Below are 72,089 nucleotides of genomic sequence, written 5' to 3'. Positions count from 1 at the left end.
AAAGTAATAAAAATACACATTCAGGGAGGGGTGAAAAATCCAGTTTTGTTGCATAAAGATGAAGATGAGACAGAAGGAAGGAGGGGTTGGAGAAGAAACATGGGGTGAAACAGAGAAAGGCCTCATAAGTCAAGTTTTTTAACATGTTTTAGAGAGCCTTCCTAAATCAAATAATACTTCCAAGTTAGGATTACATAGTAACTAATTTGTCTCTTTTCTATTTAAAGAAGAATATGTAATATTTAAATGATATCTTCTCTATCCTATATAATAAAAGGCTAATATACAAATTGACCAAACAATGGAAGGACCGGTCGCTATGATGCACACTGACTACCAGGGGGCAGATGCTCAATGCAGGAGCTGCCCCCTGGTGGTCAGTGTGCTCCCACCAAGAGAGCGCTGCTCAGCCAGAAGTCAGGCTCATGGCTGGTGAGTGCAGAGGCGGTGGCATGAGCCTCTGAGCCTCTCCCGCCTCCATGGCAGTGCTAAGGATATCCGACTGCTGGCTTAGCCCATGGTCAGCAAACCCGGCTCTTGAGCCACATGCGGCTCTTTGGCCCCTTGAGTGTGGCTCTTCCACAAAATACCACGTGCGGGTGCACACATACAGTGCGATTGAAACTTCGTGGCCCATGCGCAGAAGTCGGTATTTTGTGGAAGAGCCACACTCAAGGGGCCAAAGAGCTGCATGTGGCTCATGAGCTGTGGTTTGCAGAGCAGCAGTTTGCTGACCACTGGTTAGGCCCACTCCCTGGACTGCAAGAGGGCGCAGGCCAGGCTGAGGGACCCCCACCCCCCGAGAGCACAAATTTGGTGGATAAAAGAGTACTGGATCTTATAAAGACTAGTAAAATACTGATAGGTTTATCTTTAAAGTTCAAATTCACCACTGTATCTGACCAGGAATAAAGATTTTTGAAAGTCTACCCTCACCTTTATAGTTTTAAATTTTGATGAGTTTTCTTTTGCCAAACTCTGGCATGTTCAATCACTTCTCTATCCAGGGTAGGATCTTGATCATATACATTCAAAATGAAATACCAAGAGAAAGTAAGCAGGATATTTAAAAATCATGAGATCATAAGCAGATGTTCTGATTCTTTGATTGGCTTATCACATATACGGACTCCTTGTCAGAAAGTGGATATTACTATGCATTTTAGAATGTTTTATCCAAGAGTTTAGCTAAATTCTCTAGGTTAGGAAGTAATAGGCCATCAACTTAGGCATAGATTTTTTTGGGGGGGAAAATACTGCATGTATGTATAATGCAAACATATACATTTATTCACAGACATATGTAACAAATATATCATATTTTGTGGTTTATCTTTTCAGTTATTCGGAGGGTAAAAAATGATTCATAGATTTTTAAAATATATTTTATTGATTTTTTACAGAGAAGAAGGGAGAGAGATAGAGAGTTAGAAACATCGATCAGCTGCCTCCTGCACATCACCCACTAGGGATGTGCCCGCAACCAAGATACATGCCCTTGACTGGAATCGAGCCTGGGATCCTTCGGTCCGCAGGCTGACGCTCTATCCACTGAGCCAAACCGGTTTCGGCATAGATTTTTAAAGATGTAAAGAAATCAGGAATCTACAAGAGGTGTTTTTGTCTTTGGAAGGCTTGATAGATATTACCTATCAATAAGTAAAGATATAGACCTTGGTGCTAACAAATTGATTTAATTAGACTAAAATTAGAGACTCTTTCAAGATCATATAACATTCACATTAGGATCAAATTTTGGCATTTTCTTTTTCTAATCTCACAACCTGTGTAGTTAAATCAGTTTTAAAGAATGAAAATTTCATCTTTTCAAAGAAAGAATTATAAAACATGTTTGAAATCTTGAGTTTATTTTCTTTCCATAGGATCTACAAAGCTTCCAACTATACCAAGTTAATGCAGATGTCTTCCCATAACTTTAAGCAGTAGAAATCTCCCAAAATATTATAGGCCCTATTGTAAACAAGCTAGGGATAGAGCTTGTGAATTACATAAAGATAATATCCATGAACTAGTCTAAACAGAAAGAATATTATACCCATATAATTTTACCCATAACCTTATATCTGTGCAGATAATTAAAGTGAAGTGAGAGGGGGAAAGGTGATTTTAAATCAAGAATACCAATACTTATTGACTATTTAGAACCAACCTCATACAAATAAAATTTTTGATATGTAAAAATTAGAAAAATGATACTCAAATGGGCACTTCAAAAGACTCAGATATGTCAAGAAGAGTGACGTGATCTTATTTCCAGAGCTTTCATTCAGTCTTGAATTTACTTTGACATTTATGAGTTTCTACTGTGTACAAGTGACCAAGTTGCAAAAAGGATTAAAAAAATAAGAGAAACTTCCTCTTTCCTCAAACAGCTTAATATGCATAGAAGAGTCAGACATAAACAAAATTATAATACCTAAAAAATACAAAGCCACTGTTTAAAAAATTTTTTTTAATCCTCATCCAAGGAGTGAGGATATTTTTTCCATTGATTTTGAGAGAGAGTGGAAGGGAGAGGTCAAGGGGAGAGAGAAAGAGGAGAGAGAGAAACATCAATGTGAGAGAGACACATTGATTGGCTGCCTCTCACTCAGGGCCAGGGATTGAACCTGCAACTAAAGTTCATGCTCTTGACCATGACTCAAATCCGTAACCCTTGGGTATGAGGGCCAATGCTCTAACCACTGAGCAAAAGTGACCTGTAGGCCCGAAGCAAACTGTTAAATGCAAAGTGCTATGAAAATACAGGGTAGAGAGACAAGTATTAAATGCTATAGAGAAGGTTTATCGCAAGAAGCTCCATTTGAGTTGAGACTTCAAGGAACAGAAGGTTCCTTGATGAAGGAAAGGTAGAGAGAAAAAGCTCCTTAGAAGAAGCAAAGGTACAGAGAAAGAGACATCTAATTTGAGGGCAGAGAAAGAGGAAAGGCTCAAACTTTTGTACAATGTTTGGGAAATGACCAGGAGAGAGTGGTAGAATGCAGCTGGCTTATGTAACGACAGTTATTAGGCAAAATGACCAGGCAGTAGGATTGAAACACAGTTTTAGAGGGTCTTTAATGTTATACCTGGAATTATTTGGGCAAAAATAAATAACTAAAATCTTTTTGAGAAGGGTTTTTGATTAGTATAATGAGCAAACAACAATAAAACCATAATTACCATGTTCAACACCCAATCCCTTTCTAGTCCTGTGCTGGTATACTTCCTATCATTTTTTCATCACAATGACTCCACCAGGCTAAGTGTTTATCATTATTTGGCTTTTACTGACAGGGAATCTGAGCATTAAAGACAGTTCTGTACTGTACCCAAATGCCATAACAGTCAATAAGTGGCTAGAATTTGATTCTGACCTATCTGATTCCAAAATTATCTCTTAGCTGTTTTGTCAGACCACCTCCTAAAATTAAATTGGCCTCTCTGAGAGTACACTTTTGAATTTGCATCTCACTACCCAACCACATAGGCGGTCTACATCACTTCAGGAAGACCCAACAAAGAACTTCTGATAGGGCACAAAGATTCTTTCTAGGGATCCTTTAGAATTCTGAAGTGACAGAAGTCAAGAAACATAATCCAATCTGTCCAATCCCAAAGCTCATGTTCTTTCCTTCATCGCATGCAACAATTTGTCTAGTTAATAATTTAAGTACCAGGATAAAATTTCATCTTGAGAGTGTACCACAATTTGCTTAAATGTTTCCCAACTGCTGAGACTTTCTAGGGGTTCCAATTTGGGGATTTTATGAATGGTGTTGAAACCAATACTTTTCCCCATGTGTTTTGTTCCTATTTGAATTCCCTTTTGTATAACATTGCAGAAGTGGGAATATTATGATGATTTAAAACAACTGAGTAACTTCGGCATAATAATCACTGATGGCCTAGAGATGTCTTCCACTTTTATTTGAATTTTACAATACACCAACCTTAGGACTATAATTTATAATATGATTTATTTAAAGCCTTTGCTGGTAAGTTGCATTCACTCATTCATTTTTCCATTGGTTCATTACTCAAACATTTTGTTGCTCATCTATTTGTGATCTGACGACACATTATATAACTGAAAAATCAGCTAAAGATAAGGTTTTTCTTTATCTGGTAGATTTTGAGAGTAGTCACAGCATACTTTAATGTTCAAAGGAAATATCAACAAAATATTCTCTTCTCTCCCATGTGGTAGTCTCAAGTTACATGATAAAAGAACATCTGGGCGGAGCACCATTATGTCTATTCCAAGAAATAGGGTCAGTTAGTGGAACATCAAAGTTTGTACCAAATCTCCCATGAGGAGTTTACCAAAACAAGAAATTCACCAGTTTGAAGGCTCTTATTTGCATTTCTATTTCATTCACATTTCTAACATTTTTGACCTTTGAAAAATAAGCCCTTAAATCACAAAGAAGTAAGCACAAATACATCACAGAATGAGAGTTTTTGAGAGGTCTAAATTAATGCTAACAGCAAACAGTGCTTCTAATTGGGGAACTTAATGTATACGAGAAAAGCAAATGAAAAAATACACTGAAACTTAGAAGCTCTGAGTGCTAATATTGCCCAAGCCATGTTCACTGTGCAACTACAGACAGGCTACTTAACACTTCAAGGAAACTACCGCATTGGACTGGAATGTCAAGTTTGCAGCTTTAAGAGCAATGGAAACAAAAACTGTTATATAAATGTCAAATAACATTTCCATGTAACAGATTCATTTGTGGTTATTTTACCTGCTATTTTTAAAGCAAATTTTGTTAAATGGAAACAAAATCCAATTGATTTCCATTTTTAAAACTTGGCTTTGTGCATCTGGAATGAAGTGACAGAGTTGTTGGGTTTTGAGGACATGAAGCAGAGCAGAAAGTAAAGGGAAAAGCCAAACTTCTTCCTTTGATTGCTGTCCAGAAGATTTTAGCAGGATAAAAGGAAATAAAGACAGTGAGTAGAATTTTCAGGATCTGGGGCCACTATTATTGACTTGAAGAATCAGATAAATAAAATCTCCAAAATGGAATAATGCCATCTCAATGCACACGTCTCTTCCAAAAATTTTTAGATTTACAAACCAATGAAGAATATGAAAGACATTTTAGGCCCTTTCAAAGAGATGGCCTTCTATTAATTTTTAAAGTAACTACTTATACCCAGATGCTAAAAAACACATCTACTACTACTTATGGGAAAGAGGAGGAGGTGAGAGACCAAGTCAGGGAGATGAAGTATTTACTGTTTTCCTTCATGCAACCTGGTCTTTCTGTCCTAAAAGCAGTAGCATTGGGGGACTTTCTCACGAGGCTGGGAGGGCATCCATCAGATTCATGAATGAGCCTAACCAAATTCAAAGGAAGCTGACTGGTGATTGCAAACATCAGATACCCAATTTTTATCCCTGTAAAGTAGTACGACATGCCCATATATCTTAGGTGATTGTATAGCTACTTTTCTTTTTTATTAATTTTTTAAATCAGTAAATAGTATGGGGATATAGAAGGCATATTTCTCTGCTGACTACTCTTCATCCCCTGCTCAGGTGGTCATCAGAGTATGTGGAAAGATAGATCTCTGATAATTAAATAAAATGTTGTTGTTTAGAAGTGAAAGTATTTAACTAAGGGTTATTTCTTAAAGAGAAGGAAAACATGTTGTGCACTGCATGAGTTAGAAGCATACATTATAACAACAAAGGAACAGTAGCAACAGAACAAAGTCGAGCTTGTTTAATGAAAAATGCTTATTCATTCATTCACTTCTTACAGTCAAAATGCTTCATGAAAATGCTGCCCTGAACAAATCATAGAGATAGAACTTCTAAATAAAGACTATTTGATTTGCCCAATTTTCAGGACAGCTAAGTAGGCTGTACCTACAATTTTTGTTGTTGTTGTTAATCCTCACCTGAGGATATTTTTCCATTGATTTTTAGAGAGAGTGGAAGGGAGAGGGAGAGGTAGAGAGAAACATCGATGTGAGAGAGACACATCGATTGGTTGCCTCATGAATGCACCCCAACCAGGTCTGGGGAACCTGCAACCAAGGTACATGTCCTTGACCAGAATTGAACCTGGGACCCTTCAGTCCATGGGCCAACACTCTATTCATTGAGCCAAACCAGCTAGGGCTGTACCTACAATTCTTTAGGATAGAGGTACTTTAGAGTTTCTGCATATCTTAAACATGTCTGGAATGTTGTGTTCCTTTCTTCAGAATGGTTTGCCTTATCCTGAAAAGCACCGAGTTAGAATTTAAAGAAATCCTTGTAAATTTTCCTTGAGATCAAGTACAAAATGTGTTAGATAGTATTTTTAAAAATATGAAGACAGGAAAGAAAATCACGGAACAGTCTGTTCTTGAGAAATAACAATGGTACATAATAAAAAAGATGAAATTACTGAGGACTGCAGAATTTAAGAACATAGGAGGTTCAAACGTGTTACTCTGATATTCCTTGCTTTCCTGTTACATTGGCGTGCATCCTCTTCCACTTGGTATTTTATTAGACAACCCCGATAGCCCAAGCTACTCATCCACTGAGCAGATGAATTTCGATAATTTGAAAAGCATGCCTTCTAGTCTGCCTCACAACCACTAACGGAGCTGTGGGATAACAGAAATCCTACTACCCTTGCCCAGTTGAGTATACCTCTATTTTTACCTACATTCAGGATGTTTTTGCTACCATTCCTATAATTTCCATTGGCTTTTAAATTAACATTTAAATGCTAATTTTGTGACTGCCTCTATTTCCTTTGAGACTTTAGGAATGACTTCATAAAATATTTGATTAATTTTACCCAGTTGTCTTCTTTTGAATTTTAGATGGTCATAGTTTAGCGTGAGTGTTGTTAATAACTGTTGATTTTATTTTTTATAGCAATTTTTAAAAATATGTTTGACTTTGTTTTCAAATAATAATATAACCCAAATTCTTTCTACTCATACATGCAAATTCATTATATGAATTTTTATTATATTTTCTCTATTTTACTGGAGCAAAGGAAACCTTTTAAGTTCCCCAAAGTGCAGCAATAACACAGCTCTCAGGAAGAAAGAAATGGCCAGAGAATTGAAGTTCATGAATGTAATAACAACTTAGAGGTTTAGGTCATGCTATGTTTCTGATATTAAAAAAAAAAAAACCTTATACCTTGAGGCTTGGCTATCAGAGAGCAGCACTTAGTTCTTGGTTAAGAGTCTACACCAAGGAGACCATTACCTATTCGCCTTACCCAGTATAAAAAATAGTTTACTTCTAGAAAAATTATTAGGAAAGAATATACCAGTTTTAAATGTTGTATTGAAAAATGTATCTAATTCACATATGATTTAAGTAATGTGTACATACATATTACATAGAAGAGAATTTAACAAGGCTAATATTACAAGGCCTCTCCCCTCCAGTGAAAACAATGTATGAAAAAGTGCAATAATGAAAGAGGTAACACAGGCTTCCACAGGAAATCCAGATGCCCACATTTCAAAAAGCATCACACTAGCTATGTTGGAACAACCTGTGGATTCAACAAGTATCTAAAAGCCATCACTTGCTGTAGACTCACAGGCCAGATTATCTGCCAAATCCATCCTTTTTTTTCCTGCAACAGAATGGACCTACCTCTACTTTGGCTATTACCACCTAATAGTCAGCTCAGAGGGAATGGGATAATGTTTAACTGGCATAAATCATGTAGAGAGGACCAAACTAGGCCTAAAATCTGAGCATCAGAGAACTATTCAACTGTTTGAACATTGGCAATCTAAATAGGCCCATAAAACTAAATTTAACATAAGCAAAAAAAAATCAAAAAAAAAATCAAGAGATAAACAACAGAAAAGAAAGAGTCCTGAAAAAGATTAATCAAACAGCAAACAGGAAGGAAATATGTGCTTCTACTACAACATAATCACCTAATGAGTCTGTACACTGATGATATGACATAAATATTATTTTTGATCAGCAGCTGGTTGAATCTGCAGATGGAAAAACAATAACAACGACTATGGAGGGCTGACTATATTTATTGGAAAAAGTCCACATATAAGTGGCCCCCTTGCAATCCCATGTTGTTGTTCCAGGGCTAAGTGTAGTTATTTGAACATTAACCTTTTTGAAGAATTACACATAAAGCTCTTCATAGTTATTATGAATTAAGGTATTCAACATTAAGGTGTTTTATTTTATTTAAATGAATGGGAATAAATAAAAAAGAACATGTGGTTTTTTTTTAAAGGTAAGCATAGCTCAGACAAAACACTGTGAGTAAATCTTTCAGTAGCAAAAGGGACAGAGCAGGTAGAACAGTCTATTTCATTTTGAAAACCCATCATTTCCCTACAAATAGATAATGGATGTCAACATGCCTATTCAGAACCTCACAATAAAATGAAATAACTTTTTCCCCATCAACATCCTTGAGTAGGAAATGTTTCATATATGAGTATCCTAATTTTGGAATTCAAAACAAGCCTTATATGTTCAAATACAAAGAGTTTATTCTGTCACTAGTTTCCCTGTAGGCCTTTCTATCCTCTATTTATAGGATACAACTTAGTTCATCATAAGTGGCCTTTTATCTTGCATTCATTCGGTTTTCATTTAGTTTATTCCACAGAGTCCAGGAGAAAGTGTGCCTGCATCAGATCTTCCCCACAGATTCACCAGAAGGAGAATACACACAGGCAACAGTTTTTGAGGCATTAAAAGTGGCAGCCTCAGGATGGATAAACACAGACTACGAACGTTCGCACTACATATTGTGAAGCGTTAATTGAAGAATGTTTATTTGGCACAAGAGGTACCCTTTTTTTGTACATTCCATAAGATGGTGGCATCAAGTTTACATGGCTATGCCACCTTGCAGCAATGCATTCTTCAAAACAGGTGTGAAATACCTTCTAAATTACCTTTTAGAATGCTGAATTCATAAACTTAATTCAATTTATGTGTTGAATCCCAAGATGGAAAAGATGTAGTATCAACTAGATCCAACATCTTTTACAAGGTCGGAAGGTCTCATATATAAACTGAGTTCACTGCAGAAGGTTGCGATGCCTGCACATGGGTGAGTCTACTGCCCGAAAGAAATAAGTATGTAAATTTGATATTTCTTATGTGTGGAGCTCACTTTTTTTATACTTTGCCAGAAATATAACTCTTGAAGTCCTTTCAGCCTACTGAACAAGAAAATTAGCAGAGAGATAAATCTAGGACAAATATGGAATTGAGACACATATCAATAAATAGGGGAGAATTTTTTCTAAGAAAAATATTAGTGAACAATCTTGACTCAGTTTAAGGAAGGCCTGATTTTCATGGTGTTGTGGTGTTAATAGCCAGTGAGAAAATAAGAACACCAAAAATGGTAAGATTTGATAAAGGGATCTCACAATAAACTGCTAGAGCAGCGGTTCTCAACCTGTGGGTCGTGATCCCTTTGGGGGTCGAACGATCCTTTCACAGGGGTTGCCTAAGACCATTGGAAAACACATATATAATTACGTATTGTTTTGTGATTGATCACTATGCTTTAATTATGTTCAATTTGTAACAGTGAAATTGGGGGTCACCACAACTTGAGGAACTGTATTAAGGGGTCGCGGCATTAGGAAGGTTGAGAACCACTACCCTAGAGTCTTGAAAATCAGGGAAACCTGAACAATATGTGGGTCTTATGTCAGTTTTAATAATTTAAAGTAAAGCTTTATTTTTTAGTAGACATGAAACTTACTGGAAAAAAAAGTGTTTCTCTTAATTTTTTTAAAAATAAGGACCCATAATTTTCCATTTCTTTTCAATTCCCTCCCCAATTCGCCCTTATGTTCTCCATTCCTTAAATAGTATAGTTAGCTTTTACAAAAGTAGTTTCTAAGGTACAGAACAAATTATGGTGGATGCATTTAAAAATTTTTAAATCTGGATTCTTTCCTTTAAGTATTTCATTGAGAAAAAGAAAAATAACAAACTACTTTCTGACAAACGACATTAGAGTATGACAAATGATATCAGAGTATTTACCATGGGCAAAAAGTTCAGAATCATCTCAAAACTCCTATAAACTTATTCATATATGTTCTCTATAAGAATTTAAATTATTTTCACTATTAAAAATAAAAAACAATGACTAATTGGAATCCATATTCAAACTAGGGGCAAACAATTCTATTGCATTATAGTTACTGAGATTTTAAAACTCTGTATCTTATAAATTTGTGTTAGATAATGTACAGCCAGAGACATCACAGTCTCACAGAACAGGGAGCAGTTCACCACTCAATGTAACTCTTTCCTGACTAATTATATTTCATATTTCATGCATTTTTAATAGGCATAGCTTTAGGATAAAGTAGTTATTTAAATATAAATATGTATTCATATTTTAATTTTCAATTTTACAATAACTCTTTTGAAGTTTAAACTATGGTATTTAAACACTTAAAATATGACTATCATTTTAATTCCTTCCAAATATGTATTTTTTCTACATTATTTTTCAAACAGTCATCATGTCCCCCACAACATACACACAGACACACACATATACACAGTATTTATGGGTAGAAAATCAAAAACAGCAAAACATAACTATAGATTTGAGTGGTAAGGAGTAAGTGTCACCTGGAGTGGCAAACTAGGGACATAATAGACCACAGGCCACATGGTTTCAATACCAAAATATTACACAGAATTATGCTGGTACATTCTCCCCTATTTCTTGGTGTCTCTCAACTGACAAAAAGAAGTAAGTTCTCAATGTAAAGCTTTTACTGTAACTTATATCTTCTGTAGATAATTAGGGAAGGTAAGACATTTGAGAGTTATTTTATCCTACCTATTAATGACAAAAATCACAAATGCCAAAAGCTTGAAGTATACAAATGTAAATATAAACACACACACACAAACCAAAATTACATAGATTTAGTATGAGAAAAACACCATGCAGGTAAAACCTTTTCAACCTGGCAGAATGACAAAGAAATACAGCTATTTTGAGAAAAGTTTATGTCTAGCTTTTGGTCAGATAAAAATAACCTGTCAAATTAACCATTTTTCATGGAAAGTGTGGACTCGAATGCATTGCCTTAAAAAACCTGAGTCAAGTAGCTTTAGTAAAGAAAAGTCACTTTCAATAGCAAACAACATGACAAGCAATGATTAAAGCTGTTTATTTTAGAATATTTTATAAAATATTTACATAAATGATTGATCTTAAAAGCAAGACTAAAATATTCCTAGGGTTTGTTCTGAGGCAAACACACCCTTCCATCCTCCCACATCTATAATTTAGAAAAGAGAAGGACTATTAAAAGCAGGACTATGACCTCAAGTTAACATATGACCATAATAAAAAATAAACACTAAATTAGGATCCCCTTGGAATATGAAGTTAGGAGATGAAAATTGTTTTTTATTTTAAAAAATTAAAGCATGATGCCTCTCTGCTGGAAAAATAATCAAATATGTTTTAAGATAGTTGTTGGTACATAAAAAAGCATGATGTACAGTGAAATCATACTCAACACATAATTACTAGACCTCACTATAATTATCTGGCCTTGTTACAGAAGAAATTTTAATTATAGGGGGCTCATTTTTAGCTTTTAAAATCTTGCTAGAGTTTTATGACTTAACTAAGAAAAACATGGATAATATTGATAGAAAGTAAAGGAATTGGGAGTAAGTCATCTACGTACATATGGAAGTCTTCTGTCCATTGGTGGGTATCCCCAAGTATCTACTTAGCAGTAAAAACTACTGACATAGTACAGTGATCACACTTTACTAATTTACTGCTTCTAGCTATCAAGGGTGAGAAGAGTTTCTTGATATGCTTTATTTGTATGTAGCAATCGGATGGCGTGTGAACTCTCAGAAGGGCAGAGTATTTTGTCTACTGATGCCAATCACATTACTAAACAACAGGTAGTGTATCCTTAATCTACAGGTTAACAACTCCTCCCCACTTCTTGTAATTGGAAAATAAGAGCATTCAATTGAGGGTGGTCAGGTAGGGATTTAACCAAAGAATTATAAAGAGTGCCTAGAAGGAAAAAGTATCTAGCAAATTCTATGGGGGCTGTGCATAGCTTTCTATTCCTTTACCAAAAACTTTTGGGTACACGCACACCTTTCCCCTTTTCACCATGGGTTTATGACTGACTTTCTCCAGATTACAAGGGCAGGGGTTGCCAGTGTGGATGGAGCAACTTGCCAATTCCAGAAAATCATCTCCTTTTTCCCCCTATTAAATTCTGCCCAGTGTGGCTTGAGGTGGATAACCACTGGGCTGCGGGAAGTGGCCAGCGGGGGAGGTGCTCCTGGAATGCACTGAATGTGCATTCTTTAGATGCTCGGATGGGGTGACTGCCCCCTGATTGGCTTCTACCCATTTTCACTGGTTAGGCTGCTTCAGTAGGAAGCAGGTATTTGATTTTTTTATTGAATGTGTGAGTAATACTTCCACGATGCATTGCCAACAAATTACTTCTATGACATTTGAGCATGGGGTCCTAGATTAGGAGTTTTGAAACTTGCTCAGTGCATCTAAGACAAACTGTGGCACCGTTCTGGGTGTTTCCTTATATTTTTCTTTTAAAAATGTTTTTCAACCAGTTTAGACATACAATTATCATATTAGTTTCAGGTGTACAGCATGATGATTAGACATTTATATAATTTATGAAGTGATTACCCTGGTAAGTCTAGTATCCACCTGACATCTATAATTATTACAATGTTAGTGACTATATTCCCTTGCTGTACTTGACGTCCTCGTGACTACTTATATAATTGGCAATTTCGACAGGTATTACTTTTATTTTCTTCTAATCTTTATTATCGAAAGTATTATATATGTCCCCCTTTCCCTCCATTGACATCTTTCTGCCTGCCCCTGCCCACTGCCCCAGGCCTTCACCATATTATTGTCTGTGTCCATGGGTTATGAATATAAGCATACAAGTTCTTTGGTTGATCTTTTCCCACCCACCCTCCCTCCCCTGCCTTCCCTCTGAGATTTGACCATCTGTTTGATGCTTCTATGTACAGGTATTACTTTTAAACAATCAATAGGTTTCCTTGCTTTTTTTTTAATATGGGAGGAAGGGAGAGAGATAGAAACATCAATGATGAGAGAGAATCATTGATCTGCTACCTCCTGCACACCCCAAACTGGGATCCAGCCCGCAACCTGGAATTGAATCCATGACCTCTTGGTTCATAGGTCCTCGCTCAACCACTGAACCACCCCTGGTGGGTATAGGTTTCTTATCTCTTACTCATGGATTCCTGACTGTGCTTAGGTTTCTGAAACTAGCTTTTAAAGCAAAGCTTCATTTTATCCATAATTTGAGGTCTCTTCAATTTTTGTTTTATCTATTCTATTTTTAAATTAAAGAATAAATTTCTCAGTTGAGAGAATAATCTCTTCTTCATTGAAGCCTTTAAACCACAAGCTCTTGCTTAGGACTGGAATTACACAGATAATTACGGCAAGGCCCCTTTCCTCAAGGAACTTCCTTCAAGACACTGGTATGTTTGTGGCCTTTCTTTATCAGCTTTTGGCATGGTGATTAGTAAGTAATGCTCATAGATATTTATTTATTGACATTTTACCTATTTTTCATTCAATCAGTAAAATATTTTAATTGCCATTATGAAATATTACTATTTTCTATGGCCATTTTCTTATCTCTGAAGCATAATTTAAAAACTAAGAAAAATGAAATGTATCTTAATCCAGTCAACTAGTTTGTTTTTTTTAAGATTAAAAAAATAGCAGGTGCACTTCTGATCCAAACTCAGGCACAAATTGCTTTCTAGAACAGTCTTGTGAGTTCCTCCTGACTCATCCTAAGCCATCTTCATGCCATACCACACTCCTGCCCTAGATCCTCCATTCATCTAATCCTGTGAATGGGCTTATGATCATTCTCTCTTGAGAATTATCTCAGGATTCTAAATTATATAAGTGACAGTGATAATGATTTTCCTAAGAAAGTTTTTTAAAACTATCATGGTTGGGTTTTTTTATACAGACGTTTGTTTGATAACCTAATTAATGTATAACATGAACAATAATGAAGACTAATAAGTTGAGAAATAGTATTGTGATAGTATTTAAACTTTCATTCATTTTCATAGGCTTTTGCCTACCTTTAAAAAAATTAGAATGATATATACGCACCATGCAGACATAACAGGGTACTAAAATATTAAAAATAAAATAGAGCAAATAAATATGCACAGTCTTTATTCCTTCTGTGCAATCTCACCACACAAGAGTACATTGTTCTGGCAAAGCCCTTATCACATTGTATTATAATTACTGTTTATAGTCTATTTCTCTGACTATAGACTAGGCAAAGAGCTTTAGGAGATCTAAACCTATTTATCTTTGGGGCCCCAGCTCTGACATAATGTCTGGCATGTGGAGGATGTTCAGTGTAAAACTGTTCAACGAAGAGTAAGTGAGGAGAGATAATAGGCTTAATTTCCTCATTCTGCCATTTATGGTACACTAGAGCCCCAGTGCACAAAAAATTGTTAAAGAGTAGGCCTTCCTTCCCCTGGCTGCCGGCACTGGCTTCCCTCCGGCACCCAAGACCTGGGCTGGCTTCCCCCAGGCTGCCTGCAGGCATCCGGGACCCAACTGGCTTCCCTCTGGCCAGGCTTTGTCAGGAAGGACATCCGGAATGACATCTGGTCTAATTAGCATATTACCCTTTTATTATTATAGATGGCCTCTTACCTCTTAGCCTCTGTCTCAGCTTTCACTCTGCAATATGGGTGAAATAAGTAGTTGTAATGAGCCTTAAAAGACCTCTTGTGTGTATAAGCCGCGAAGAATTGCACAGGGATTAGTTGACTTGACTATCTCTTCCCTCAGCCAGGGTTGATCACTTACAATATGTGAAACACTGGCTAAGTAATGGGACACCCAGCTCCTTTCCTCGTGGAGTTCAGAGTCTAGTGGGAGAAAAAATGCCAGGTAAATGGGCAATCACCGTAACATCTGCTAATTATATTGTGACAAAGTTTGGGCAAAGTACAGGGTGCTAAGGAAGACATCAGTGAGTGTTTACCACAGCCTTGAGGAGGCTGAGGAGGATTCTTGGAGAATGTGATCTCTAAGACTGATCAATGTCAGGAAAATATTTCAGCCAATGGAGGAGGAGATGAAAAGACCAGGAGGGAAGAGCAAGGGTAGGATGCTCTATGTGTCAGGGAGCTTCTTAAATTCCACAAGTCCTAGCCTTATTCCAAAGATCGTACGACAATGCTTTTGTAATCTTCTCATCTGTTTCAAAAAACTTTCTAAGTTAGATTATTTTTTTCTCCTATTGTGTAGGAAGTTTTTTCTTTGGAATGACATTTCTAAAATTCTCCTAACTCATACAACTTTATCACTTTTGTGATTTAGCAAATGATCTGTCAAAGAATTAGCAGAATCTCATTTTGGTGACACAAATGAAACTTGTTAAATAATGCTGCTGAATATACTGCATATTGCTGAATTTGCTTCAAAAATCTGTAAGCATCTTACCACCAACTGGTTTCACCTTCATTAATTACTGGTATTATGTGGCTTCCTTAAGGTACAGAGATACTAATCACAGAAATATTTACATGGACAGAATTAGCGACGTAATGAATGTTTACCACATTATATTGTTATTTGTGATTAAGCATCACACATTCCGCGTCATATTAGCATTTACATTTTGTATGTTTTATGTAAACACTGTAAGAGTGTGAACTGTACTTTGTGTTGACAAGTAAAGATAATAAACCAAGTACTAAGGTCAGTTGTCTTAAAACATTAACTTCTTTAAAAGAGTAGTAGAAAGAACATGTGCAAATCAGAAAATCTAGGTTTGATTCTTGGCATAGACATAAACTAGCAATGTGGTTTCGGGCAGGCCACTTCTATTTCATTTAATGAATGATTTCTTTATCCTCCTCATTTACACTTTAAACAGCATGGAAACAGTGTTTGAAAGTGTTTTCAGTGGAGATTAGTTATAAAATGAATACTTAAAGTTTATTTAAGTATGGGTAAATATGAAAAGTTAAAAAAAATTATCCATTATCACCTTCTATTTCAGTGCATGAATTCTAGACTAAGAACCAAATTTCCTATGCACTATTTAAAATATAAATGTAAATTCTGTATTTTACTGAATCATTGTTCACATTATCATTATCCTCAGATATCAATGTTTGAAATGGACTGTAGCAACATCAATAGAGGAAAACAATTTTAAAATAACTCTAATGGATCCAGACAGTCAACAAATCAAAGAAAAATAAGATAAAAAGAATGATGATGTTATTACAAGATGAGATCTTAGGGTATTTTTCTAGAAATTTTGATTGTAAAATGTGCTAAAAGAACAATTTTGTGGGTTGAAAGGAAGAAATGATCTACGGAATGCTTCTCATAGTATTCACACAATAAATGCAAGACTACATTTTGCTCAGTTTGACATCTCAGGAATTACACACTACTATTCTCTCTCTTAAAAAAACAAAGAACAAACAAAACAAAAACAAAACAAACAACAACAAAAAACACCCCCAAAAAACAGAAGAAAAATGTGGCGCCTTCCTGGTTCCTGTAAGAAATAAACTGCTAATTAACTTTAATGTATGAACATGATTTCAAACCACATATTTATTACAGAATCTATTATTTTCCATCTCCAAATTTCCTAATGACAAGAAACAGCCTATTTTAATCAAATTGGTCTCCCTTCTGCTCCTTAAGTACAAGAGATGCTCATCTGGGGCTACGGATAATGAAGCCATGAGATGGCAATCTAAGTTTTAGGGGAGTCTTCTGCTAAAAATAAGTGACCACTTAAATGCTACCATATCTTGTTTTGCAAATCTAGCCTCACACAAATAGTCATTTTTGGTGCAAAAGTTAGTCATAAAATCCTCCATTAGTGGTTGGTAATGGACCATAATACTGCATATTTGTAAAAAGTGAATTTGAAAAATGAAATGCTAGAAGGACTGGCCATATAAGGAATATTAATATTTATATGAGATAACCTCTTAGGGCCAGATTTCCTTTTTACTGACAATTGCCTACACAGAATATTTTCCACTATCTTGAGAAAGGGCTTTGCAATTCCAGCACTCGTCTATATTAAGCTACATCAATACTCTGCTTTATTGTGTCCTGGCTGCTTTAATAGAAAAAAAATGGGAGTGATTAGCAATTGTTAGTTTTACAATAGATATGATAAAATAAATCAGAAAGAACCTTTGGAATATTAAATATATTACGGTCAAACAATGTTAACCGATGTCTAAATTAAACGTGAATGCTTACAGCAAATTTCCACCCTTCATTATTAGCACTTAACCCCAGAGGGGTGAATTTCAATCAAGTATCAAGAGAGAATCTGGTACTTGTAATTATACTTTCAACATAAGGTTATATATATATATTCCCAGTGCAATGCCAACAATGCTAGAGGAAATATGTTCAGCTTCCACCATGGTCAAAACTGACAAAGAAGCTTCTTGTGAAAATAGAATAAACTAAAATAACTTAGCTACACACACACACACACACAAGAATTCTGAGTACCTTTATTTCTTGTCTAAAAGGAATTTGTTTTAATTATATGAATAAAACTATGATCATATTTTTAATGGTCAACTCACGTTGGATGAAACTGTTTTTAATTTTCACAGTTAAAATATAATGATGATCATGCGTTAATATTACGCACTCACCATGAGCCAAGCACTGCTCTACTACATTTGTTATTTCATTTGCCCTTTTCCACAACCTTTGAGGTTGACACTGCTTTACAGATGAAGCATAAAGCACAGAGAAGATAAATAACCTGTTTAAGGCCATACATCTAACAAGTGACTCCCACTCTGACAAACTGATAATGAAACATACTCTATTGCTGTTTGTTGATTTCTCTGTCCCTAAGCAGGAAAATGAAAGACCCATTGAAGGTTATTGCTCAGTTCAAGTGCTAATTACGAAACGCAGAGTGTGCATCCTTAAGCTACAATCTGAACTAGCCAGCTGTTTATTTTCAGGAACTAAAGAGGCCTTTAGCCTGGACACTCAGTGGGTCTCCAGCCCTTGGCTGTTCTTGGAATTCTGCTAGAACTTACATGGAAGAACATTAACTTTCTCTCACTGGTAGATAAAAAGAGTATTATGCTAAGCGAACTAAGCTAGTCAGAGAAAGACAAGTATCACATGATCCCACTCATATGTGAAATCTAAAAAACAAAATAATCTGATGAACAAAATAGATCCAGAGACACAGAAGCATGGGGCAGACTGTGAAATCTCAGGGGGAAGGTGGGGTGAGGTGGTGGGTAAGGTGGGTGGGGGGAAGAGATCAACCGAAGAACTTGTATGCATGTACTCACAACCCATGGACACAGACACTAGTGTGGTGGAAGCCTGTGGCGGGGGCTGGGGCAAGGTAGAAGGGGTGAACGGGGAAACAGGGGGAAGTTGTAGTAATACTTTCAACAATAAAGATTAAAGAAAACACATAAAAAGTGTTCAAGATTCTACTGATGCAGAAGAGCTCTGCCACAAGGCTAAGGCAGCCCTAAATGAGGCAGAATTGTCCAATGTAAGAACTCCAAGATGGGGAAAAAGGAAATCTGAATTCAAACCAAACTTATTTTTCACATCTGTAACTCATGGATCCTAATAACCACTGCTTCTCTTTGGGTTAATATGGAGCTCTCAGAAACCAGGAAACAAGCGTGAAAGTAGTCTGCAGACAGCCAAGATCATCACAAAGTAGGTATTATTATAAAGCAACCCATGAAACAATACATTGTTAGGCAAAAGAAAGGACCGTTTGATGTCGGGGGTAGTAGATCCATCCACATGTCCAGATCAATGTTTCCAAGAGAAAATAATACTGCCACAGCTTCCATGTTCCCTGCGCCTGCCTCCTGGAGTCTGCATCATTGCAACTGCAACATGAGTTAAAAGACGGCATTACAGAACCAGGAGGGTTGTTAGATCTTCTGAAGATCACTCAAAGGACTTGTATGCATGCATATGAGCATAACCAATGGACACAGACAGTAGCGGGGTGAGGGCATGTGCTGGGAGCAGGCGGGGTGGGGTCAATGGGGGAAAAGGAAGACATATGTAATAGTTCAAACAATAAAGAATTTAAATTAAAAAAAAAAAAAGATCAGCTTAAATGGGCCATTCCAGGATGATCAAACGTTTGAAGAGAAATAGTCAGTAAGTGAATCTGGAGAATAAGATGAAGTTTGAAGGAAAGGAAATATAGTATTGCACTAATTTAGAATTCAGAAGTGGTTTCATGACATTCACTTGTTCTGGAAATATTCATCACTGTGGTTCCACCCCATGCCAATCATTATTAATGCTAAGCTAATCATATAAATATATATTTTTCTACTTTTTATAAATTCACAGACAAATAGGGAGACAGATATTATACAAATAATTTCAATAAATGTTATTAATGAGCTTGAACTTCCGTTTTCTTAGTTATTAAATAAGAATATTGGAGTAAATGATTGCAAAAGTCCCCTTTACTCATTACCTAAGGCTGATTTTTTTTTAAATGACTATCTAAACAATAGAAAAGGATAAAATATCAAGTAAGAAACGAGAGCGGAATTGCCAGACATGCAACTTAAATGTTATTAATTACATTTTAATGTGAATATTGGGATAAGCAGATCTTCAGGAATAAATACAATATTGCCAAAAGTAATTGAAAAACTTTTTAGAAAAAAAGGATCGAATTAATCAGTCTTTGTGTCCGTCTTTGTTGTATCAAAATAGCTTCCACCAATTGCCTTCCCTGTCCCAAGCAACTGATAACATATTTTAAATTATACTATCTCATTCAATCCTATCTAAGGTCTAGACTGTATTATTGTCCTAGTTTTATTTTTATTATTTATTATTATTATTTTTCTAGACAAAACAAGTGAAGCTTACAGAGATAGCTACTAAATGGTACGGCTTTCTGTGTGTTCTAGCTGCCTCATTCACAAGCCTGTGCTTGTGCACTTTGCTGCCTTCCATTACACAACACTTTTGTGAGTTACTTTTGGGCATGGAGCCCCAGTGTGACTGGATTTAGTGGTGTATGGGCTGGGCTGGAAAGAGATGGGTCCAGGAGATGGAGGGAGCACTGACATACGTTTATGTTGGTACACTGGAAACATGTCCTGCAAGTAATTTAAATGTTATTGTGTATGAAAGATAATATAACTTTTGAAAAATACACACTATTCTTTGAGTAGGAACTTACGGAAAAGGTTAAATAAAATTATCAGTGTCAGAAAGCAATGTAGGCAGAAATCAAGGAATGAACAGTTTCTTATCCCTCACCAAAGCCAGGTCTTCTAATAAATTCTACGAATAGCCCTAGCCCGTTTGGCTTCATGGATAGAGTGTCGGCCCATGGACTGAAGGGTCCTGGGTTCGATTATGGCATGTATGTTGTTGCAGGCTCCATTCCTGGCCCTGGTGAAGGCGCCTGTAGGAGACAACCAATCAATGTGTCTCTCTCACATCGATGTTTCTCTCTCTGTCTCTCTCCCTCCCTTCCACTCTCTCTAAAAAAATCAATGGCCTCCCTTACCCCCCAGTGTCTTGTGTCCATTGGTTATGCTTATATGCATGCATATAAGTCCTTTGGTTTATCTGGGGGGTAGAGGGGGCCAGGGGAAGGTCAAGGGGGAAAAAAGGAGACATATGTACTATTCTTTGTAATATTTTAAGCAATAAAACAAAATTTTTTTTAAAAAAAATCAATGAAAAAATATCCTTGGGTGAGGATTAACAAAAAAAAATAATAATTCTACTAATAAATTCCAAAAAAACTGTCTGTTAGTGAAAATGGGGGAGGAAACATTTTCTGAAAGTCCACTCTAAGCCGTTCAGCTAGATATTTTTCATCCTCATTTCGTTCTCAAAAAACAAAACAACCTCCTCCCCCCATTCTGTGGCATAAAATCCCATTTGCAGAGAAAGATCTTAACTCTCTGAAAAAGATTGATTTAATGAAGGGATCAAGGTCCCAGCCTTGATGCGTTAGTGACTATGTGACTTGAAAATAATCCTCTGATCTTTATGTGCTTCTGTCCTTCTGTATAAAATAAAGGGAACAGGGCCAAGTTGATAGGACGGACTGCCTCATAAAATGAAAAGATTCATTGCGTGTGAACACGTGGGCACGCATGCATGTGCCTGGTGGGAGTTGATGGGTGACACTTTGAAAGTCTCCAGGTCTGTTATTTGTGGTCCAAGGCTGCAAGGAAGGAAAGAATTTTGGGCTGATGAGTGAGGGGAGAAGACGCAGCTGGGAAACTTGGCTCTGGTGGGATGTGAGCAAAACTGGAAAGGATGCCATTGAGCAGTTGGGATGGTCAGGAGGGAAAAGATCGGGCTGTGAGCTGGGGAGAAATTGCAGCATGAGCCAGACAGTGAGAGAAGACCACCGACTTCTAGGCACCATGTAGAATATTCAGCCCAGTCAATGGCAAAAACAGACATGACGTAGGTTATGTGTATAAAAACTACGTTGTGATGGAAACCTATGTTTCAAAAGCTAATGAAGATTCTAAAGTAACTGATAGCAACAGACCATGGGAAAAACAAGCAATGCTTTATTTATATTAACTCAGAAGTGAAATTACTTTAACCAGAATGCTCATTTTCTGGAAAATCGTCCCTCCATCACTCTCAAAAAACCTGTTGTAGCTAATGCAAAGACAGCTTGAAATAGCATACCATGTACCAGTTAATGTGTCTTTAACATTATAAAACATTTTTAATCCCCTGAATTTTATGCTGATGTTATCAACTGCCTTCTATTTATTAGAAGTCATTTGCTAAACTACTTTGTTTAATCATGTAAAGTAATATAGCCTTCTCGTTATTTTTCGTAATCCTAACATTTAAGAAACAAGTTTATCTCTAATTTTCTATTATTTTAATAAAAAATATTGTATTGATTTTGTGTGCTCTTCCCAGATATTTCATGGGTAAATCTTATTCTGTTTTCTTTATTAGCGTCTACTTCCTTATTTAATGCAAGTGGAACAATTTGGAAAAATGGGATAAGACACTTCATTATGGAAAATACTATCTAAAATGGAATTTCCAAATAAAAATCATGAAGTCAAATTTTAATTTCAGATAAACAACAAAAATAACAGGAAATATCAGATATAGTCATACTAAAAAAATTATTCATTGTTTATTTAAATTTAACTGGGCATCCCATATTTTTATTTACTAAATCTCGCAATCTCTATCTAAAGCCCATGGTTTGTGATGAAAATATCTAAGCAAAGAAAGAAGGTCTGCCATTCCTGCACCTAACAACCAGACACCAAATTTGCAAAGACCTACTCTGAAGGTCATAGCACTTTCATAGTCATAAGTAAAATAGCCAGCAGTTGAAAATGGGCAGGGCATGGTCACTCTCCTAGCTTCTAAAACCTCTGACACCACCGTCAAGGAAATAGTAGGTGCTTAGGGCCAAGTAGGCACAGGTACTATTTCCACATCCAGGACGTAGGAAGGAGGTGTGGGCTTTCTGTAGATTTGTGGGACAGGATCAAAGCTGTGGTTAGTGGACAGCAGGTTCCAGGTACATCAGACCATTGAACTTGAGAAGCCTGTGTTGCTTCCTCTCTGGAAGTTATCTTGCTTTGGGAAACCACCCAACACCCTGACAAAGCACTCTATTCAGCTGAGGAAAGACAGAAAAATAATCATGTTCCAGACCTCACAAACTTTTGAACCCAGTTCAAAAACCTCCTGTTTATTCCCTAAAATGAAAATTGGTTACAATAAAATTACTAAAAATGCTTTCACCGGATGACAAAATAAGTTTAGTTTCTACAGACTAAAAAAAAAAAAAATTAACTCAGTTATGAAACATAGAGACACACCCAATTTTCTGGGAGAAATGTGTAATGTAAGTCAATGTTATCACATGGGCATGGTGTGCGTGCCCTTGCTCAGAATGAAAAGATTGGCTTTAGAAAAGGAACCTGTGAAGAAGAATTTAGAGGACTGACGTTGCTTCCTATGACATGCCATGACCAAGAAGGCCAACAATTAATATATTACACTGTAGCTAATACCTTCCTTTTACATATGAACTAAAGTCTACATTTCTGTAGCTGCTCTCATTAATTGATTTAATTAATTCAATAATTCATTTGTTTATTTAGTAATATATATATATATATTTTACTTTTGGCACATGGCTAGATTTAAACAAAGGAACTCATGTATAATAATAGATGCAGAAATGCAAACAGTTAAGCAATGGAAATAGTAGGATCTAAGAACACAAAAGAAAAACGGGAAGAGAGGGAGACACACAGACAAGAAAGATACAGAGAAAGACAGACAAAGATAAGCAGAGGTACTGAGAGACTGATAGAGACATCTTCTCCCTGGGAATGAAAGATTTAAAAATACTCTGTTACATCCCCTTCCCTGGAAATCTGCTTAAAAAATTTCCTATAGATAAGTTAAAATGGGTTAATTTTCTATTCATGGGAATGCTGATGTGTTTTTTTCCTTTTTTTACATTATAGATTTTTATTTTCTCAAGAGTCTGGAGAAGATCAACAGGGAAGGAGTTAACCCTTTTTACAGATGGGAAAACTAAGACACTTAAGCAGTTGATCACTTCATATATAAACAGTGGTGACAGATTGCGTATGTTTTCCGAATAAGGATGATGTAAAAAGGAAAAGACTTAACTTCAGATATATGAAGAAGGACTATCATTTCCAGAGGAAAAGGTGAGAACTCCTGTCTACCATGATCTGACAATGAGAAGAATATCTGAAATGTGGTTTATTCACAATAGCAAATCCAGGCAGCGAAGCCATGATGTTCAGGAATCAACGGGGGAGGTCTCAAAGAAAACAGCTTCCCAGTGTTTCTGGTGACTGGCTCTGCCTCTGTAAATTCCACACACTGCGCCTGAGGGGCACTTCTAGATAAACAATACACTGCACCTTTTAAAATGTGTAACGATGCTCCTGTTAGTAATATATTTTCAACTCTATCTACTGGACACCATGCTTGCTAAGTGCCATATAAATATTTTAATTCTCACAAAAATCTCATAATGCTAGTGTCATCATTTTCAAGTTTCAGAAGAAGATCATACAGCTTTTGTAGTAGTGGTTGACGCATATCCTATATAATAAAAGCCTAAGTGGCATCACGCCCTAGCACAACATTGCCACAAGATGGCTGGCAGGGGAGGGAAGTTGGGAGCGAACAGGCCATCAGGGGAGGGCAGTTGGGGGTGAACAGGCTGGTAGGGGAGGGCAGTTGGGGGCAAACAGGCCATTAGGGGAGGGCAATTGTGGGTGATCAGGCCAGCAGGGGAGGGCAGTTGGGGGCAAGATCACGCCAGCAGAGGAGGGCAATTGGGGGTTACCAGGCCTGCAGGGGAGGGCAGTTGGGGGCAATCAGGCCAGCAGGGGAGGGCAGTTGGGGGCGATTGGGCTGGCAGGCAGGTGAGCAGTTAGGAGCCAGCGGTCACGGATTGTGAGAGGGATATCCCATATTGGAGAGGGTGCTGGCCAGGCTGAGGGACAACCCTCCCCCCCCCCCCCCGCACAAATTTCGTGCACCGGGCCTCTAGTTTGTTATAAATGCAGGTGTGCCTGACTCTAGGGCTAAAGTTCAATCTCTGTATTTCTGGGACCTGGGGAATGAATGATATGCTAAGTTTAATGTGCAAGGAAAGACCAGCTATTTTGAATCAGTGGTGACCTTTCTGAGGCCTCTGAAATCATATCACAGAATAATGCCTGTTGGAATGTGTGCCCCTGAAGACATAAAATCTGAATAACGCTGAGGACTTTTTCCAAGGACTGGCACCTCCCACCACACAGTCCCCCCTTTCTTCATGTCCTCAAGCAATAAAGTTGAGAACCACTGTCCTAAGCGGTCTTAAAACCCAGTGAATAATAAGCAGTGTCAAGCTAACATTACTAGAGGAGAAAAAAAAAGGCCTTCTCTGAGTCTCTAGATTATGTAAGGAACAATGTTAGATGTTTCTCAAATACAAATCAGTTAATCTCAAGTAGTCTGTTTATTGTACTCCTGTATTTTGAAACACTTAGACTTTAAGAGCAGAAGTGATCATTATATAATAGATGCAGCTCAATATTTACCATCAAATAAACATTCTGATAAATTCCCAGTTAGAAATGACTACATTTGCTGTTGTCAGGTAGGTCTGGCAACGTTTTGCTATTCTATATTTTGAAAAATCAGAAACATAAAAGAGTTCTTTGAATTTTAGTTGAGTGGCTCTCTGAATGGAAAGAAATACTGGTCTAGGAAGCTTTGACTAGTAAAGCTTGACTTTTATTCTGAATGAAGTAGGATAAGTTTTATTTTCAAACTTTTACTGCATGTACCTACCTACTGCTTTCAAGTGTGAGCCTCCATCACTGGAGGCATAATGACAAAGTAGTTGAAATAAACTCCTTTTGATATGACATATTTGTTTCGGTCCTAGGATCTTCCATTTATGTGGTTGTAAGAAATTTTATAAGCCCCTGATTGTGGTGCTCTCACATCTAAAAGAGGACTAATAGTATCACATATGAAGCCTCCTACCTGCTATGTTTGGGATAAATAGTTGATGGATCAAACAAAGTTACTGGAAACATTAAATTCAAATTTAATATGACAGTAATTTTAGCTATTTTATTTGAATCTAATTTTATTGAATCCTTCCAAGGAGTTGAACTATTCTTTCTTTTCTCAACCATGTTCTAGAGGTTTAGCCAATTAATTAAAGTATGCTATTATTAATTAAATTGCATACATATTACATAATATTTAATTAATTTTTACACATTTAATTACATATATAAACTGTAATTTGAAATATATGTGGATTGATGCATAGATAGATTGGTAGACAAATGGGCCGACAGATTTATAATATTTGTAAGAGAAGGCTTTCAATGTTATCAAGTTTACTACTTAATCAACTTCCTGGTACATCAAAAGGTATTAAACAGCAACCCAAATGCACTATTCTTACAGTTTTTGAGAAAGCATGGACTCCTAAGATAACCTAACAAGAGCTGGGACATTTTCCTCAGAAAAATAAACACACTCACATATATTTAAAGTACTTATAAGTATTTTTAGAGGGCTCAGAGACTCAACAAGTTCATCCTGTGGTTCTGATGGATCTATGCTCTTAATTAAGAAATATATATCTGCCAATGTGAGAAGCAATGACTACTTTATAAATAGGTTTATGTTTATGGAATGCTTCAGAAAGAGTTGCAAACCTCTGCAATTCCTAATGTTTTGACTTTCTTCTTGTGCATAAAGTTTTAAGATCCAGAAAGCTAAATCTATACTCAAACAGGAGCAAAATAAACAAATAAAAAAATAAAACAAAACAAATTGAATTCTAAATCAACTTGAGTTTCCAAAGCCATTTTTCTCCTCAAAATTAATTCAACTACAGAAGTACTCTTAACCATGCGCCACTTTAAAGATTACCTGATATGCCAACTGTAAGAGAATCACTTCCTAGTACTGCACTGTCCAATACATTAGATACTAGCCACACATAACTACTTAAATTGAAATTAGCTAAATGTATAATTTAGTTTTTCAATCACACTAGCCACATTTCAAATGTTCCATACCCACATATGGCTTGTGGCTACTGTTTAGGGCAATGAAGAAAACATTTTATTACCTTAGAACAGTGGTTCTGAACCTTGGCTGCACATTAGAATCACCTGTGAATCTTTTTAAAATCCTGATTTCTGGGCCTCATCCTCCAGAAATTCTTTCTTTGTTATGGGGTGGGGCCACAACATTAGTAACAAAGAAACAGAATTTCCAGAGGATGAGGCCCTAGAAAGTTCTAGAACAACCAAGTATTTCTGTTCCCAACAAATGATTTGTATGCTTTCTGGTAGGTAGTCAATTATGTCTATTCCCAAACCAATCTATGCCTGTTGGGTAAATATGAAATTGTATAATGTAATTAAATACTATACAAACCAATTTAAGTATGAGTATAAAAATAATAAGAGATGATATATACTGGAGAATTTTTGAAATTCAGTCCCTTTAAAACTGCTATCAAGCCTGGCTGGTAGGGCTCAATTGGTTGAGCTTCGTCCTGTGCACCAAACCAGCTTGTAGGTTCTATCCGTGGATGTGTATGGAAGGCAATCGATGTTTCCCTCTCTCTCTTCCTCTCCCTTCCTATTTCTCTAAAACCAATAAAAACATATTTTTAAAAATGCTATTGAGTTAGATATAGGTAGAACAAATTTAAAAAATTAGAAAAAATCATAGAGAATATGGGATTGTGCTCTCAGATTTCTTTGCATTGGATTTATACTTAAAGACATTTGTGAAACAACAAAAATTATAATTCATAGACAATGCATTATGAGATTTACAGAAAGAAAAATAATGAAGATCTGTGAACAGCAACTCAAACTCAAAATATTTCTTGGCTTTGATAAAAACACTGGCAAAGAAATATATAATCAAGCTTTCAAGTTTTAAAATTTAAACAAAATATGTATTTTATGCATATGTTAATTTTTAATATCTGTTTCTTCAAAAATCTTTGTGCATTAACTGGCAAATTACTAATTCCAATTGTGTTAAATAAGAATGTGCTACACATAGCAAAATCACAAACACATGTCTCTTTTATTACTATAAACTCAGTGTTGTCATAATTGGTTGTGTCATTTCTACTTACCAGGTTTTAGTTTATCAGATTAAATTACAATGTAAGACAGGAACCTGATCTAGTTCTAGTTCTAGATTTACGCACAACTGGTTCTTTAATTATAACACAATAAAATATAATCAACAACAATACCAGTTACTTTACTCTTAAACTATGTCCACTTGTCTGAGTGTAAGACTATATTGAGATGAGAACACTTGAACTTTGTGTTCACTTTATTTAATCTTTTGATTTTTCTGACTTGAAATTGCTATCTATCCATCTGTCTTTGGCATTAATAATTAGGAATAAGAAGTATATGTATTTTATTGTTTTGTACATTGAGAATCAGATGCAGATGGAACCTAAAACTACATACCTATACTACTAGGACCACTACACTTACTTCTACTACATTTCTTTCATTAAAATAGGATCAAGACAATATTGCAATTGGTAAGTATTGCTTGAACAATGAATATTCTTCCATTAGACAATTGAAGTCTAGAAAATATATATATACTATCATGGAACATACATGTCTATTTAAAATAACAGCAACACACATATTTGAAATAACATATTGAAGTGTGCAATAATTTATCCTATTTATACACTTTAGAATTATTGAACATATAGATACTCTGAATTGTCTAGTTTCATTGTAAAAATGCTGTTAAGTTTATCAAAAGAACGGATTTATTGAAGCTTTGCTGTACAATGTGATGCTTGCATACCAAAATGAAAAACTGGCTGCTCTCATGTGCCAAATTTAGATTGACAGAAGTCATTCTGGAATAACTTGAAAGTGAGTATGCCTTCCTTGGTCTACCACAGTTTCCATTACTTCCTTTTGTCTTAAAGTCTATCTCAGTGATTCCCAAAGTGGGCGCTACCACCCCCTGGTAGGCGCTGCAGCGATCCAGGGGGGCGGTGATGGCCACAGGTGCATTTGGGGGCGATGAGTAACTGCTATTAAAATTTAAAAAAAATTAATTTCCAGGGGCTGAGTAATATTTTTTCTGGAAAGGGGGTGGTAGGCCAAATAAGTTTGGGAACCACTGGTCTATCTTATTATACTTCTTAGATCCTGAAGTTATTTAAGTTCATGAAACTTATATAACATAATTATACCTTGCATATTTCATCAGGGGGCATAAGCAATTGAGTTCTTAAGTCAGACTAAGTTATGGTTAGCATTTCAGATTAACTTTTGTTCTCCTAAGCAACACAATACTAATAGGTTAACTAACCAATTCTTACTTATTCCCTTTTTACTTATCATATGTCACAAATACTAGGCCATACTCCTCTCCCATGGAGAAGAGTTCTGGAATAGATTACCTATCTGAACAGAAATCTAGATAGTGTCTATACTAGTGGATTGACCCTAGCAAGGTCATAAAACACTCAGTTAGGTCATCTAGAAAAGGGACCAGATTATCTCTAATGTTCTTACAGTTTAGAAATCTATATTTTAGTTTTAATTTCAATCAAATACTATTTAAGTGCCTACTAAGTAAAAGTACACATGGATAATACAGCTTACAATCTAACTTTACTACATATTATCTAAACAAAAGTAACGGGAAACACAGGCTCAATATGATTGCCGTCAAGTAAGGTTTCTAAGAGGTTTCTAAGAGATTGAATGAAGAGAAACAGAATTGAGAGTTCAGGGGAGTCAGATGTAGGGAGGAAACATGGGCAGCTTATTTAACTTACACATTACACACAGCATAGAGTGAGGTTAAAAATACAGGCATGCACAAAACAGTGCCAACTTAAAAATCAAGAACCCCCATCTAACTTCCCAAAAGTTAAAAGTGACATTCCTAATTTGTCTTAATATCTAAATTTTTAAAGTTTAAAGAATTAGAATTTTAAAGTTTAAATGTAGAATCGCTCCACTGTATCACATAATATTTTTATTTCACTTAAGGTTTTTTTGATCATTCACCAGAGTTCTTGAATTCATCCTATAAACAGAGCACTATGTAGGAGTTGTGAGTTTTGAAAAAGGTATTTTTGTACATGAAGAGCTTAGATCTATTATAAATAGTAGAATAAGATAGTTTCATAAATCACATTCAAATGGTATAGCACATGCTTGATCAAATCTGGTCTACAGAACTTATAGATAGTCTTAAAAATCTTGTATCTCATAATGACATGTTCTGGAGAATATCTTGATCAACACAAGATTTTACTGATGAAGCATAGTCTATTTAAAGATACATATAGGTTCCATTCATTGCTTAGAAATGATCTAAAGTTTAACTCAGTCTAACTGTTAAAGTATATACATTACAGGAGGTACAAAAGTAAGTCATAGTCCCTTTGGGCATTTGTATTTAGTATTCATTAAAGTTTGAAAAAACCTTGTGGGAATAAAAGGTGCAAGGGCTATGAGGATTCAAAACTGAGACAATCCCTCTTACAGAGAGTAAAGGCTTTCTGGATAGAGAGGTGATACACAAGCATCTTGAAAAACTATCAAGTAATGGGTTTGTTTGTAAGGTGTAGTGAATGGCAGAAGTTAGTAAGCAAGTGAGAGATAAATGCTCTCTTATTACATCAGAACCTTCACCTAATGATCATTCACAGGCATTCCCTAGGGACCTTTTAGGGGGCTGGCATGGGTGGAGTCAAGATCAGTGTTCTCAAGAGTTATCCCTATATTCTGTTGAAGGGAAACTAGGTGTGAGTGTAAAATAATGCTCAGGGTGGCAGAATCCTGTATCACATCATTTAGGGGATCTTGGAGAATCACCTATGTTCATGAATCAGCCTTTGATAACAGGGGATAACAGAAAATGATGATACAGAGTGTGACTCATTCTAATAACAGTTCATTTACTGCTGGATTGTTTCAAGGAGACTTAGTCCAATTACCAAATAAGCTTTCTGATTTTCCCATAGTTAGTTTGGACAATTTGGTTCAACACTATGAACTAAATTAGGCTTTTCTGGTAATGCCCAATCCATTGCTTTGCAATTCATTTTCCTTGTCTTTCCTTCCATTCTTCCTCTCCTCCCTTCCTTCCCACTCCAACTATTTCCTGCCTCATTCCACAAAGTATTTAAGGCAAATCAGCCACTACAGATATAAAGATATATCTATCTATCTATCTATCTATCTATCCAATTTAGTGTCCCAAAATAACAAGAGAGATTGGTTAAGTAGATTATGATTTGCTGATATTTAATTGTTTCCTAAATTTTTACACTTCCTCTGTTACCAAATGTGGAAACCCTGGTATACAGTAAAATATGATTACTGGAAATTATTGAATCTGCATAGTTGTTTCCCCATTAAATGTTAACTCTATAAATATATATTTCCCTATAGTTTCTTAGGCTAACAACTATTTTTAGGTAGTGACACCAGCAATGGTCCTGAATCTTAGTTTCTTTAAATATAATCCTATCAATTTGTGCATTTGTCATTATACATTATTTTATAAAAAATAGTAAGTTAAATAACCCCAACAGCTGGAAGAGAAAAAGATATTATTAATCACCAGTGAAAGCATAACTCTCCCATGTAGTATTCTCACCCTATTTTCTTCGTTGATGCTAATTATATCCTCTGCCTTTCAGAATTATGATTGCTGCATGACTAACACAATAGGTCATAGCTACATCTTTGCCACTTTTCAGCCATTCTTCTGTAAAACCAGTTTGCTTTAGATAGAGTAGATAAGAGACCCACAATTTGATGTATTTATCATAGTATTTTTATGAGATTATTCTTGTACCACACATCATAGTTGACCTCTGTGATATACTTCATTACACTGCACAGAAACAGGAATTTATTGGCAATAGTATTCTATTTGGGCCACCAATGTGTACATGACTTGGTCTCCAAATTTATGAACTAAGTATTGGAATACACACAAATGCATACATTCACACACAAGAAAGGTATCCTAGTTCTCAAGGGCTAAATTATTCACAAAAACTTAATTGGTTACCATTCAGTTGTCTACTTCTTCCACCTTTGTGTTGAACCGCTGCTATTACACACATCTTGTTTCTCTTTGCTAGGAGTCACTGTCTTTTTCATCTGTCCATTCTCTCTCAGGCTCTTTTTCTTGCTCTCTTATCTCCTGCCTCTTGTTCATTTTCTCTTGATTAATCCTTCAAAAGACTTTTCTTTCTTAGAGACTACTAGTCTTTAACTTCTGCATGCCAGTCAAATAATTTTGCTTGAAATCATTGATATTGGGCTTTCTAAGTTTCATGTGTTCTTCCAGTTGGTGCCTCAAAAGTTCCTTCTTCACTACCATTGTTGGTAAATTCTAAATTCTGAAATATTCTGAACGCCAGAGTGTTCTCTAGACAGCTCATCAACACACCATCAGGGTCTTAATAGTTTTTTAACATATACCTGTATCTACAAATCTTTTCTCATGTATCCAATGTTTCATGCTTAGAGTTTAAATTAGTTCTAATATCTATAGCTATTTAATTCTGTGACAGAAAGATGATCTACCCAAACTAGCCTCTCTATATAAATTGCAACATTCACTGCCATTAAAGTTGACAGCAAGCTAATGGATTCCAAAGAGATCCATTTGCTATGTACAGACAGAATACTGTGGGTGTCTTTTCTTTAAACAAAAATGTGATCTAAACCTCAAATTTTGCCCCATATACTTATTTATTATTAACTAGAGGTCCAATGCACGAAATTCATGAAAGAGGCTCTGCCCGCTTCCCCCCCACCGCCACCGCTGCGGCTGCCTCTGCCTTGGCCCCTGCCTGCCACTGCAGCTGCCTCTGCCTTGGCCCCTACCACCTCAGCTTTGTCCGGAAGGTCATCTGGAAGGACGTCTAGAAGATGTCCAGTCTAATTAGTATATTACGCTTTTATTATTATAGATTTCTTGACATGGTTCTGGTTTAATTGTTTCTGGTCTATACAACAGATATACTGTACAAGCATAAAGTGTAGAAGATTAAGGGAAGTATACAGAATACAGAAAGCTAATTTTAAAATTGATGCTAAAATAAAAACCATTCATCTGGAAATTCAGAAATTTAAAAATTCAAAAGAAATATGCACAATCTAAATTTAGGATTATAAACTATAATGAACTTATTAATTAAAATAAATTTATTCTATTATTTTTATTCTAGGCATAAAGCACTCCTACATTTTAAATTTTATGTCTAGGATGAGTGAACACACTCGACACAGTCAAAAAATAAGTCAAGTATGTTACTGAATCAGAGCAGTCTGGGAATTAAATTTAGAGAAATTTTAGAAACAATAAACAAAACTCAGATTTGTGACCACCATTGTAATTCAATCAAATATTCAATAGAAATAATCACATAGTGAAATCTTATACTCTATTCATTCATCCAATAACTATTTGGTTCTTACTTTGTGTAAGGCATTCCAGGGGATACAATGAGAAATATGCATGGACTTTGCCCTCATGGGGCTTACAGTCTAGTATGGAAAAAATAAGCAAGCACTTAACACAACATAAGGGAGAAAGTGATGTGTCACAAGAAAGACTCAGGCAATGTGCTACGGAAGTCATTGACACTGGCAGACATTCTTTTTTTTTACTGTATTATCTAAGTAGCCAATAAAAATATAAAGAAAGACCAATGATCACCTTACAAAATTAGGTGCCAAATTTTGTGAATCTAAGGGTGAAAAAGCTGCAATATTAATACAGTTTAAGTCACTACTCACTAGTTCTTAACAATGTTGGATCACTGAGTAACGACCTATAAGAAATACCAGTGTTTATAAGTAGATATAATAGAATAATCTAATATTTAGAAACAAAAAGATCATTTTAATGTAATAAAGGTTCAATTTATTAAAAATACTCATGACACATTACCTTCTCACACAGAAATTGGCTCAATTAGATTAAAGTGATGAAGAATTCCTCGATGGCTCAAGTGTGCTCCAAGGAAAGCTAGAAGGTTGTACAGTTAACTCCCAGGGTATAACTCTAAACCATACAACCTACTACCTCAACCCGGATGCACACAGCTTCCACTGTCGCTTCAAACTCCTTATCATATCTTCAGTCAGCTCCTCCAAATATGGCGGCCATACACCTAAGGGCTTGGCAAGGATGTAGATATAATAGTCTAACATTTTACCAATTAACTTACTATGTGTCTACTACGACTATCCTAACCTCTTGGGTTTCCAGCATAGGTCAAACAAAATGTCCTCTGACATCTCTCCTGGCATAGCTGTACTAGCAATTAATAATATTAAAAGTCAATAGCATTCAGCTTCCTTTTTCAAGAGAAAAAGGCTTACTAGTAACACATAAATCCAAACATCTTTAATTTTCCTTTTGAAGTTGATGAGGTACACTAACCACTATAATGGGAACTGGCATTTCTGGACAGGCTCTATTCAGATCTTGGTTCATAACTTGCTATAAAAAAATCCAAGTTTCTTAAGCAATTTACTCTACGTGCGTTCAAATTTGAATGGCTTTGCTGCAAACTCTTCCAAGTGGTCAACAATTAAACCTGCCTTGTAAGATAGATGAGGATTAATGTAGACATAAAAAAAACAAAATATAATTATTTCAAAAGTAATCAACTAGATTTTTACAGGAGTTTGATTGAAATATTAGTTAACAGCATTGTGTATAGGATTTGTCACATCACCACACTGACACAGACCCATAGAAGCGAGCTTGTGCCGTCCACTTCACCACAAGATCGGATCTACGGGTTTATGCCAATGGGCAACATCTCATTAGAGTAGGATTTGTTGAAAATATCTGATGAAATTAGTAGATGAAAATAATAATACTGATCCTTTCGTATAAATATGTTAAATGCTGAAATGCTCTAAGTATGTCTATCCCCTTCATAAATATTCTAAACTGAATGAAGATTTTATATACATAAGAATTTAAAAATACTATATTGAAAGATTTTTCACAGATTACTTATGTTTTAATAGTATTTTAGAATTAGACTATTCTAACAAATGATGAGTTTTAAAAGAAAAAATAATCCATACATGCATGTATGAATTATGTAATTGTGAGGCATGAATATAGTGTTATGAGCCTATCATTAAGACAAAATTAACTATTAAGCTAATTGTGTAAGAGTTTGCCTGTGTTTTTTCTAATTCTTATAAAACTTCAGTTAGTGGTTTCAAGGAATTGATAACATATAACTTTCTCATAAATAAGTAAAATTTTGTTGACTAGGCAGAGTACTGAAGGAAGTTATTTAAAAGTCCTAAAATTAGCTGGCCTTACTTAGAATAATACTGAAATTAACAATACTTAGATAAGTAAATATTAGAAAACTAAATTAATCACACATTTATAGCATTATTACTACTCCTGTGCGCTAACATTTATACTCCAGATCTATTTCATAAAACAGGATATCATCTTTCTTATACACCATATATTTAAATGTATTTTTCAAAAATGATTTATTTAAAACATAATGTATGACTACGTACATCTCTCATCTTGTCAACAGGTTGGGTTTATTAAAAATATTTAAATCACCAGACCATGATCAAACATACAAGAATAAACATAAAGCCAGCCACATATATGTTTTTTAAGACTCTAAACTCAACAGCAACAAAATTATAACTTGTGCACTCATTAGTTGTTTTACTCATATCCACATATTTAGCATTTTTCAATTATAGCTTCACTGTGAAAAATAGCACTACATAAAAATTACTGTATATTTACATATTTTGAAATAAATAATATAAAATGTGTTTTATAAACTTTACACACAGAATTTGGTCTCCATAATTTTTACCATTATTTGTTTTCAAATTATTCTAATGATTAAGTTTAAAATATTAACATTCAAGATTCAGGCATTGAATTATAGTAAAATATTTCAACATAAGTTCACAAATTCAGATGTGAAATAAATGGTAGCATCTGTTTTGGGTTTATCATAACTATAAAAATGTAGATTTTGGTTTCATTGTCTTATTAGATCATATGTTTTTTAAAAAGCGTGACTTTATTCCCTCCTCCCAGATTTCACTTCCTTTTATATGGAACAACAAATTATAAAATACACTTTTTTTTTTTCTTAAACAACTTCCTATTCAACCATATTTCAGCTATGTTATATGTATGGATATCTAGATATACATTCAAAGTGACTCAAACAGTAAATTGCTCATAAACTCAGACAAAAATTTTTCAGAGGCGGGTAATATAAATTCTCAAACCATCAATTAAAATCCCAACAGCTAGATTCATAAAGAATATGAAACTAATTCTTATAACTAACACAGTCATAATTATTTTTTAAATCAAAATATTAAATATTAATTTCTTTTTTACTTTTTATTTTTACCTGAGATGATTTTCTCCTATGATCACTTTCTTCACTTCTCATATCCATTTTAAGTTTGTCCCTAAAACAACCACAAAAGGAGAAATATCAGACAACTGCTGTCTAGAAGGAGCATCTGGGTGGATGGTGGGAGTGAAGGTAGACGATCGAGAAGAAAACACAATATCAAAACGGGCAAAACCTTTTAAACTATTTTTTTTAAGGCTTGGAAGACTCATAGAGCCCCACCCAAGGCTACTCATATGACATATAATGTGGTTTCATAGTTTGCATTTATGCATTCATTCTAGTTGGTGTTATTTTCACAGTAACAGTTTTGAAAGTGAAAGGAGGCATGGCTGTTAAGGAAGCGACTAGGTTTTGTACAATGAACTAGTGAAAGCTGAAAAGAGATTTGGATTTGGCATGAGCTTAATAAGATAATTAAGAGTGTGGAGATTAATGGTTTCTAAAAATAACATTTAAAATAATGTTTTTCAACTGAAGGATCTTAAAACATGAAAACAGGTTTATAAATGTTAATTAGGACTGTGAAAGTTGATGTTCCATTAGCTAAGGCAGCATAAAGGAACAAAAGCTATTTAAAAAAATAATTAGGGAACAATAACCCATAAACTTAATAAAACATTTTATTTGAATGTTATCAGTATATAGGATATTTGTAATTCCCCATAATGTTTTGTAGAATAACCAAAAAGAAAGTAGAATTCACCAGTTCTATATTTATTCATTGTTTCCCCTATGTATTTTCAATATAATGAAATATGATTTTAAAAGCACAAGTTTGCTAATGTTTAGTCTTTTCATGGAAAATATGATAGTATCAATTTGTAATATACAGATTATAGGCTTCATTTATACATGCTATAATTTCAAAAGCATTTTCTTTTTTAAACAGTTTTAAACATAATTATGAAGTTTTAATCAAAATTAAAATAGGTAGAATACATCTGTTAATCCTTACCCATTGAATGAAGCAAAACTGGGTTTTACTATAAAATAAATTCCTTAGCTACTTAGTTATACAAACAGACATAATTATTAGAATGCAATGTATTTATCTGCTGAGCCAATACATTACTAGAAACTTAAACAAGTTTATATGTACTTTTTCCACTAAAATACTTAATGGCTATTTGCAATGCACTCTGCAACGGCTCTAAGACAAATGCTTCTTTTAAAGTATATTTTAAAAGACAGTATTATTGTGGAACAAGCTTCTTTTCTACTTAGCAACTGAGAACATAAGCTTTTCAGCCCTATTTTGGTTATACTGAAATCCTGGTAAAATATTTAAATATAAATCCTTCCTAACTAATTTTATTTACCAGCATTTTAATGCATATTCTAATATGACCCCCTTTTTTTTAGGAGTCCAAAAAGTTTCTCCTTTCACATTTAAATTTATGAGTCACAAGCACATGAAAGATTTAGTTTCTTTAGCAAATAGGGCTAAACGCTCAGTTTTCTTAGATAGCAAAAACTAATCCTGTACGCAAAAAGCACAGATAACATATGAATGTCTTTCCAAAACTTCTATGTATATCAGAAATAAAAACATGTACCAACTTTTTCATAGAGATTTTTCTAATTTAGTTAATTGCTATTCTAATCAGGATTAGAGCAAGAGAGCAAAAGGAAAAAGTTAATAAGAGTAAAGTGGGAGATGAGTTAAGAGTAAACGAAAGTTCAAGGATTCCCTCTTAGAGAACAGTAGGCTTAAAAAGAACAACAAAAAAAGTTATACCTGATATGAAAGGTGCGATTTCACCAAGTGCAATACATTGCTAATTAGGCCATATTTTTGAAATAATAAAAGAAAAGAAGGCTCATTTGCTCATGAAGCCTTACAAAGCTGCTTTACAAAGCTCGATGCCTCTGTAGTTATACAAGCCAATGTTTGCTTTTTTTTTTTAGTTTGTTTTGGTTTGGATTTTTGTTTGTTTTGTTTTTGAGCAGGAAAGTCTCATTTTTTTTTTTTTTTTCATCACTGTTGCATGGAGTGAGACACACTCAGGTTTCTTTTTTTGCATTTTTTTCTTCAGGGCTCCTGCTATTTCTTGCAAAAAGGACCAGGGTGCTCTCGTCTTCTTTTTCTTCCTTCTCGGTATTCCAGGCACAAAGCACTGCGCAGAAGCTGCACCAATCCTTGCCGGCCCTGGCAGCATAGTGGTCGAAGGTGGGAGAGACCAGGAATCCTTCCAGGCTGTGCTGACTTTAGAAATGAGGATTGCACACGTTGGTCTCCTGAACCAAAAGGGTGAGGAGGCAGGGTGCCAGTTTGCTACATTGCTGCAATGATCTCATGATCACTGCTGCTGTCGTCCTGTTTGCCCAGTTCAAATGCCTGTTCATTATAAACCAAAAAAAAAAAAAAAAAAACCCACAAAGAAAAACAAAAAAAAAAAACCTCCTTGGATTCTTCAACAAGCAGAAATGATACGAACATTAAAAAAAAAAAATCAGCAGTAAGAAAAGGCAAAAAACCGAAATGCACAACACACAATTTTAGGATTCACTTGTTATGCCTCAATATTCTGTTTATATTTTCCCCCCTTTTTTTTCCTTTTCCTATTTAGAGATAAGCAGCAGAATTTATCAGGCGTGAAAGGGACAGCCTCCTGGTGGCCTGCCAAAAACCCAGAATAAAGGCGAAGTTGTGCTTCAAAGCTCAGTCGCTTGCTGAGTCTGGCTAAAGTCAAGTATTAAGATCCACCATTTTCTGAGCCGGGCTAGAAAAGAAGAAAAAAGTCAGGACGGTTGCTGCTCTCCAAGTCTCCGTTGGCACCATCACAAAATCTCAGTCGTAAGGTCACATGATTCTCTGCCAAATGTAGAGTGCGTTCCCACCAACCATTCTGCTGATACTGCGAAGGCAGCTATTGTCTCGTTTAGACCCAAAGTTCAGCCCACTCTTCATTGAATTAGCTGGAAAAAAAACGCATCACCTTTGGGGGCTGGGAGTCATGGAAACGTCTACCTGGCAAGCTGCCCACTTTTTCTGCCCATCAACCAGAGATGGAATTGTGCTGCCTAATGCAATGATGACTTGGAATGTGAAGAGTCGTCCAAAGTGAATCTGATTCTTGCAATGCCTGTTTGCACAGAAAACTCTGGCTTCTTGTAGTTCAGGGGCGGGGATGGGAAGAATCTTTCCTACTAAATGTAGCAAAAAAAAAAAAAAAAAAAAAAAAAAAAAAAAAAGGTCTGAACATGCCTACTCTGCAACTTTATTTCACAACACACCCAAATGGCTCTCAAATGAAAAGACTGACCGCCTGCAAGTTTTCTAAGTTTAAGGCACCCTTTCTCTGTTTCCTTTTCCTCACGATTGAACGCAACAAGCAACACGCCCAGGACATTTGTTTTCATTTCTCACATTAAGATTTAAAAGCTCGGAGAGTCTTCTTGCGTTTTATTACTTTCTGATTTAATCTGGCGCTGATTTTGTCCTACATGGCCACGATATCCACTGGCAGCAGTGGGGAACGCATGATTGTTGCCATCTCCCTCCAAGTGGCCCCCCGAGAGAAGAGCCAGTTGTCTCTTAGACCACACAAAACCCTGCGACTGGGTCCCGTGGTAATCTCATCGCCACCTAGCACAGCTGCTGTGCTTGTTTGCTGAGATTGACTCATGGAAGAAGTGCTCTTTCTGTTCCTTCACAAGCTACAGTTTGCCTGTCTTGCCTGAAAGATGCCTTTGAAAGATGCAGGGAGTGTATCAACAGCTCTTAGGCAATAAAATGAAACGGTTCCCCCTCCCCAATGAATTTCCATTCTAGCAGGAGACCAAAGTTCCCATGGACAAACATTTCCATACTTTCTTAACAAAAGTACAGTGAATTAAATCTTTCACCATTTCCTTGAGCAGAATCTAAAGCCAAGCCGAAAAGCAAGTCTTGCTAGTATTTAAACCAAACACAGTCAGTAGTATCGAAAAGAATCGTGTTCTCCTACCTGCATTAAAAAAAATGTTTTGATGATGGGAGGGTCTTTATCTAAAGTATAATTTTGTTTGCAAAAAATAAAGTTATATTAAGGGCTTTACAAAATGATGGACTAATGTTACCCCTCTTCCGTGTACACACACACATTGCATAATGCACGACAAAGATATAAAAAGATAACCAAACCATGACTTGCCTAATAAAAGAAAATCATCCAAAAAATTCAAGGATCTAAGAAACATATCCTAAAAATGGTTTGTGGTCTTTTTTTGTATCATGTTTTTTAAGGTCATTTTCTTTAGAAGCAAAAGGAATGAAATGTGCACACACACACACACACACACACACACATACCCCAATACACACAAGAACTACTAGTATTCTGGTGTCTTCCCTATTTGTAATTAAAAAAAATTCTAAAGCATAAAACAAAAACTAACATATGTGAGGAAATTAAAATTGCTTTTATCTAGATGGTGAAATTCTGGACAAATTTTGCTCATGTCCTAACATGTGCTTAGAGTTGCCTGGTAGGGAATCAAGCATGGTTTGTAGACACATGGGTCCCATGCCTCAGCACAGCAAGAAAAAAGTAGATAATCTCTAATAAAAAGGAAAAATTTTAATTGTTAGCTCTCATTCACTTTTTCAGCAGATATTTATTAAGTAAGTATAATAAGCACAGGGGAACAGTAATGAATCACATGGGCAAGCCCCAAGTGGCAGGCATTCAGGAAGAACCTTCAAGTGAGAAAAATTCACTTCTAAATAAGTATTGCTAGTCCGGAGGGAGCATTTATTGGCATCAAACTAGCCAAGAAACATACTAGTATGAATTGGAAAGTGGAAGTGAAATGGATATTAAAAAACAAATTAGAGATAGAGATGCATTCTCTGTCTTGTTTTCTCTTTTTAACACAAAATTTACTCATCAGTTTTTCATAACTGCTTAACTTCCTTACAGAACCTAATGTGAAAATGGTATATTATCCTCTCAATTTGAAAAATGAAATAAAAGAGAAAAGAAAAAGAAACAGGAAACGTTCTCTTTCAGGAAGATGGAATAGACTTAGTTTTTCCTAATGCTATTGCTAAATACAACTAAAGACAATCCTGGACATAATATAGAAAACATGTAAGGAGGCTTGGAAAGATGGAGAGAAGACGACAGACCAGTCAGGGACCTCAGGACCCAAAGAACTACATGGTGGTGAGGTCCCTGGATTTCATTTTTGCCTCAGAACCCAAAGCTTGCAGCTGAGGAAGTCTGGGACCCAGAGACACCAACTGGTCCAGCCCAGCAAAAGACTGCCCTTTCTAGATGAAGGACCAGGGAAGGGCAATATCTAGAAAGACATCATTTTGCTCCAGACACCACAGAAACACAAACCCCACCCGTGCAAAGTCCCAATGAGAAGCCTAATGACCCAGCCTTGCTGGACTCAAACAAAGCACCCCAACCTTCTCTCCCTAACCCCAGGTAGTATGGGGAAGCCTGAGTAGGATTTGAAACCTTCATTCCTATCAGGCGGTCCCACACCCGTCATAATATAGTGCCAGTGCAGAGACAATAAGGAGCCTGGACTTGCATCACAGCTCAACAGTAATGAGGCACCCTTCATCAATCCTGTTATGGCTGTATCAAACAGAGGAGGCCTAGTGGAAAGTCAAGACCTTAGAAATTTCCCAGCAGCAACAATGCTACCTCCTCCTCCTCCAACCTATAAGGTGCCAAGGTAGGCCACAATGGGAATAGCAACAAACCACTCCCCCCCTTCTAGCCAGGGAGAGTATGACTGGAGGCCTATTGGGGGACAGAACCCCTCACCCCACCCAGCAGGGACACGAAGCCCTTTTATTTAGGTGTTAATGGTGGCCGGAGGGGGAGACATGGACTTCTACCTACACCTGGCAGTGACAAAGTGTACTCTCCTTTCTCTGCATCCAGTCTGATAACATGTACCCAAAACATCCAGATTTCAATTGAAAACCACTTGTCATACAAGAAGCAGGAAAAGCTCAAAGTAAATGTAAAACAATAATCAAGATGATAGAGATATTAGAATTATCTCACAAAGATTGTAAAGCAATTATGAAAACGTTTTAATGAGCAATCTAATGAGCAATCATGAACATGGTTGAAACATCTTTTAAAATAATTAAAACAATTAGCAAAATCAAAGAAGATATAAAGAACAACCAGATGGAAATTATAGAACTGAAAAATACAATAATAGAAATAAAAAAGCAAAGAGGGAAAAAAAAATCAGTGATCTGAAGGATAGAGCAAGAGCAATTCCCAAATTTGAACCACACAGAGAAAATATACTTTAAAAAAAGTAAACAGAGACTAAAGCAAATGTTTAATATAAGAAAAGATAAAACATCAATATATTATACAAGCATTCATTAAAGCAGGAGTAATAACATTAATATCAAACAAAAGAGACTTCAATGCAAAGAAAATTATCAGAATCAGAGGTAAACATCATAAAATTATTTAAAAAAGACAATCCATCAGGAAGACATACAAACCCTGAATGTTTATACACAAAACAGAACCAGTAAAATGCAGAGTAAAAACTGGTGAATAGAAAATAAAAAGACAAACCCATGATTACAATTGTAAACTTCAACACAGCTCTTGCAACATAGACAGAAAATTTGCAAGAATACAGAGCTCAAGGACATCATCAACCAGTAGGATCTAATAACATTTTTTAGAATTTTCTACCCCCAAATAGCAGAACACACCTTATTTTAAAGCTCCCACCAACATATTCCAAGATAGGCCATATCCTCGTCCATAAAAACAATCTCAACAAATACAAGGTATGATTATACCTTGTATTTTTGGACCATAATGAAATCAATCTAGAAACCAATAATAGAGAGATAACAGAAAAATCTCCAAATACTTGGAAAGTAATCAACTTACTTCTGAACAATCCATAAGTTAAAGAGGAAGTCTCAAGGGAAAAAATACACTGGATTGAATGAAAATACAACATAACAAAATATGTGGGATGAAGCCACAGCAGTGCTCAGGGGTCAAACTGATAGTACTAATTGCGTACATTAGAAAAGAGAAAAAGTCTCAAATCAATAATCAAAGTTCCAACCTTAAGAACCAATAAAAAGAGCAAAGTCAATCTTATATAATAAAAGGCTAATATGCAAATCGACCGAACAGCAGAACTACTGGTCACTATGACACACACTGACCACCAGGGGACAGACGCGCAATGCAAGAGCTGCCCCCTGGTGGTCAGTGCACTCCCACAGGGGGAGTGCCACCCAGCCAGAAGCCAGGCTCACAGCTGGCGAGCACAGCGGTGGTAGCAGGAGAAAGTGTAAGAAGTGGCAGCTTAGGCCCATGGGGAGCGGGCCTAAGCCGTCAGTCAGATATCCCCTGAGGGCTCCCAGACTGCAAGAGGTCACAGGCCATGCTGAGGGACACCCCAAGTGTACAAATTTTCATGTACCAGGCCTCTAGTCTGAAATAAGGAAGGAAAGAAGTATTAAGGATAAGAGCACAAATAAATGAAATTGGAAACAGAAAAACAATAGAGAAAAATCAGTGGAGCCATGAGTTAGTTATTTGAAAAGGTCAATAAACGTGGTAAACCTCCAGTAAGACTAACAAATAAAATAGAAGACACAAATTACCAGCTTTAGGAATGAAGCAGGCTATATTATTACAGACCCTGTGATATCCAAAGATAATAAAAAAGGGAAAACTACAAACACTAACCCTCAGAACTTAACTTAGATATAGTGCACCAATTGTTCAAACCACAAATTACAACTTACCCAATATGAATTGGAATATTTGAATAGCCCTATAACTATTGAGAATATTAAATTTGTAATTTAAAAATTCCCTCTAAAGAAAATCTCAATTCCAAGATGGTTTAGGTGAATAATTCTATTTTTTTTTTTTTTTAAAGTTTTAACACCAATTCTACACAGTTTGGAGGGAAAACAGAAGGAAACATTCCCCATTTACTTTATGATAATTATATTATCCTGACAAATACAGTATAAAAAGAGAAAAGTATAGACCAATATCCCCCATAAATATAAACTCAAATAATCTTAATAGTATATGTGCAAATAGAATTTAGCAATATATAAAAAGAATTATATAGTATGGCCATTTGAGGTTTGTTCCAGAGTTGCAAGTCTGGTTCAATATTCCAAAATCAATCCATATAATTCACCTCATTAACAAGCTAAAAAAAAAAAAATCACTCAATGATATCAATGGATACAGAAAAAAAACATTTGACGAAATTCAGCATCTATTCATGATTAAAACCTCTCTGATAAGTAGGAACAAGGGGGATCCCCACAATTTGGTAAAGATATTCTACAAAATCACCCTACACTTAACATTATTTTATTTATTTATTTTTGTTAATCCTCACCCAAGGATATTTTTTCATTGAGCTTTAGAAAGAATGGAAGGGAGGGGCTGAGAGAAAGAAAGAGAGATACTTAAATGTGGGAGAAACACATCTATTGGTTGTCTTTTGCACACGCCCAGACCGGGTATCGAGCCTACAACCTAGGTATGTGTCCTTGACTGGAATCAGACCCTTCAGTTCATGGACTGACACTCTATTCACTGGCCCAAACCAGTAGGGCACATTATTTTTAATGTTAAAAGACTAAATATTGTCTCTCTCAGATCATCAGTGAGGCAGGATGATTTTTCTCATCACTCATATTCAACATAGTGCTACAAGTTTCATTCTAGCTAGTGCAATAACACATAAATAAATAAATAAATAAATAAGGAGAAATACAATGCTAATTAAAAAACTCAATAAATGAAATATTTAGGTATTGATATTTTAAAAAATGTACTGAATTTGTATGCTATAAAAACTCTAAAATGCTGATGAAATAAACCTAAGAACTCTGGAGAGACTTTTTTATTTTATGGATTGCAGGTCTCAGCATAGTAAAGATGTCAATTCTTCCCAAATTGATTTATGGGTTTAATAGAATTTCTATCAAAATCCCAAGATTTTTTGTAGAGCTAGATAAAATTTTTCTAAACTTTAAATAGAAATGCAAATAAACTTGAATAGCTGAAACATTAGGAAAAATATCTTAGAAGGGATTATCCAATTTCAAGACTTACTATATAATATGTTACTTAATATACTAATATTAAGCATAATAAATGTCTATATAATATATTATTAATCAGAAATATAGTAATAGATTACCATTTGACTGTTATCAAGACTGTATGGTGTTGGTAGAGGAATAGGAACATTGATCAATGGAACAGAACAGAAAAACCTATGCTCAACTGCTTTTATTTTTGACAAAGATGCAAAACCTATTTAATAGAAGAAAAATAGTCTTTTCCACAAATGGTGCTGCTGGAGTAATGGATATCCATTGGCAAAACCAACCAAACAAACAAAAAACAACAAAAAACAAACAAACAAATGTCATGAGAGAGAGAGAGCTTTTTGATATCTATCACATATCATATAAAAATTAATTCAAAATGGTCACAGACTAAAAGTTAACATAAAACTATAAAATAACATAGAACAAAGTCTTTGGAATCTGAGCCTGTGCAAAGAGTTTCTAGAACTGACCCCAAAATCACAATCCATAAAGAAAAATAGATAAATTCGTCTTTATTGCAATTAAAAAATTTTGCTCCACAAAGGACTCCATTGAGAGGATAGGAAGAGAAGCTAAAGGTGGAAAGAAAATATTTTCAAACCTCATGTCTGAAAAGGAACAGTGTCTAGAAAATATAAAAAACTCTCACAAGTCAACGGTAAAAAATAAAACAATCCAAATGGAAAATGGGCAGGAGATAAGAAGAGACACTTTATCTATGAGGATATACAGACAGCAAATAATCACAACAAAAGGTGCTAATAATCATTATCCATTAGGAAAATGCAAGTTAGAATCACAATAAAATACCACTACACACCTCCTAGAAGAGCTAAAACAAAAAACGAAAAACTAGTGACAACAGTAAACATTGGTGAAGGTACTGGACCACTTAAACTATTGCTGAATAGAATGTAAAATGATACAGCAACTCTGGAAAAGTTTGGCATATTTTATTTTAAAAAACTAAACATATGTTTTCCATAAGACCCCACAATTTGACTCTTGGGCATTTATCCCAAAGAAATGAAAGTTTATGTTCATGCAGAAACATGTACATGAGTGTTTATAGCAGCTTTTTTCATATTAGTCAAAAACTGAAAACAACCCAGATGTCCTTGAACTGATGAGTAGTCAAACAAACTGGTACAGCCATGCCATGGGCTACAACAAGGAACAAAATATTGATACACTCTTCTGAATGATTTCAAGAGAACTATGCTGAATGAAAAAAGCCACTTTTCAAAGGTCACATTCTCTATGATTCCATTTTTAAATCCTTGAAATGATAAAAGTATAGGAATGGAAACAGATTAATAGTTAAAGAGTTAAGTCTGGTATGGAAGGGGGAGAAAAGTGGGTGTGGGTATAAAAGGACAATATGAGGAATCTTCATGGGGATGGGAATATTCTATTTCTTGACTATATCGATGTCAATATCTAGGTTGTGGTATTGTACTACAGTTGTCAAGATGTTTGGGGAGAACTGGGTAAATAATACAGGGTACCTCTCTGTTTATGCCTTGCAACTGCATAGGAGTTATTAAAAATAGTTTATTGTATTTTTTTAGGTAATAAATATACCAAGGCTACTGCCCTGGCTGATTGTTTGCACTGCTATTGTGTTATTGTAAAGAAAACACTCCTGGAAAAATCTGAATGTACTCTTGTTTTATTTGGACTTGAAATCCCAGAACAATATCCTATAAACAATAATTTGATCAGCTAGGAAAATTGGCTTGATAAAATTTTTCAAAACAGGGGTCAGCAGCATTTATGTAAAAGGATAGATAATAAACGCTTTAGGCGCTGCATGTCATATGGCCTTTGTTGAACCTGCTTGACTCTACTACTGAAGTATGAAAATAGTCATAAACCACACAAAAAATGAAAGAATGTGGCAGTGTTCCGATCAAACTTTTTTTATGGACAGCAAAATTTAATTCATCAATTTTCTCATACAAAATATGTGCATTTTTCCCCCAACATGAATTAATGTATAAACCATTTTTAGCAAGTAGATTTTACAAAAACAGGTTGTGGATTTGGCCTGCTGCATACAGTTTGCTGACTTCTGAGCTAAATTACTTTTTTTGGAATCTTCTATTGTGTCATGATTCCGTTTGGTTTCCTTTTCATTTTCTTCTACATCTTCTACATTGCAAAGTTGCTAACTCCTCCCACTCAGGAGTTCCCCTCACTGTCCTTCCGTCTATGTTTTCTTTTCTCATGTTGTCAAGGGATACAAACATAAGTTTTACTGCTAAAATGTGGAGCTTTGACAAAGTAAAAAATTGGATAAAGTTATCTTCCCAATATAAACAGTTTAATTTTTTTATAATTTTACTGAGAAATAGTGCTGCCTATCATAGGGCTTCTTTGATGACCCATGTCTTGATAATCATTAAAAAAGAAAATTACATGAGGCAAAATACTTAAAACATTCAAATTTATCTAGACCAGAAGTTGACAATCTATATATATAAAAAGTCAGCGACCAGAATGCTGTAATGACCGAACGACCAGTCGATATGATACCTACTGTGGCCAGCAAACCCACCTGATCAGGGGTTGGGCTAGCCGGCCAACCTTCTGCAGCCCCTCACCCCCAGCCGGCCCTGCCCCTGATTGGCCTCTCCCACCCCAATTGAGGGCAGGGTGGCCAGCCAACACCCTGTGGCCCTTCCCCCTGGCCAGCTTCACCCCGATTGCCCCCACACTCCAATAGGGGGCGGGCCGGCTGGCCAACTTCCTGCAGCCCCTCCACCTGGTCAGCCCCACTCCCAATGGGCTCCCACCACCCTGATCAGCCCTCAGCCCCTCCCCCAAGCCAGCTCTGCCCCCAATTGGCCCCCTCACACCAATCGTGGGTGGGGCTGGTCGGCCAACCTCCCACGGCCCCTCCCCTGGCTGTTGACCCCTGATCGGCCCCCCCCACCCCATTCAGGGTCGAGGCTGGCCAGCCCACCATCCACAGCCCCTCCCCATGGCCAGCCACACCCCTGATCAGCCCTCACCATCCCGATTGGCCTGCGGCCCCTACCCCGAGCCAGCTGCACCCCCAACTGGCCCCCTCACACCAATCGTGGGTGGGGCTGGCCGGCCAACCTCCCATGGCCCCTTCCCCAGCTGCTGACCCCCAATCATCCCCCCCATCCCATTCAGGGGCAGGGCCGTCTGTCCCACTGCCCATGGCTGACCCCACCCCCAATTATCCCCCCCACCCCAATCAGGGGTGGGGCCTGCCAGCCAATCGTCTGTGGCCCCTCCCCCTAGTCAGCCTGGCCCTGATTGAGCCCTGATCAGAGTGGGCCGGCCCAGCCAGCCAACCTCCCACCGTCTCCTCCTCCTGACAGGCCTGGCTCGATCCACCGATTGGGGCTGGGCAGGCCAGACCCTACCCGTGCACGAATTCGTGCACTGGACCTCTAGTATATACATAAAATGGCTATAAGAAACAGTGTGGTATGTTGTGGTTGCAGGTATTCCTTGCATGGTGATGGTTAGGGAGTGAGGGAGAACAGAGGTGGCATTAAAAAGCAGGGGAGAGCGGAGATAGTATCTCATGACAGTAAAAATGAGGCTGAAATTGTTAAATTAATTAAACAAGGAGGCCATTAGTCTGGGGTGGCTTTGATGCCATATAGTCTTTAAACAAACAAAAACCTCAAGGTTAACATATGGAAGATATGGAAAACTAAGGACAACTAATCACAACCAACCAACTAGACCTTCCCAAATAAGGCAACTGCCAAACAATTCCCTTGCTTTGTCTTCTCCATGAAAGTATTTCCCCTAGAAGTGTCTTAGCTCCTCTCACCACTTCTGGTTTCGTGCTGCACAACTGGAATCAATTTTTGCTCAAATAAACTCAAAATGTTTAATGTGCCTCAGTTAACCTTTTAAAAAAAATTAAACTTAAATCAGGGAAAAATAAAACCACGTGAAGCACAAAGAAAAATTCAAAAGCAAAGCCAAGGTGGGAGGAAGGATAGTAAATAATCACTTGTATTTTCTTGAAGTCAAAATAGTCCTTGGAGGCCATGTGGGTAAAAGGGTAGGCATCTACTAGAATCATTATTTTTCTGAAAACTAAGGTTTTTCCCCCACAAAATTATGCTTAATTAATGACACTATAAAAAGCAATTAAATCATATAAATGAAAACTCTCTGAAGTCCTCAGACAATATTGTCTAGAATTTCCTTCAAAAATTAGAATGAGTAGATGGAGAACAAAGCCCTTTGTTTTAGTTTACTGACTTCAAATAATTAACGTAGAAAATAAATTCCTTCTTATTTTTACCCTCCTGATCAACTACACACCAAGACTCATTAAAAACTCATGACCATTCATTATCTTTGTATCAAATGGGAGAGGATGAAAAGTTTTAAATAAACATGATTTCTTATAATACTGACCATAAAGCAAAATGAGGTTTGCCATTACTGATATCAGTTAATATGTATACTTAAAAGTCATGTGAAAACCCTTTAATAAATAGATGTATAGAGAAATATTAATTATTATTGAGCACTCTCAAATTATAGGCCTTGTTCTAAGCAATTTATGTGAATTGATTCAGCTCATTTATGTGTGCTTGATTATACTAGATAATTATGCTAGTGTAACACTACACATGATGTGGCAGAAAGAGTGCTGTTTTTAAGTGTTTGGTAACACTGGTGTTTTAAGTGGCTTAGGGTTCTAACCATTACTTTTGCAGTAACTATGGAATTGCACATTTCAATTTTTATTTTTCCAAAACACAGAAATTGAATAACATGCAATTTTCAGTATATGGGTCTTTTCTAAGTAATTAAAAAATGCCTCATTTGCTGCTTTTGAATATCTGATTCTTCTCAGATCTAGAGATTTGGCCCACAAGTAATTAGCAGATTCTTTAGGGCTTTGACTGATTTAAGAATTTGGGGTCCTAAGATCATCCCCCTGAAAGCACACAAACCAGATTACAGGGGTTAGAAATAAACAGATTTAAGATTAAGAACAAAATTCAAGCTCCTAAATTCAAAGAGTATATCACAAACACTCGTCTTCCAGGGGACTTTTAATAGGTTTACTACTATTGTATTAAGAGTTTGGAAAGATAAATTATATCATGTTTAAAATGAATAAATTTGTGTAGTTAGAAATGATGTAGACTGGTAAAACTGTTAGTTGTCTTATTGATGAGACTTTACTTAAAGTGACCATTTATTTTAGATATGCATGGCATTTCATTTCCTGGTTCACATAGCAAGTGAGGCTCATATACGAAGTACGGAAGTTTTGGAAATCTGGATCCTTCTTGCCCACTTAGTGGCTCTGTTTTATATATTAACTAATTTTAGATTTCATGGCAATGAAGGGCTTTCAGAACCGGTTTAGAAAAATGGACATTTGTATTAGAAGGGTTAAGCAACAAAGATAGAAATAGCCAAGATATTTCTTTTCACTTAATGGGAAGCTTCACAAGGGTACTCTTGGCTTGATATCAAATGTTCATATGACTTTGTCAGTTGCGTCCCTGGAAGTAAGTGGTAAAGCCTTTGGACAGCACATTCTACCTTTGGAAAGTCCCATATGACCTGACTCATATACTGTCCATTACTGACAATTTTTAAAAATATATATATTTTGGTTTTTTTTTACAGAGAGGAAGGGAGAGGGATAGAGAGTTAGAAACATCGATGAGAGAGAAACATCGATCAGCTGCCTCCTGCACACCCCCTACTGGGGATATGCCCACAACCAAGGTACATGCCCTTGACCGGAATCGAACCTGGGACCCTTCAGTCCGCAGGCCGACGCTCTATCCACTGAGTCAAACCAGTTAGGGCCATTACTGACACTTTAAAATATTTTTGCTTTTAGATAAAATTGTCCTCAACCTCCTTACTAACTTGTGGCTGTGCTGGTGTAATGTCATCTTCCAGGTTTGCAAATCCTCTGTATGTGTGATGACAGATTCTCTTTAAAGGGGTTGGGTTGAACCAAGAGTGGACAGAATTAGCAAAACATGGATTATTCATATGCCGCCATCTGTATTCGAATGTGTTAAATTTACCCCAGATCTATCATGGGAATTCTCCAGATTATTGTCATCTTGGTGGCCATTGATCTGACTGCCTCTTTCATTTTTTTGTCTCCTTCACCTCTCTAGGAGAACCAAATGAAAATTCCATGAGATGCTTACAAGTGGAATCATCTCAGGGGTTACAGAAGGAATTCACTGCTCATATTGTTGTTGCAAACTTTTCTCCATTTGATATCAAGGAATATTCCCATGCCTTCCAAATGCTTACAATCTTGTGGAAATGATAAAACATGTCCAAGTGTTTTTAACATAAGGCTGTTTTTTACTCTAACTCACAGGGGTGGGGAACATCTGGCCTGGGGGCTGTATAAGGCCAGTGAAATCATTTGGTCTGGCTCTGCCAAGGCATTAGGGGTGAGTTGATTAAATGTTTGACCAAATATAGCTGGCTAATTTTTAAATAGACAAGTTTGTATAGCCGGAGAATGTTGTTATGAATATACAAATGGCCCTTGCCAGAAGAAATGTTCCCCACCCCTGCAACAGGTTATGACATTTGTCATATGTACTTTTAAAAGTAGAATGTGGAGACATGGTGAAAAAATGTAATGTGGTATCCAGGAAGGGGTCCTAGAACAGTAAAAGGATATGAGGCAAAATCTAAGGAAATTTGGATAAAGTATATAGACTGTAGTTAATTGATCATGTGTCAATATATGTTCATTAATTGTGACAATCTACACTAATAAAAGAGAAACATGGTAATTAGCATACGACCGCTACCCTTTTCATTGGCTAATCAGTGAGTATATGCAAATTAACTGTCAGCCAAGATGGCGGCCGGCAGCCAGGCAGCTGGAAGCGAATATGAGGCTTGCTTGCTCCAGTGACTGCAGACTCCAACGTTCCCTGCCTGACTTTCCAGCCTCTGAGCTACAACTCTAAGCAACTATGTACTATGTTGCAAATAAGAAGATAAACAAAACCCCAGAAACCGGCTTTCATTCAGCCCGGCTTTAGCAACATTGTATCGATGTTTTCAGCTGCGAGGCCTCAGAGCTAAAGCTGGCCCAGAATAAAAAAAAAAAAAAGAAAACAAGGAGCGGTTGGAAGCTTCAGTCACTCGCCAACCGGAAAACAGCCCTCAGCCCCTCACCCAGACTGGCCAGGCACCTCAGTGGGGACCCCCACCCTGATCCATGACACCCTTCAGGGCAAACCAGCCGGCCCCTACCCATGAACCAGGCCTCTATTCTATATAGTAAAAGGGTAATATGCCTCCCGGCACCAGGATCAGCAGAGCAATGAGGCTCCCGGCACCGGGATCAGCGTGACAGGGGGCAGTGCCCAAACCCCCTGATCACCCTGCAGCTCTGTGTGTGACAGGGAGCGGGGCCACAACCACCCTATCCGCTCTGCTCTGTTCGTGACAGGGGAAGGCGCCCCAACCCCCTGATCAGCCCTGCTCTGTGCCTGATACGGGGGAGTTCCCCAATCCCCTGATTGCCCTGCGGCTCTGTGTTTGACAGGGTGCAGCGCACCAACCCCCTGATCGGCCCTGCTCTGTGTGTGACAGGGTAGAGCCATAACCTCCCCATTGGCCCTGCCCTGAGTGTGACAGTGGTGGCACCCCAACCCCCTGATCGGCCCTGCTCTGTGGGTGATAGAGGGTGGCGCCCCAACTCCCCTCCACGGGCCTTGCTCTGTGTGTGACAGGGTAGAGCCATAACCTCCCCATTGGCCCTGCCCTGAGTGTGACAGTGGTGGCACCCCAACCCCCTGATCGGCCCTGCTCTGTGGGTGATAGAGGGTGGCGCCCCAACTCCCCTCCACGGGCCTTGCTCTGTGTGTGACAGGGTAGAGCCATAACCTCCCCATTGGCCCTGCCCTGAGTGTGACAGGGTGCAGCGCCCCAACCCCCTTATCCGCCCTTCTCTGTGTGTGACAGGGGGCGGTGCCCCAACTCCCCTATTGGCCCTACTCTGTGAGTGACGGGGGGAGCTCCTCAACCCCCTGATGGGCCCTGCTCTGTGTGTGACAGGGTACGGAGCCCCAACACCCCTGATGGGCCCTGCTCTGTGTGTGACAGGGGGCAGCGCCCCAACCCCCTGATCGGCCCTGTTCTGTGCATGACAGGGGGTGGCGCCGCAACCTCCCCATAGACTCTGCCTTGAGTGTGACAGGGGGTGGTGCCCCAACCCCTTAATCGGCCCTACCCTGAGCGTGACTGAGGGTGGCATTGCAACCTCCCGATCAGCCCTGCTCTGTGCATGACGGGGCAGTGCCCCAACTCCCCAATCAGCCCTGCTCTGAGCCTGACCAGGGGCTGCACCTAGGGATTGGGCCTGCCCTCTGCCACCCGGAAGCAGGCCTAAGCCAGCAGGTCGTTATCTCCCGAGGGGTCCCAGACTGAGAGAGGGCACAGGCCGGGCTGGGGGACCCCACCCCCGAGTGCACAAATTTTTGTGCACCAGGCCTCTAGTTGTATAATACTAATGCAAGATGTTAACCATGGGGAAACAGGGTGGGATGAGTGGGACCACTATCTTTGCAATATTTCGTGAATATAAACCTTTTAAAATAAAAATTTCATTGAAAAAAAGTAAAATGTGGTTGACACAGGTATAAAGAGAAATTTGGGTGACAAGGGGTAAAAACAAAACATAGAAAAGCTTTATGCACACTTAGACATTGACGGTTAAATAGAAACCTGGAAATTAAGAACAATTCTGTGACATTGTTCAAAATTCATTCTGTGCTTTAAGTATTAAAATAATAATATACTTGATAGGATGTATTGCAAAGCTTTGTCTGACATTCAGTGTGGTGGCATCTAGAAGGCTCTAAAGAAGTCAGCTTTTAGTGTAGTATCTATTTTAGTTCACAGGCAGTAGCATACCCAGTTTGGGGCAGAAGATAGAAAGGAAAAAGATAAAGTTCCAGGTGAGTGTAATATATCATCATTAGTTGTATGTTTTGCTTGATTAAATAGTATAAGTATTCTATAAGGTAGACTATGTATCAAATCTATGCTTTCAAAATAATTGTGAAATTTATTTCTAATGAACAAACTCCACTAATTGTTCATTCAAATGTGTTTTCTTATTATTTGAAAACTAGAGGCCCTATGCACGAAATTCATGCAAGAGTAGGCCTTCCTTCACCCAGCTTCTGGCACCAGCTTCCCTCTGGCACTCAGGACCTGGGCTTCCCTCGCAGCCCTGGCTTCATCTGAAAGGTTGTCCTGAAGGACATCTGGTCTAATTAGCATATTACGCTTTTATTATTATAGACTAGTGGCCCAGTGCACGAAATTCGTGCACAGGGGAGGGTGTGTTCCTCAGCCTGGCTTGCACCCTCTCCAATTTGGGACCCCTCGAAAAATGTCCTGCCAGTTTACAGGGATCGGGCCTAAATCAGCAGTCGGACATCCCTCTCGTAATCCAGGACTGTTGGTTCCTAACTGCTCACCTGCCTGCCTGCCTGCCTGATTGCCTCTAACAATTCCGCCTGCCGGCCTGCTCGCCCCCAACTGCCCCCCCCGCCAGCCTGATCACACCCAACTGCCCCCCCCTGCTGGCCTGCTCGCCCCTACTTTCCTTCCCCACTGGCCTGCTCATCCCCAACCATCACCCTGCTGGCCTGCTCACTCCAATCTGCCCCCCTGCTATCCTGATTACCTCCAACTGACCCCCACTAATGGCCTGCTTGCCCCCAACTGCCACCCCTGCTGGTCTGCTTACCCCCAATGGCCCCACCCCCCACCAGCCTGATCACCCACAACTGCCCTCCCCTCTTGACCTCTAACCACCTCTACCTCGGCCCTGCCACCATGGCTTTGTCCAGAAGAACATCTGGAAGGTCTCCTGGAAGGTCTCCCAGTCTAATTAGCATATTATTCTTTTATTAGTATAGTTACATTTGTCTGTAAATATGATTATGATTGCAGGTATGAGTAGGACCAGGTAAAATTTTATAGAATGGGCCTTTATTACAGATGGTTTGCCATGTATGCATTTTTTCTAAAGAAGTAAAAATTACTTTAATAAATGTTTCAGGAAAACTTTGAGAAATTTACAGTATCTGCTTTTCTTCCAAGAAATTTGTCACTTTTATGCCAGAGTGAGAATTATTTGTATGCTTTGTATGTCAGCATTGGGCCTCTGTGACTGGGGGGCACTTAGCTTGACTTGAGAGTAATTATCTTGCTCACTGGCTGGAAGGGAGGGTGTATGGCAGAGGAGATAAATACTCAGTTCTGGATTATTCATAGATTGCTGACTTTCTGGATTGATTGTGCAAGCCCCTCCTTTTATTGATGTCCACCTTCTGTTGACAGACATCTACCCTGGGAGAGAAATGAGATGAAACTCTCTCTTTCTTGTCATTGTAAAAAGCATTTGAGTTTCTAAGGTGTGATAAGGCCACCCAGCCATCCACAGTCAAGGTACACATTTTCATGGAGGATGTTCCACTCTTGAATAAATTAAAACAATTTTTTTCTTTAATTTAAACTTTCTTCTATAACTGTTTTCTTGTTACTTAAAAGATAGTTTTTTTTGAAACTGCTTCCAAAGCTTTTCAAGCTATATATGTCCTTGGAATTAATTTATAAATAAGAATTAAGCCCGTCGGGTGTGACTCAGTGTTTTAGCATTGACCTATGAACCTGAAGTCACAGTTTGATTCCAGGTCAGGCCACATGCCCAGGTTGTGGGCTTGATCCCCAGTACAGGGGCATGTAGGAGGCAGTCAGTCAATGATTCTCTCTCATCATTGATGTTTCTATCTCTCTCCCTATCCCTTCCTCTCTGAATCAGTAAGATTATATTTTAAAGAGAGAGAGAGAAGAGTATATATGTTTGTAAATAAGAAAACATGTATTTGATGCTCTTAGAAAGTCTTATTTTCTTTCATTAAAACTTGTGCAGTATAGGGAACTCCATAGGTTCTCTTAATTTGAAGAAAGTTAGAGGGAAAGGTACTAATTCAGAGTTCCTTGGGAAAATGTGCCACTTATATATTTTTTATGTTTATTTTTTTAAAATCAAAAACTGAAATATTTTCTATTCAGAAAATATATTTGGATCTAAATATCTTCTATAATTGTAACCCTAAAATATCAATTTAAATATTTTAAAAATGGTTTGGATGTCTGCTTTTTAAATAAGTTAGGTTACTGGAGTTCCACATGTTACTGGATCACCTGGGGTAATTTTCTGATTGGAAAATTAAGAATTATAGTCAGAGGGGAGGACATGAGAATTTTTAAAGAACATATTCAATTTACTTTAGAAGCTGAACCTCTCTTATCATGTGACTTGTTTTGTATGTTTGTTAAGCTATATTATCACATAAGCATTGCTGCTATTGGCACAAACAGTGACAGCTGATTCGGGTCATCTGAATGTCCACTGTTTGTTTTAATTTGTATGTTTGTTTTGACTCTGTCATATGCTCAATCTTCAGTGGAAGTCATGAGAACATACTATTTTTGCCTGCTCCCTACTTTACGTTGGAAATATTCTTTTTTACCCAGACGGACCTTAAGTTTGATGTAAGGGATTGTTTCTGTTGCCAAATTTTTTCTTCCTAGCCAAGTAAGGGAGTTGTGAACTCTTCAGCGATGCCTTCCCCAGGATATTTGCAGATGTGGTTGGGAAAAGCCATTTCATCCCCAACCTTTGCATGTCAGGTGCTGGGGTGCCCGGGATCCCTCTCGACCGATTGCCGCGGGGATCACACGGCCAGCCTGTGCCCCGGCTCCCGCTCACCCCGATTGCCCCAGGGATCACGCCGGGCTCCCGCAGCCGGCCTGCGCCCAGGAACCGCTTGCCCCAATCACCCCGGGGATCTCGCAGCCGGCCTGCACCCCGGCTCCTGCTTGCTGCGGGGATCACGCAGCCAGCCTGTGCCCAGGCTCCCGCTCGCCCCAATTGCCGCGGGGATCTCGTGGCCAGCCTGTGCCTGGGCTCAAGGCTCACCCCATCGCTGCGGGGATCACGCAGCCCGCATGTGCCCAGGAACCGCTTCCCCCATAGCCCTGGGGATCACGTGGCCAGCCTGCATCTGGGCTCCCGCTCGCCCCAATTGCCGCAGGGATCACAGGGCCTGCGCCTGGCCTCCCGCTCGCCCCGATTGCCGCGGGGATCACGCGGCCTGCGCCCGGGCTCCCGCTCGCCTGATCATGCGGCCTGTGCCTGGGCTCCTGCTTACCCCAATCGCCGTGGGGATCATGAGGCCACAGGCCAGCCCGGCTTTCTGATGGCCGCCTTTGCCAGCCCCCATCTCTTGCCTGCTGCCTGGGTTTCCGATCACCATTTTTCCATTCTTCCCCTTTCGCCTCCCATCATTGCAGGATATGCAAATTAGCCGCCATCTTTGTTAGCGGTTAACTGCCACCTTGGCTGGCAGTTAATTTGAATATCGCCCTGATTAGCCAATGGGAAGGGTAGTGGTCTACGCTAATTACCATGTTTCTCTTTTATTAGATACTAGGATAGGGAATAACATGAAAGAGAAGAATGTGTGTGTGTGTGTGTGTGCGCGCGCGCGCGCGCGTGCACACGCGCGCGTGTGTGTTGTTTGTTGTGTTATTTATTTATAGTTAAATACAGCTACTTTTAAAAAAAAATTTCAGTTAAAAGAGAACATCTTACTATTTGTTATTTTATGATACAAAAACAAGAATCTAGATCAGCAAACTAAAAATAATATTTAGATGCCCAGTATAACTTTGGTTTAATAAAAAGAATTTAACAACTTGAAATCAAATCTGTTTTAGAAAATAGCTTAGAGTACAGTTAGAGTTAAGGTCAGAGTTGACTATTTAATTTCATTTGCTTTTTCCACTTCACTGACAAGGCATCAATGATCACTGTGTTTAGCTGAAGGTATTTGAGTTTGATAATGGAGGTTCTGAGAAGATAAATGTCTAGGTAGTGAAGAATGGATCTATTTAACTATTCAGTCTGAGCTTCTGAAATGTTAGCATGTGCATGTGCATAGACCAGAATTTCTTACATATGTTGAGCAAGCACAGTCAATATGTTTCATTTCAAAAGGTTTATTGCTTAGATTACACTACAAAATGCCTTTCATCATATACATAATCACAAGAATTTAAGAATGCATTTGTAAGGTCCTATCATATTTAAGAACTTATTTTAGAACTTACCCCCTCCTACTCCCTTCATTATCATTTGTCCAAATTATAATTGAATTTCCTAACTTGTATTAAAAGTAGTGTGAAATCACCACTTGCATTTTTTTTTAGATCTCTCTGTTGCCTGTTTAATATACTTCTTTTAAAGTTTAAAAGAGTTTTTCTTCCCACTGTTCATTTCAATTGGATAACATTTTGTCAAATATTTTTCTTTTCCTGGTTGTTATTGATGCTAGCTGGAATTCAAGACATGACATTGACCTGATGAAAATAAATAAACATTTTTGTAAAAAAAAAAAACCAAAAAAACAAAAGCAGTGAATTGTAGACGTAGTTTTTCTACAGTTCCAGACATGTATGCTTGCTAGTAAGAGGGAAATGACTTAAAACTTAACTCTGGGAAGTGCTTTTTAAAGACTAGGAAGTGACTGTGGGAGTCTCCCCAAGAGAGCACACCCATATGCCCCGCCTCATGACTTCAGTCAGGTACGTTTCCACAGAGGCTGGACAGCTGTGTGGAGGAATCCTACACAAGAGCCTGCCGGTTGAGACGGGTAAACCAGGTCATCTGAGGCCCATTTTGCACTGTGATGCTAAGTCATGCAGTCAATCTGTGCTCACTTTTTTTCTCCTTTGCAATAGGAATACAGACAGTAATGACCTCATTCGGCTGTTGAAAGAACTAAATAATAAAACTCACCTAAAGGGGTTAGAACATGTCTAGTACATGGTAAGCATTAAAATAGCATTAGCTATTTTTGTTGTTTTCTTAAGCCTGAGAGCGGTCTGAAATAATCATAAAAAAGCTCTCTAGCAATATTTTCCAGCAATATTACTTATGTCAATGATGCTACCATTATGGTGCATTGAAATAATGCTGTATTTTACATATATCATTTGATAGTCATAACATCTTTAAAAGTTAAACAAAACAGGCATTTCTTTTTGTTGTTTTTGTTAATCCTCACCCTAGAACATTTTTTTCCATTGATTTTTAGGGAGAGTGGAAGAGAGAGGGAAAGAGAGAAAGAAACACTTTGGTTGGTTGCCTCCTGCATGAACCTGGGCCGGGGAGGAGCCTGCAACTGAGGTACATAGGTCCATGCCCTTGAAGGGAATCAAACCTGGGACTCTTTGGTCTATAGGCGGACTCTATTCATTGAGCCAAACTGGCTAGGGCACAAGGCAGGCATTACTATTATCCCCTACTAATCAATGAATGGATGGCCAGAGTGATGAACATACTTGCTTACAGTAATGTATCTGGGATATAAAATCCAAGAACACAGTTCATCTGATTCCTATCCAAGGTCTAGATTTTTTCTTTCTTCACTAAGCATGTAGTTTGGTAAAAAGTAAATCTTTTAGCTTGTGTCTTTTCTTCTTGTTTCTATCCTTCTCTCTCTGTCTCTCTCTGGTTCTGTCTCTGTCTCTGTTTCTGTTTCTCTGGTCCTGTCTTCGTTTCTTCCCCTGTCCTCCTCCCCCACCTGTGGGAGTAGTGAGGATAGGAGGAGGCATAGAATATAAAATTATGTTTCCTGTATAATTATATTGAATATTCTCTAGTCTCGGTTAGGCCACTAGACGTTGGGGTTTTTGAGGTCAGGAAATAAAATTCACTAAAAATAAGCACAAGTAAATAGCTTTGAGTTTGGTGAAATCTGAATTAACTGGACTGTTTGCTTTATGCAGAGAAGAACCCGGGGAATGTGAGGAACGCCTGGAGCACTGTTTTACAGCATTCAGTGAGAATTCAAGTTGCATTAGACTGCCATTCAGTTTTATCAGCATAATAAACAAACATACCAAAGATGCTTCTGGTGATCATTTTCACCAACAAAAGGCCTAGTTTAGAAAAGCACTTTAAAGATTTTTTCTATGTAATTATGAATCTTCATGATTAAATTTTATTCCTTTCAAATGTAGTGGAATCATTTTTGTTAACAACTCATCCAAAGATCAAATTAATCCTATAAAGAATAATAAGGCTGAATGTATTATTAAGGGAACAGTACAAACTTAAGTGTCTGTGAATATTAGATTTCATAAAACTCCTTATATATCCACCTTAAATGGAAACTTGAGATTGAGAACCTAAATCTAATCGGTATTTGAATATAAATTTAGGTTAATTTTTTTATAAACCACAAATATAAAGTCATAATAAAACAACTTTATTATGATTATATAAACTATTATTTACTTAAAATATATGTTACCTGATATTTTTTAAATATTTAATTAATCTGTAATAAACATTCCTTTAAAGTAAATTTAAAATCCAGAAAACCCATAAGAACACATAACATTATTCTATTAGATTGCATTGCATGTATTTAAAGTGTAATTACAATTTAATGTTCTAATGGAAAGTTATGAATCTCTGATTATCAGGTTTTTTCCTTTACTAAGGGAAGGACATATTTTCTGTCCTAACTTATATTAGTTCAGGATAGTTGAAAAGGTATAGATGTTAGACAGAAAGTAAAGGTTCAAACTAGACAGTTATCATAAAACCTCATATTTGAACAAAATGCCACATGTATTAAAAATAAAAGTATTATGGCAGACATAGGCATTTAAGTGTTTGAATAATGAAATTAGTATAGTTAATTAAGTCTATTGTTTTAGTGACTGAAAATTCAGCTAGATTCAGTCATATAGTGTCAATGAATTAGATCATAAAGTCCACTCTGATGCCTGGATTATTAGAAGTTTTCTTAAGATTGACAAGGAGACAAAGGACAAAAATGCTACAAAAAGGATCAGAAGAGTAATATTTAGTCACTTGTTTTCATAAGGAGAGCTTTCTACAGGTTCTACACTACATAAAAGGTTTTGTACTGGGTATAATCTTATAATCCCTTGCCTTTCTGTAAAAGAATAAATACATGTGTTCAACCAACCAAAATCCTCCTGCCACTTTATTGTTTACTAGAGGCCCAGTGCATGAAATTCATGCACTTGGGGTGGGAGATCCCTCAGCCTGTCCTGTGCCCTCTCACAGTCCGGGAGCCCACGGAGAGTAGGCCTAAGCTGTCAGTGGGACATCCTTAGCACTGCTGTGGAGGCTCCTGCCAATGCTGCTGTGATCGCCAGCTGCGAGCCCGGCTTCTAGCTGAGCAGTGCTCCCCCAGTGGAGGGCCAAAACTGGCTCTCTGACATCCCACGAGGGGTCCCAGATTGTGAGAGGATGCAGGCCAGGCCGAGGGATCCTACTGGTGCACAATCAAGGCCAGAGAGGGATGTGGGAGATTGGCCAGTCAGGGAGGGACAGTGGAAGGGCTCCAGGGCATGTCCAGACTGTCTCACTCAGTCTCAATAGGCCAGACCCCAGCAGCAAGCTAACCTACCATTTGAGCATCTGCCCCCTGGTGATCAGTGCACATCATAGGGAGCAGTTGAGTGGCCTTAGCATATCATTAGCATATTAAGCTTTGATTGGTTGAACGGACAACCTGACAACCAGACACTTAGCATATTAGGCTTTTATTATATAAGACTAAAGGCCTGGTGCACAAAAATTTGTGCCCTTGGGGGGAAGGGGAGGGGCCCTCAGCCCAGCCTGTGCCCTCTCGCAGTCTGGGACCCATCAGGGGATGATAACCTGCTGGCTTAGACCCGCTCCCCGGGAGATTGGGCCTAAGATGGCAATCAGACATCCCTCTGGCAGCCCGGCAGCCCTCGGGGGATGTCAACTTCCCAGCGGGGAGCAGGCCTAAACTGCAGTCGGACATCCTTAGTGCTGCTGAGGAGGCAGGAGAGGCTCCCACCACCACCACTGTACTGGCAGCCATCAGCCTGGCTTGTGGCTGAGCAGAGCTCCCCATGTGAGAGTGCCCTGACCACCAGAGGGCAGCTCCTGCATTGAGCATCTGCTCCCTGGTGGTCAGTGTGTGTCACAGTGACCAGTCATTCCCAGTCCTTCTGCTGTTAGGGTCAGTTTGCATATTACCCTTTTACTATGTAGGATAGAGGCCTGGTGCACGGGTGGGGGCCAGCTGGTTTGCCCTGAAGGGTGTCCCGGATCAGGGTGGGGGTCCCGCTTGGGTGCCTGGCCAGCCTGGATGAGGGGATGAGGGCCGTTTTCAGGCTGGCGGGTGACTGAAGCTCCCAATCTCTCCTTTTTTTCTTTTTTCTTTTTTATTCTGGGATTTATTTACCTTCTATGGCTGTCACTGGAACTGAGAGCTGGCTTTAGCTCTGAGGCTTGGCTCCAGCTCTGAGACCTCGGCTGCTGAAAGCAGGTATCTGGGTTTGTTTGGCTTCTGTAATTGAAACACTGTTGCAGCTCCAGCTCTGAGGCCCGGCTGGCTGAAAGCAGATTTCTGGGGTTTGTTTAGCTTCTATAATTGCAACATTGTTTCTTAGAGTGCAGCTCAAAGGCCGGCAGCGGCAGGCGGGTAACCTTGGCTGCCTCATCACTGGAGCAAGCAAGCCTCCTGTTCGCTTCAGCTGCCTGGCTGCTGGCTGCCATCTTGGTTGGCAGTTAATTTGCATATTGCCCTGATTAGCCAATGGGAAGCGTGTCGGAGGTATGGTTAATTACCATGTTTGTCTATTATTAGATAGGATTGGGGTTAGAATACCATTTAGGGGTTTTTAATCTGATGACAAATATTTTTATTTATTTAAATTTGAAGGGGTATTTACTTCAAAATATTTGATAAGTAGAAGAAGGGTTAGTTTCTTTCATTAGAATTTCAATTCCATGAGAGCAGGAATATTTGTCTATTTTGTCAACTGCTGTATCACAGTGCTTTGAAGAGTGCTGGGCACAAAAGAGGTGCCCTATAAAAATTTGTCAAATTAATTAGCATTGAGTTGTTATCACTTGTGTAACTATCTTGTAAGGTGGTTTTTCTCCTGGGGAAACAATAACAACGATAGAGCTTTATACCAAAGTTTAGACTTCACTGACCAAAGTAATATCCTTAAAAAATTGACAAATGTGGAGTTTGCTTTATGAAAATCATTAGTATAATGGAAGCCATTAATGCTCAAAATCACAACTGCAGCAATGAAAACACACCTAGAGTCTTTCTCTATACATTGTGAGTATACACGCCATATAGCTTTTATTATTTCTACAACATGAAAAACACTCCACGTGGTATGCCATGCATTTACTTTTTTAAACAAACATAATTTGAGGATAAATTCTCTCTTCCTCATTAGTAATAAACTAGACACTAAAAAATATTACTGCAAAGAACTTGGTTATACCATGATTTTTATGAATGCTTCTCAATTTTAAATTTTCCAAACACCAGTTACAATGGGTTTTCTTGTCAATATATGGGAAACACTGTGATAAAGTAAACCATGAAATAAATGCACTGTGGTATTGTGAATCCCCAAGAGGGAAAATGTCACATTTTAAATGTGGTATTTAAAAGATGTATTTGCATAGGATATCTCATTAGACTGTGGTTATGTAAGTTTATTATTAATGTTGATGAATGAGTAAAATAAATTATTTCACCAAAATATTTGCCTTGAATTTTAGTTTTCCATCATGGTATGTAGATATGACCAGTCCAGCATTTTTTAATAATAAGATTTATGATCACGATGTGGGAGATATCAAGTGCCCCACCCTCCCTCAGAAATCTGGGAGAGCATCAGGGAGGACCACATTACTAAAGAGCTACATTGATTCTCAAACAATTCACATGCATTTATCTACCACAACGTGCAAGCATGTTAGTTGTCATTTCTGGCATTTTCACCATTTTTTATATTACACTGGTCATTTATTCAATTCAAAAAAAATTGTGTAGGTGAGGTAGGGGATGCCAGGAATCTTTTCCACTCCTGATGTTTTCTTACACATAGAGAGACCCATGCCTCTCTCATTTTACTCAAATTCCAAGTGACCTAATCTGACTGATATGTTTTCAAAACAAACAAACAAACAAACAAACAAACAAACAAAACTATCCATGCATAAATCAATTTCCTTATTGCCATAATATTTTGGGCAGATGGCCTTCCCAAAATAAAATTGGGACTGTCCCACAAGGCAGATCTAGTTATTCTAGTCCAAATAGGTGGATAAATTTGTCTAATTATGAGATTATTATCCAAAAGCCCATATACCTGTGGGTCTAAGCCAGGGGTAGGCAAACTTTTTGACTCGAGGGCCACAATGGGTTCTTAAACTGGACCAGAGGGCCGGAACAAAAGCATGGATGGAGTGTTTGTGTGAACTAATATAAATTCAAAGTAAACATCATTACATAAAAGGGTATGGTCTTTTTTTTTTTTTTTTTTTTTTTAGTTTTATTCATTTCAAACGGGCCGGATTCAGCCCGCGGGCCGTAGTTTGCCCACGGCTGGTCTAAGCTATCGTCTCCAATCTAGTCCATAGCAAATGTCATATTTTGGCTTTCCATCTGCCTCCTCTTTTCCCCTCCTTTGTCTTATTTCACAGTTGCTTCAGAACTCCAGGGAGTCTGTAGCGTATGTGTTTATCAGGTCCCTTAATAACCCGTATACCTACTGAAGAAAAATCAACATGTGGAATTTTGCTTCCCTTGCAATTTGAAAGAAATTCAATTTGTGGTTATGAATTCGTCCTTTTCCATGCTCTCTTTAGATAATTCTTAGTATTATTTATTTTCCAATGTGGCATGAGGCCAGGGAAAGTTTCCTGGGCGTCCTTTTGTAGCAAGCTTTACTGAGTGCATAACTAATTCTTTTCTTCGTACATGATCATTGCTGATATATCATTAATAAGAAGATACTGTGTACAGTTGGGGATTGTTTTCCAGAAATACTGTTAGATTCACTTTCTCTTGCCCAGATTTTTATGGTTAGTGGCGCTCAGTTATGAGATAGTTGGCCTGGGTTTGAACTGTAGTCAGTGAGTGACCCAGGAAGAGAGAAAACCTCACCGGCCCACACAGGGATCCGACTCAGGCTTCGGCCTCATTAGCTCTATGACTCAACCAACTGAGCTAATTAATAACAGATGTACACTTACTATCAATCACTGACTTCACTTCTTGAAGACTTATGGGTTTATAAATTATATTGAAACATATTTAGGATAAATTTGGGTGTTCTATATATTTAATATATTTGTAAAAGTAAAAAAACTTATTTTATTTTCAGAAATCTTAATGCCATTTTGGTAACTGCATCTAAATAAAAAATGATCCTGAATAAAAACTACACCAATGTGTCCTTCCTCTATGTTTCCCATGCCACACACACACACACACACACACACACACGTTGGTACACATGTCCTGTGGTGTTTATAAGCTCTCTCATGGATACCCAGTATTCTACATTAACAATTGTCTTTGGAACAATTGTCTTTGTAAAAGATAGTAATGCTGGGGGGAAAAAAGGCAAGAGAAAAGAGAAAGACCGTATATGAGATGGAGTGACTTCATTTAAAAGAAGCTATAGGCATAACTATGAGAGTGGAGCAGAACTGTTGTGGACAAGACATTACAGACCATCACTCATTCATTCATAGTGTTGCCAGGAGTCAGAATTGACCCAACAGCACATAACACACACATCACTAACATGGTTGATCAGTTCTGTTTGTTTTTATTACCGATTTCTCTTATTTGTGAATCAGTGCCCTAATTTCTTCCTAAAGGTCTTCCCACTCCCCAGTTCAGTCACTCGTGATCCACATTTTATTTCTTTGCTCTGCATTCTCCTCCTATTATACATAGACTGATGGAAAAAAAAATTTCTTGAAAAAAAGTAGCAGTAACCGTAAAGAAGTCTAGCAAAATAACGTTTTCAACAGAAAGTGATTACTAATAGAGTATCCTGAGAATACACATCTTGTGATTCGCAAATAAATTTTATCAACTATATTGTTAAAATATATTGACATAAATGAAAAAAGCAAAATAAGTTAACTGGTTGCTTCATGATGATTAAGGTGTTTGGACAAACTGTACTACATTAGAAGTGGGTAATCAGAGGCAAAAAAAATGCCACTTGTTTCCAGAAATTCCTTTTTTAAAATTGTATTCTCTGCTGTAGAACAATGGGAGATATTTATGCTTTTTAGAGCTAAATAAAAACATGACTCTTTTACTTACTTATTTTCTGAATGAAAATTATAATATTAAAATTAGTATTATAATACTAAAGTTCCAACTTGTGAATTTTTCTAATAGAAACCAATTTACATGAGCTATTGTCAGATAAACTTCAGGCTCATATCTTTCAGAGTCATAATTTCAAGTCCCTGGTTTAAATTTACCCCAACATGACTTGTATTAATTCAGCAGAGTGAAAGTTTTTAAAAGCAGATCTATTTAAGGCTTTATCTAAAACAGTTGCTTTATTTCCCCCCTTTTAGTATGGTGCGATCTGTCGCAATTAATTCTTGATCTTTGCATTTTGATTTAACATCTTAAATATACTTTATAATTCTATTCAATGTCTCCATTACCTGAATTTGCCATCACAACTCTCAAAACACTTAAGTGTTGCCGTACATTTTATCATTGCTGACTATTTTGGGTGTTTGGAGAAGCTTGCGATGCCTTTGCTCTCCATGATCCTGACTCCATTTTACTTCTACCATCTTGATGTTCCCGCCTAAATTATTTATAACTTCCCTTCATCATGAATAACAAAGTCTTCATTTAAAACAATTCCTTGTCTTTAAGTGGGTAATCCCTACATTGAGTAGGTTTTAATTATCACTAGATTTACATTATATCTACAAGAAAAAGGAATAGATACATTGGCCCCAAATAGTGACCTCTATGCAGTTTACATCTATTTCTTCCCAGGTTTCTTGGGCATTTCATAGCCAAGGACGATTAGACTATCTATCAGGATCATACCAAGGTTCCAATATAGTTTTCCTTCAGGCAAGTACAACTCATAAAGTCAAGTTTTATCCTCTCATTTTAAAAATGAAAGACCTGTATTGCCCAGAGCAATTTCCTGGATATTTTCAAATATGGGTCACTCATGTCTTTCTAAAATAGAAGTTGCAACCACAAGGTTCCAAGAGCCCTAAAAAATACTGACTTCATTAAATAAAACTCAGACAATATTTTACTTGCATCTCTAGAATTTTTCTATGACCCACGATGTAGAAATAATATACAGCAATATACATGGGACTCCAGTTATGAGTTATAGCAACATAACCCATAAATATCTATTATGTAAACAACATTCTTTTTAGGGAGGTACAAATAGCAAAAAATAGACTATTAGATACACAGGGACTTGGTATGAAGTTGTATAAATGCCCAAGGGAGGAAAAGTATATTAAATGTAATAGTTTGAGCTAAAAAAAAAAGCGTATTTAGATCACTTAATTGCCAATTTATTGATATGAGAAATCAATTGTTAAAACAGCAGGACAAATGGAACCGGCCATGCCCTTGCTGATACAACATACATAACATTTGTTACATCAAAACCATCATGATTTGACCCCTTAGTCAGGTTAGAGGCTATATAGCAAATGCTAGTATACAATGATTAAGGCTCTTCGATTCAATTCTGAAATCAAACAAACAAACAAACACACAACAGCAATGACCCAACAAAACACCATTGCTAACATCCACATATAGACCATATCCTTCCAATGACCAGGAAAGAAAACTTCCCACTTTATGGAAAGAATCCTCATGCAAATATTGCTGAATTCCATGTCATAAAGGGCATTCTAATTGACAAGCACAATATGAATTATTACTTTATTTTTTAATTTGTTTAGTATTTATTAATTAAATTGATTGGGGTGACATTGGTCAGCATGAACATATTTGTTTAGGTGTGGGTTTCTATGTTACAAGATCTGTAAATTGCACTGTGTGCCCACCACCCAAAGTCAAATCTTCTTATGTCACATTATACTAGGACCTCCTTCTTCCCTCACCCCCTCCCCTGTGGCAATCACCACACTGCTGTTTATGTTCACAATATTCAGTTTTATATCCCACATCTGAGTGAAACCATATAGTTCTTAGCTTTTTTTAACTTATTTCACTTAGTATAATGTTTTCAAGGTCCATCCGTGTTGCTGCAAATGGTGCTATTTCATCCTTTCTTATGGCTGAGTAGTATTCCATTGTGTATATATGTACCATTTGATGAGATACCACCTTACACTTGTTGGGAGTGGCCATTATCAACAGACAAGCAATAACAAATGTTGGAGAGATTTTGGAAAAAAAATAAGGACCCTCATTCTCTGCTGGTGGGATTATAGACTGGTACAACCACTGTGGAAAGCAGTCTGGCGATTCCTCAAAAAATTAAGAATAGAGCTACCATACAACCCAGCAATTCTTTTCCAGGTATATACCTGTAAAATGAAACCATATATTTGCAAAGATATATGAACCCTTAGGTTCATTGTAGCATTATTCACAGTGGCCAAGACATGGAAACAATCAAAGTGTCTTGAGATAGAGTTAATACTTTAAAAATGGAAAATGAACTTTTTTATAATTAATAAGATTCAAATAAGCATCAGTTAGGCTATTAGTTTAATTTGGAACCTGCATTCTGATAATGCACAGAACTCGTGAGCTTATAAAGAAATTGTGTTACTTTTCAAAACATCTTTCTGGCAGCTAACTTACCCTTCACACTATACATGGTAGAGTGGTTCACCTGCTCCATAGATGAAATTTATGAAACTACTGGGGATGGGACCCATTATATATTTGCTACTTTCTGTTCTATAGGTACAGAGTCTCAGTCCCAAGCCATCAACCGGGTCACTAACCATTGCCCAAAACCTCAAAAGTACCAGCTGTTGTTCATAATAGGGATGGATATGTCTGGTTCAGCAAATTCTACTGCCACTGTTGGAAAATGATTCAAAGTACATGCTCTTAGTAGCTCCATAATACTATGTAGTGCTATCTTTGTATAGACAGGATAATGTGGAATTTAATAACGCCTTTAACTGAGAGATAAGGAATGCATTAACAAAAACATATTTTGCTCACAGAGCTAAACCAACAACCTTCAGACCAAACATTAGGGTAGTTATAAGATTAAACTATAGATATATGATGTTATTGTAAATTAAATGCCTCAGGTATCCTCTCTTCTCACGCCATCCTAATTGCTGCCACCTGAAGCTAGAAGCTTATCACTCACTCCACACCTGCTTTACCGCAACAGCTTCCTGTGGACCTTCGTGGCTCCAGGCTGTCTCTTGCCTTTCTTTCCACCCTTCAACTGTCACCCATATATTGCATACCACTTCCAGACTAATCCATTTTAAATGCTACTTTCCTTATATTAAAAATCTACTATGAAGTCTCTTTTCAAACCACACCAAACACACATTCTTCTATCTAGATGTCAAGACTGTACATAAATTCTTTCAGCATTCCGATTTACATTTATTTACTGAGATTCACCAACAAACACTTCTGACTCCCCTTCTCCTTGTCTCGTGAAAGGTCACATCCATTGGAAACTGCACTGTTTCATTCATGAGCTGTCCCTCATACGGGAAGCCCTCCACTTTACCCTTCCTTCACTAAGGGAGTTGTATATAGTCTTCATTGTTATGATCCTGAAGCTTCCATAAAGTGCTCTCTTATTATGCCCACTGTCATTAGGTCCCATCTCCTCTCAATACCGATATCCTTAATAACACCATTCCTGGTAAAATGGCTTTGTATTATTCAAGTTTCTTTCCTGGCTGTTAGACACAATTCCATAATTATATCATTACATAGTGGAGGAGAGGTACTATGCTAATTACTTTGGTACCTTTTCCTATAACAAAAACTGTACTAAAATACAGAAAGCACTTAAAAATGAGTGATCAATTTCAGTGCATTTCCACAAGCAATAAAAAATTACAGCATTATATTTCTGCCCTCTTCTGAATTCACAAAGCATTTTCTTCTTGCTTTTCTGGTAATGGAAGTGGTTTTCAAGCTGCAAAAAAATTTTTTTTTTTTTTTTTTGCTATGAAAGTTAAAATTTGTTACATAGTATTCAGTTTAAAAGGTAAATCTAGAGTACATAATAATTTTTGAATTTTTATAAATACATGTAGGATAGTATTTCAGAACCATGAGAATTTCTATGTACAAGTACTCAAACATATAGAAACTAACCCCTCAATATTGCACACCATTTAAGGCTTTTTCTAGTCCCTCAAAAATCAACACAACTATATTAATAGTATAATGGAGCTTGGTAATAAGGAAACCTTTAATAATTCTTTAGAAAGGTATTATTTTGGGATCTCTGAGGGATTATTTTTCTAATTCTTTTCATTTTTTTCTTAAACTAAGTAAGCTAGCAATTAAATTTTTTCAAGCTCCATGATCAGTAACAATGACGCACACCTCAGGGGTGATCAAGTCACGTTTAACTGCACTAGTGAGTACTGGACAGATTTAACCATTTTAAAAGCCCTTTTGTCCTTTTTTAAAAATTCAATTTATTATTTTGTCTGTATATTTCTTTAAATGCCAATTATAATTCTAGAAATAAGCTGTCATTGGAATTCTATTAAAAAATGTATAGACTTACAAAAAAAAGACATTCTAAAGTCAAAAGGTACATTATATTTTATAATTATTACTTTAAAAACACAGGGATCACCAGTAAATTATTCCAAACAACTGAAACAGCAATGAGGGGTCCAGCAGAAGCTCTCTTAACTGAGATTTCTAATTTCTTGGGTCTTATTATTTCCTTGTATTCACTCAGCTCTATCCTGTTCACTCTTGTTTAACTATCTATCTGCCTGTATATATATTATCTCTGATGAATGGGGAGTAATGAATGTGGGTATTACATAGACAATATTAATGTTAATAAATAGTATTTTGATAATATTGGTAATAGCTATTTTATTAACTAATATTTCTAATATTAATAAAATAATCTGAGAAAAGTGCAGCTTAGGAGACTGTTCAAAACACATAGGGATGGGAACCGAGGAGTATGAAAGCTTGAATAAAGCAGACTGGAAAGGTCAAAATCATGGGATGGTCTTGGGAAGCTAAGGGAAGAGGTTTTTCTCTTGTTTGTAATATAATGTGCAAGTGACGGGGAGAGCTGTGATAATTTATTTTTATATAGGTGCTCATTTGAGCATTGTAAGATTGTTCCCTGAAATATATTTTTTTCACTTCAAATTCAAATAAGCATTTTCAAAAAAAAACCCAAAAGGTGTGTGGTCTGTTTTCTTTATAAAATGCAGGGTTACTGTTAATTTTTTATACAACTTTACTAGACAGGAAAAGCTCAGCAAACATAGAAATAAATAAAGAAAATGTCACCATTCTAAAATATTTCTTTTTGCTTCTCCAGAACTTCAGTGTTAAACTTAAAATTCTATCCCTTTTTTTCCTGCTCTTAATTTTCTAAAATAACTGTTATTTCTATGTCAATATTAAAGAAAGGAGGTGATATACCAATACTTCTGTCTCATCTGTCTCGAAAAAAATCTCAATGATTAACAATGCAATACCTAACAGTCCCTTTTCTTAACCAATGTCCAGCTCAGCAGCCTTTTAATAATAACCCAACTTCAGTAACACGAAAGCATCCATTCCCGGGAGATGAGCACACCCAAATCATTCTTTTAATAATGTACTGGTGCCTGAAACTCAAATCATTGACTTAGTATAGT

This window comes from Myotis yumanensis, unplaced genomic scaffold, assembly GCF_028538775.1.
Source record: "Myotis yumanensis isolate MYYU_CA2020_CCGP unplaced genomic scaffold, mMyoYum1.0.hap1 SCAF_2, whole genome shotgun sequence".
NCBI lineage: Eukaryota > Metazoa > Chordata > Mammalia > Chiroptera > Vespertilionidae > Myotis > Myotis yumanensis.
This window is presented reverse-complemented; position numbering follows the sequence as displayed.